Below are 69,534 nucleotides of genomic sequence, written 5' to 3' on the forward strand. Positions count from 1 at the left end.
CCCCCCCATAACCCGGCGCCCTCTCTAACCTCCGGAGTTCATCTCATTTCCAGGCTGGCAGTCCCTCTCCTTCAATAGCCGTAGGGGCCGCAGAGTTTATGAAATTCGAAGAGGCACAGAGGACAGCTACAAGGCTCAAGTCCAGCTGGTTAGTAAGTGACCCTCCAAAAGATGCCCTTGGCACCCAGGTTCTCCGCCCGGCCGGCAGTCCCTCATGGGGAGGGTCACCTGGCACTGCTCTGCCAGGCTCCGAGCTTCGCAGAATGAGACAGCCTGCTCCTCCAAGCAGCCAGACCCAGGCATTCCACACAGCTCCTGCCCCTTCTCCTTGCTCATCTATTTGAGCAGGGGCTCAGAATTCCAGCCAGCCCATCTTGCTGACGAACCCTGGCCACCTAGTCCAAAAGAGGAAGCCCTCACCAAGGAAGCATGTGCCCTTGATGCATGATGGCCAAGGGGTCCACTTCTGTGCCTATCTTTGGATGCCAGTGTGTGGCAATGGGCCCGCAGTGTGTGTCTCTGTGGATGTGTGAACAGGGTGTGTTTCTGTCCCTCTGGGTCGGTGTGTGTGTCATTGAAATGAGGTTGTACGTGTCACTGCTCCTTCCTCTGGATTATTTGAGTTTGTGTCTGTCTTCTGATTACCGTCTCTGCCTTCCTCTCTGTCTACCTTTTCCTTGCCTCCGAGACTGCCCATCCCCCGCGGCAAGCTCACTGGCCAGTGCTGTGTGGGCGCCTCAAGTGGGCTGTTGCTGAAATGCTTGTTTTGCGAAGGGAACTGACAGTTGCCATTTCTGCTCTTCCACGGGGCCGCCAGGGTTCGGAGACACGCTCACCCCACACAAGGGCATCTTTTGGGAAGAGGGAAGGGCTGTGCTGCCTGTGTGGGAGTTTAGGGGGGCATGTTGTAAAGTTACCCCCCCTTCAGCTCTGACCAGCAGGAAGAAGGGCCCAGAGGCAGCAGCCTGCAGAGGGATGTTGCCTAGCAACTTGGGAGACTTTCCTGCAAACTCGCTAAATCCCGAATTCCTCAGCTCTAATTTGGGAAGAGAAAAGCAGAGTCCAGGCCTGATACCCATTCTGTCCCCAATTTCCTCCTTCCCTTTCTCCTCTGGATTCTAGATTGGAAGTCCAACAGGAACTGACACAAGCTAAGGCCCCAGATGTGCCCCTCATTTAGGCAAGGGGCTGAGTTCCCAGGACATCCTGCCATTTGGTGGAGGTGGGGGGATAGAGGATGTGCCAGAGACAGATTGGGGAACAGATTTTCAGTTACAAGGGTGGGTGGGTCCCAAACATGCTGGGAGAGACACCCCTATACCCCAAGCCCTGGAATCCCGGCCAGCATCCAGCTCAGTTTGGGGAAACCAAGCTGACTAACCCTGTCCCCATCATTTTCCCTTTGGCAAGCAAAGCCTGTAGCCCATCCAGGTAGGAAGGGAGCATGCAACAGCCATGCTATGACTGGCCAGTGGCTCTGGATTCCCTGCGGTGCTGTTTCAGGATCCCCTGTCTCAACCGGAGCCACAGGGCATTTTTCCCCTCCTTGCTCTGCTTAGGTCAACCTGCCTGAGCAGCTTTCCTTCCTCTGGGACTTAGCTGGGAAAGACTTTCTATTTTCCTCAGAGGTGGCCTACTCTATCCACTTACCATGCCACACTGCCAGCTCTCGTACCCTGACAGGCGGGGGGAGGGGGGCGTCACTGGTCACCACAGATGTGGCAGGCTGCTGCCTCACGATGCTCCTCCCATATCTCCCTGTTCCAGCCTCTCACAAAGCCCACATCCTTCCTCCACCATGGACCCCGAAAGACAACAATTTCTTATATTTCCCAATATCAGAGTTTAGGATATTTTTCTTCTTCCCAGGGGCAAGGTGAGAGTGGCCAGTTTTTGTTTTATTCTGAAGCAAGGGATCAAGAGGTTAGGGAGGGGTGCCAGGGTGGCTCAGCAGGTTGAGCAAGGGACTCAGTTTGGGCTCAGGCCATGAATTCAAGGTGGTGGGATCAGCCCGCCCTTAGCAAGGAGTGTGCTTGTCCCTCTCCCTCTGCTCCTTCCCACCCTTGCGCGTGCGCTCTCTCTCCATTTATCTCTAAAATAAATTAATTTTTAAAAAGAGGTTAGGGAGATTCTGGTATGGGGAGTGGGAGGGAAGGGTATTTCTCCCAAGCCAGTATCTATGCATAAATATATACATTAGATAGATGATAGATAGATAGATAGATAGATAGATAGATAGATAGATAGATAACGGAGACATCGCGGGTGGGGTGATTACCACCCATGTAGGCGGTGCACCGTCTGCATTTATCTGCACAGCGTGTGTACAAGGTCTGGGTAGTTATTTTTTCAGGTTGTGTCTGTAGAGTGTGCCTGTAGCCGTGCGCATTTTAGTGAGCCGGGGCATTACCACATATGCACACGTGGGGCTTGTGAGCTTTCGAGTTTATGTGAGCTCACGCTCAGGTTTTGTACTGACAGCTTTCTTGCTTCCCTAGCAGAGTGATGATGGGACTTTTTAAACGCACGTCTTAGGGGGCTTTTTTTTGAGGACTGGCGGGGGTGAGGGGAGGAGGAGTTAGAGGGAGCCATATTTGGGACTTTAGCTAAGTTGTGGAACTGTGGGGAGGTGGGTGAGGGGTGCGTGGTTTTCCACATATGGGTGGGAGGGGTGTTGTGCCCAGATGTGAGTGTTTGTGCCCGGGATGTCGGGGGCCCCCTTCTGCCTGCGGCGGCGTACATCTGCCTGGCAGTCTGCCGCCTCAGCAAACAAGGGCGTTGAATTTGGGAGGATGGGGTGTGTAGGAGGAATGGATGGAAGTGTGTAGGCGGAGGGGTTGGGGCAGGAGGGGGAGAGAGGCGGAGGGAGCAGGGAGGGGGCGTGGTCCTCCCTGCAAAATCCCCGCCCGCCCTGCCCGAGGCTTCTCCTGATTGGCTTCTCGACCGAAGGGCTCAGGTTACATTCGCGAGCAGAGCGGAGCGCGGGAGAGAGGACCCGAGAGCAGAGCTGCTGCTTCGGCGCTGGTCAGCGGGCACCCTAAGGCCCCAGAGTTCCCACCCAGCACCACCCAGACCCCACCCCCGCCCTGCGCCAGCCTGTGCCCCAGCCAAGGACCCCCAACACCAGCATGGACTGCTGCACCGTAAGTTAGAGGGCCGGGTGGACCGGCACTCAGCTTGATCTGGGGCAAGGGGCTCCCAAGAATCCCTTGGAGGGAGAGTAAGGGATGGAAGTGCATTTGAGGGTGCAGAAGACCCAGGAGCAATAAGGGGTGCCTGCTGAGACGTGGGTGGTGGGTGGTGGAAGGTACCGCCTGACTTGGAAGCCCTAGGAAAAATGCTCCCCAACTTGCGGGGGCGTCTGGGCGCCCATCCGCCAGGCAGTCTAGGTTGGACCGCGGACTCTGCAGGGCTCTGCAGCAGCGAAGCTGCAGGTTAGACGAGAAGAGGAACTTCCCCGAGAGACACTGTAAACTAGCGAAGCTGCGGCGACTCCTTTCGGTCTCCTTTCCCCTGGCTTTCGCCCTCACCCCTTTCCCCATCCCACTGACACCGCCGTGGGTGGGCAGACAAGGATGATCTCCGTGACCCTCGCGCACTGTACAGCTCGGGGTGGGGGGGGGGACAGTCGGTTCATACTGGTTAGCTCAGAAATGATGATGGGCAGCCCAGAGCCTAGTCAGCGTGGCTCTGAGGAGGGGTTGGCCCGTCCCCCAACGCCTTCTAGCCCCGGAGGGGGCTGGGTGAAGTGACCACGGGAGAGCCCTGCTGGCGAGGCAAGGAAGTGTGCAATTTGTCAGCGCCCACACAGAGACCTGGATGCTGCGAGTGCCTGATGCCAAAGTAGGTTGCTGTTAAGGTGACTTGGGTACGAAAGCGCCTGGCACAGGACCTGGCTCCTAGCACACTAGAGGAGTACGGTGATCATACTATATCAAATGTGTTTGTTTATTTCTTATTTTTAATTATTTTTAGCCCCTACATATGGAGAAAGACTACTCCAAAGTCCTTGCATTCTCTGTCATTCAGTCAACCCAGCTAATGATACAAGAGGTTATGACTTTGCCTGCTCCCCACCCTCCAACCTATGGCTTACAAAAGGAAATAAAAAAAAAAGTGAGGTTTGGAAGGAAAGAATAGCCGGTTAATAAGAGGTGAGACTTCCCTATTCTGGGTACCAAGAGGCAGAAAGAACTTAGGGGGCAAATCGTTGTGGTTGTTATTATGATTTTGATTCATTAACATCAATAATATTGGTCAATTTGTGATTGCTTACCATGTATCTAACTTTATATTTAATCATCACAACAACCCAGATCTGCAGGGCTAAAGGACTAAGCAAGAGACAGCACCATTGTCAGACCGGGGGCGGTGGGGGGGAGAAAAGAGAGAAGAGGTGACAGGGGTTGAGGGCTGGGACAGGGCTGGGACTAAGCATCTTCCTACCCCATCCCCATGCTGTGGAGGTGGACTCAGCTGGAAGGGAGCTGGGACATGTAGAGAACAGAGTGCATCTGGGGTCTGGAGGCAGGGCCCCCTTTTCCTTTTTTTTTAAGTAAGCTGTACGCCCAACCCCCTCAATGTCAACCCCCCTAGCATTTTCTACCCACTGAGCCAGCCAGGCACTCCAAGGCAGGGCCCTGTTTATCTTTTATTCTGGGGCTCTCCTTGCTGGCCATCATGACCTGGTGTTTGGGAAACACTTAGTTCTGCCTATTTCCTTCTTGCCCCTTGGTAAGGAGGCTCAAACAGAAATGAGAAGAAGAAAACAGAGCTTTTTTTTTTTTTTTTAAGAGGCAGAGCTGCTGATTCAAATGTACCAGTTGCTGATTTACATAGTCACATATATATATGACTTCCCTCCATTCACTTAATATGAAAAGGCAAAGAGACATTTTTTTTTGGATCCTTTCTTTTCCTTAGTCTGTTTGACTTGGTTTAGCTGAACTCACAGAAATAATTACCTGCCCTGAGGCTTCTGAATCCCATCATAATTTGTTAGCTCTGTGGCCTTGGGTAAGTTACAAAATGTCTCTGAGGCTGTTTTTTGACCTGAAGTGGGGATTAAGTGAGGTAATGTGTGCAAAGCACAGGGCCTGGTATATAGTAAGTAATAGGCAGGGATAATTTTTTAAGATTTTATTTATTTATTTATTTATTTATTTATTTATTTATTTATTTGAGAGAGAGAGAGAGAGAGAGAGCACAAGAATGGAGTGGGGGCAGAGAGAGAAGCAGATGCCCCATTGAGCAGGGAGCCCTATGCGGGGCTCAATCCTGGGACCCCACGATCATGACCTGAGCCTAAGGAAGATGTGCTTAACCAACTAAGCCAGTCAGGTGCTCCTGCAGGGATAATTCTTAAGGCTTTTAGGATTGGGGACCTAAAGAATTTATCCATCTAGGCCAAGTTCCAGTTGCGGCTGAAGAAACTGAGACCCCTGGAGGTGAAGTGATATGCCCTCTTGGGACCAGAAGCCATAGTTTCCTGTTTTACGTTCTTTTCCACCACTTTTCCACCTCTGGTTCATATGGAGCTCTCAGGCTTTAGAAGGCACCAGCCCAGAACTGTGACCCTTCCTGGGTTCCTTTTATTCTCTCTCTAGTTCTGCCTGTGGACAGGCCACAGAGCAGCTCTGCCCTGAGAATTTAGCTGGAGGGAGAGGGAGCTGATTCGGGGGAGGAGTTCTCCCTGTTGTTCCAGATTTCCATTCTGGACCTGGTGGAGGAGGGTAGAGACAGCAGGTTGGTCAGAGCATGGTTGGGGGAAGATACCCCTTCCCCCATAGCTGCTGGCCACGGATAGGTGGGTCAGGAATGGGCTTGTTTGTTTGTTTGTTTGTTTGTTTTAAATCATTGTGCTTCATTGAGGAGAAGCTTCACTGTTGCCTAAGGATATCCCAAGAGAGGCACTGAGCTCTGAGAATCAAGGAACAAAAAAGAGTTGTTTCTGATTACAGGTGGAGAATAAGAGGTCAGAGAGAGAGAGTGCTAGACCTGCAGAAGACAAAGAGTGCCAATCCCCTCCACAACCACACTGGCTTCTTAATAACATCCTTTAACTGCATTTAAATCAATTGTGGGCATCTTGAGCACAAATTGCAGAACTCTGAAGCCCAGGAAATGAAAACAGCATTGCGAAGTATGATGAGGGGAAGCTATTTTTAAAGCAGAAGTCTTTGTGGGGGGCAGGGGGAGAGAGAAAATTCCTAGAAGCCAGAGGGTCAGATCAAATGAGTGTCTTTTTAACTCCATAGTAACCATCTGCATCCCAACCCACATTAATGCTGTGCGTAATATTAAGCAACAAAGGGGCTCAGGGACTGAGGCCCTCTCCATTCCAGAGCCTTACCTCTAAATCAATACCATCAATTCCCCAACCTTTACCTGTCTCAGCTAGGGCAGGCTGTGGGAGACAGAAACCTGAGGCCTGGGGGTGGATATGATTATTATAGGATTATTATAGGCTGAACCATATGAAATTGGTTTGGTTTTTCTTTTTTTTGGCCTACAAAAACAACTATTTCACATCAACTTGTTAATTAAAAGAATCATCATAATAGCTACCATTCATTGAGCAACTAGATTGTGCCAGAAACTGGATGTATATCATGCTGTTTATGCTTCCTCGCAACCCATAGAAGTAGATATGATGATCCTGATTTCAGACGAAAGCTGAGATAAGAAAGCATTAGGTAACAAGAGGTAAAGCTTGGTTCATTTTCTTGACTGCCTTTGCTTATCCTACACAATTGGGGTTGAAAGTATACTCTGAACTCTGACATACAAGGACCTGGATCTTAGGTCCACTAGTGACTATCTGTACGACCTTATGTAAGATTTATAAACACTTAAATCATCAGTTTTATTAGAGGTAAACTAGGATGACAATAAAAGGTGCGTCATAGCTTTGCTAGGACTAAATACAATAATGTCTGTAAAACACTGTGTTACTGTGCCTGGAAAACGAGAAGTGCTTAATGGGTAGCTATTGTCATAATGCCTTTTTTCTTCTGGAGCACACAACAGCCAAGGGCTTCTTGCCCCTCCCTGTCTTTCCTTTGTCCTTTTTTGGAGTAAAGCCTTCTCTCCGTAGCTTCTTCCAGACCACCTCCTCTCGGCTGTGTTTGAGTACCTCCTGGGGAGCATTGGAAAAGGAAGAATCAATGGCAAAGCAGTCTCTGGGCCGCTAGCCCTAGGTGGAGGGAGACTGACTCAACAGGGGTTAGCCTTCACCCTGATTGCAGCTTTGAGCCCTGCTGTGATTTTACTTAGGGCAGGGACTGGCCTGATTCTTCTACACCCTGTCCCAGGGAATCCTGGACTCAGAAGGGCCCTTCTGAGCTGGAGGCACCCTTTGAGGACAGGGGGAGGAGCAGCCACGTCCAGGAGTCCCTGCTGCTGTTTACTGTCCTCCCAGCCCACCCTCCATCTGCTCAGCAGCTCTCCAGCTCAGCCCATGGTGATGGACCCTTTGCTCACTCAGGGCTATCTAGCTGTCTCGCACCCCATCCCACCGTGCACGACTCTTTCCTGAGTTGGAAATACAGCTGTGTCCACCTGACCCTGACCCTTTTTGCTTGCCGCTCTCCAGGAGGGACACACACACACACACACACACACACACACCAGCGCGCGGCCCTTCCTCAGTCCTTCTCCACGCCCGCAGCTCCCATCTCTGCGCTTCCCACTCGCGCGTCGCCCTCGTCCCGGTCCCCCAAGGCTCTACTCCTACCCCACCCTCGCGAGGTCTCAGCCCAGTCACCCCACGAGTACCCCCTGCCCCGCCCCCAGGAAAGCGCGTGCTCCAAGCCGGACGACGACATTCTAGACATCCCGCTGGACGATCCCGGCGCCAACGCAGCCGCGGCCAAAATCCAGGCGAGTTTCCGGGGCCACATGGCGCGGAAGAAGATAAAGAGTGGAGAGCGCGGCCGGAAGGGCCCGGGCCACGGGGGAACGGGCGGAGCTGGGGGCGCCCGGGGAGGCGCGGGCGGCGGCCCCAGCGGAGACTAGGCCAGGTGAGGCGGGCGGGGCGCGGCGGGCGGGCGGCAGGTTGCCCCTTCCCAAACCCGGGACCTGCCGAGAGCGGCCCCGCTCCCCCTCCGGAGGAGCCTGAAGACTTACGGGCGGGCCGCGGGGTGGAGAGGGAGCTAAGGGTGGGGGACTACCATCCGAGGCCTGGGGTGGGTGGCTGGGAGGAGGCTGGGGGTGCTGCGGGTTCCGAGAGCTCACCTGTTCCTCTCTCTCCTCCCTCCCTCCCTCTCGCCCTGGACCGAAGAACTGAGCATTTTCAAAGGTAATGAATACGAATCGGAAGCGGGTGGGAAGCCTGAGGGGGAGAAAAGGACCAAATCCCCCACCTTTCCCTCTGCCCACCCTTCCCCGCCCCCCCCCCAGCCTGCGGGTTTTCTGGTGCATCAGGACGCCTGAGGCTGCGACAGGGACACACCTGGACCAACACAGAACCGCAGCCACCCCCATTTGGCTGCACAAACCCGGCCTGAGGCGATAAACACACTGCGGCGCACACACGCACCCGCTTATTTCAGCTCAGTGACTCGGGTGGGGGTTCTGGGTGACTGGGGTCCCCTGGCGCTCCCTGCCCTGGGGTCCTGGCAGGAAGGGAGAAGGAAGGGGGAGAGGAAGTACCGGGGAGGGCAGGTGCTCAGACCTTCTCTGTCCTCAGTTGCCGAGGAGAGATGGATGCCGCGTCCCCTTCGCAGTGACGAGACTTCCCTGCCGTGTTTGTGATCCTCTCCTTCCCACCAGCCTGCCAGCTTCAGGAGCCCTCCCTGCGTCCCCAGAGACCCCCTCTCCCAGGCAGGCTCCGTCGAGGAGTCGCTAAGTCCGTGCCCTTTTAGTTAGTCCTCCAGTCTAATATGGTCCCCATTCCCCCTTCCTTCCCACCCTAGCCCCAAACCCCGCGCTCTCACGTCTTCCTTCTTTTGCTTCTCGCCCACCTCTGCCCGCACCCGGCATGCAGCTCTGCCCCCGCAGCCTCCGTGCACTTCCCTGCGCGCACTGCGGAGGGCGCCCTAAGCGTCGCCCAAGTACACTCACTTAAAAAAAAAAACAAACAAAGGTCCTTTCGTTCTGTGCGCAGATAAAGGGGGCGCTCTGCGTCTCTGTGCTGTTCGCGCCCCAGCCTGACCCCAGAACTTTGGCTCTGGGGTGACGAGAGAGGGAAACAGGGTTTTTATGTTGTTGGATACCTCCTGCTCTGATTGTAAGGAAAGTACCTATTGCTCCGATCGTAAGGGAAGTACCTATTTCGCACCCCAACCCCACACCTGCCTGTAATCTGCTTCCCCTCTCCCCAGCGCACCCTGAGAGCCGCCTCTCCAGCTCTCATCTTGTTTATGCAAACGCCGAGCGCCTGGTAGGCTCGGTGGGAGGAGTCTGCCGCGGCCCCGCCCCTGCCCCTACTAGCCCCGCCCCCCGCCGGGCTCCTGGGGCTGTGGCCCGAAGGATTTTTATCTCCGTGTGTGCATGTGACCGTGCTGGGTTGGAATGTGAACAATAAAGAGGAATGTCCAAGTATTCAGAGGGTGCCGGAGGGGAGGGAGTTTGGGTGCACAAGGCCATCGCCTGAAGCTTGAGTAAATTTCACTTGACCAAACCAAAAAGTGGAGGTGAGGAGGGGTAAAGGGGAAGAGGGTCTTGTTAGAACCTACTCTCTTGGAGCCAACCAAACTTCCCACCTACAGCGTCTCCTCTAGGATTCCAAGCCCATACCTTTGAGTACTGGTAAACACTCTTTGTGCCGCCTACAGGAATGCGCTTTGCCGACAGAAGAGGGAGACAATATGGTACCCAAAGGCTTTAATTCTTCATATTCCCCCTCAAGGGTAGGGGGAGAAATCAGACAACCATAGGGAGCTTGGACTTGGTGGTCGTCACACTGTTGGCAGAGGGGGGCCTCTCCAGGAGCCCTTTGCTAGAATCAGCTCTCACAGAAGTGTGCTCAGAAATTCCAGGTGCAATGGCATCCTCCCTGATAGATAGAAGAAAATTTTTGGTGAAGGCTGGGGGCATCCCTCAAAGGACCCCCCCCCAATTCTCTAACCTGAAGACTTTAAATTTTTACTACGCATGAAAATTATCTGTGGAATTTGGGTTGAAATGAAGATTCCACAACCCATCTCTCACACACACACACTGCTTCAGGAGGGACAGGAAGTAGCTGGAATCTGAATGTTTAAGAAGCTCCTAAAATAATCTGAAGACCACACTTTGAGAAATACTGCTCTGAGCCCTCTTCTGGACCTCACGACTGACAGCTAACATGGGTGACAGAGGCAGCTCTTGCCTCTCCTTTCATTGCTCCCCCACATGGAAGAACTAAACTCAGTTGAAGGCTCAGGATCCGACTCCTGGCATCCATAGCCTATATATGTATATGAAAATGCCTTGAAAATTCTTTTCAGTATGAGGAGAGTGAGGGAAGCCATGAACCAAGTCCTCCACCCCGTGCACCGCTCACACACAAGTACACTTGCTCTACCTGCCACCCCCACCACCAAATCCCAGAGCTGAGCAGCACTCCTTACCCCCAAACAACTTGAAAGATGTCAGAGTTTGGGGGCTGAAGTCACCTACTCATAACCCAAGCTCTTTTCTCCTGTTCTGTAACCTCCCCCCACCAGCCTTCCTGCTCACCGAATGTCACTACCCCCATACATCTCCTTGGGCTTCTTCCTCCTCTCTTTCTGGAACCGTATCAGGCAGAACACAGCAACTGACAGGAAGAGCACGCCCAGGAGCACCCCAATCACAGCCCCAGCCACTCGGCCTTTGGATGGGTCTAAGGGGACACAGGGAACTCAGAGGGGCAGACATTCCTCGGCCCCTCCTCAGATGTCTCATGCAGCCCGGGCCTTCCGCAGGGCCTCTGACCAGCATCCCCTACCAGTCACAGATAGCGTCAGCTCACAGGACGCACTGCCCATCTGGTTGGTGGCCACACAGCGGTAGGTGCCAGAGTTGGTCAGGGAGAGATTGGTGAGAATGAGCTGGCCGGACACTTCATCTGGAGGGTGAGAAGGAAATGTTCTGTCATTCAGTCAACTCACAGGGAGCACCTACTATGATGATCCTGTATTTCATTTCAGCCTTACAGCAATCCTGCCAGGAAAGGACTAACCTCTTTTATTGGGGGGGGGGCGCTGGCTCAGAGAAGGAAAGTAATTGTCCGAGGTGACCCAGAAAAGAAGTGCCAAAGCCACTGACACTTCTACGCTCTTTCCACCCTACACAGCTGCCTTTTCAGGGGAGGGGGAGAAGGCGCACTCTGGGAATTGGGGTGGGGTGCTAACTGGCTGATGTCAGGTTCCTGGGTGGGGTGGAGGGAAGGCTCGATTGCTAGAAATGGTATCTTCTGGGGTGGCCCAAAGCTTACCCAAATGTTTTACTCAGCTGCTTACCCTCCCTTTAGAAGGCAGAGCACACACCAGATGATCCAGAGGGCTCTCAGGATTGATAAAGGGGAGTGCTGGGGCTGGGGCAAGGGCGGCACTGGAACAAGCATGTGGAGGCTGAGAAGCCAAGGCTCTTGACCAATTATCTGGTTCCTCCCAAGACGCTGACTAAATGATTCAAGCCAGTCCATGCTACCCTGCCTCAGTTTCCTCTCTGGGCAGCTTGGAAATGATTCACAACCCTTAAGAAATCCCCAGAAGTGGGAATCATAGAAGACCTCCCTGCCTTCCACTGTCTTCCAAGATATCAGGAGTACACATAACTTAAGAAATGCTCCCAGGAGCACAGAGCCATGGACCGCAGGAAGACAGACAGCAGGGGACAATACAGGACACCAGGAAAGAAGCAGGGAAAGGTACAGCAGTCAGACCCACAGGCACAGAACCGATAAGTGAGGGTGTGTGGACCAGATTTGCCCAGGTCCTGGGTCCCCTCTTCCCTGATGCCCTGGGCCCTTACCTTGCACCATGCTGCCAGGAGAAGGTGTAGGGAAAGATCCAAGGCGTACCCAGTTGTACACTGGCCTGGGGGCTCCCTGGGAAGAGCTGCACTTCAGTGCAGCGGAGCCCCCCACGGAGGTCTGACCACTCTTACTGCACAGGGGACTACTGGGGGGGACTGCAAAAGTCACAGAAAGTAACTTAGCCATCTCTTAGCTCCGCCCCCCTCCATAAGTGCTAGATTTCCTGCTCCAGTTTCCCACCAAATAATAGTCCACTTCTGTCCACATTCCACTGCATCCCCAGGAAATGATTGCCACTATTGGAAATTCTGATTGTTAGAAAATTCTTCCTCATATTGAGCCAAAATCTGTGTTAATATAATATCCACCCATTTGGTCCCAATTTCTGCCCACAAAGAGAAATGAAAAATCTCTCCTCCACAGGACAAGCCTTCAGATCTCTGAATGCAGTTGTAATGCATCTCCTAAGTCTTCGCTTTTCCATCTAGACTCCCCAGCCTCTTTAGCAGTTTCTGCTTGCTCATCCCCGAGCAGCTTCTGGGTTGGAGTGAAATGGAAACTCTGAACACAAGGTTGGTGCCTAGTGACAGGGGCCCTTGTTCCTTTAATGGCCACTCCCCTTCTCTGCCACTGACCTCAGGGAAGACAGAATCTGAGCTAAATGGGATGTTCCCCCCAAGATAGAGTTGTTGGGGGACATGACTCAGATCCTTGTATATGGGAAGGGCTTTCTCTCTCTTGAGCCCTTTGTTACTAGGGACTGAGGGAGGAGGCATTCTTTTGGGAAGGAGGTATTTTCCCTTGGGGTCCCCAGTGCAGTGTGTGCTTGGGCTGGAAATCAGGGCTATGGGGGTGGGGGGTACTTAGCAGGGCCAGTGCTAGCTTTCATGGTACATGGGTGGCTGGTGGGTCCCCAGCCTGCCTTACCAAGCACAGTAAGGTTGATTAGCCCCAACCCATTGGTGTAGAAATCTGGCGGGTTATTAACTTGACAGAGGTAAGTTCCAGTGTCTGAGGGGTAGACGTCAGTCAGTTTCAGGGTGGCCACCCCTGCTGTGGGGGGGTTCTGAAGCAGGCTGGCCCTCTTTGCCTTAGAACCAGTTGGATACAGTTGGCCGTTGGTGAAGTACAGGATCTGGGGAGAAGCAGGAGACACACATATGTGCCTTTTTCTGCCTGGCATCAACTCGAGACAGTCCTTTCTCGAAAGCAGGTAGAAGAAGGTTAAAGAGGCCCCTCCTTTTATACCAGACAGGGAAGCTAATGCTCTGGAGCCAGAGCCAGCAAGGTCTCTGTCCCCAAATACCATCCCTTCCCAGGTGCTAAATGAACTAGTTTTATTGCTTTTAGCTAAGCATGGTTCTCAATTTGGGGGGGGGGATTAGTGCAAATATTCCTGGAAGGGGCATCATTTGATCCTACCACCAATCACCAGAGCTTAGCGTCAATGGGCTTATTAACTGAACCTGGGACTGCGCTAGGACAGGGGAGTTGCTTGTTGGAGCTAGGGGAGAGAGGTTGGATATACAGAGCCATTTATGGGATCTGGAGTCTTGCAGACTGTGGTCCTAAGATCTAGAAAGAGTCCACTCACGTTTTCATCCAAGCATGCTGATCCCCCAAACCCACCCTCTCTGACCCGCACCCTCATCCTGGGTGGGCCCTCTGTTCCAGCCTCTCCCAGCCAACCCCACCAAGAGGCCGGAGGGCGGCTCCACTCCAGCGCAAAGGCTCTCAGCTCACGGGATGGGACTCAGAAACGGGCTTCCCAGGCTGCACAAAGCTCCACTCCAGGGCGAAGTTGTCTCCCACCGACGTGCTGTAGCTGCAGGTCAGCTCTGCGGTCTTGCCCACGGGGGTGCTCAGGGGCTCGGCGGGTACCTTCACCTCCACGGCTAGCCCGGGGGCTGGGGGACACAGAGAGAGGGGAGGCCGGCGGGAGAAGCGCTCGGACGGCCCCAGGCCCGGGGCTGGGGTGGAGTGGAGGCCCGGCCGCAAATCCCGGTGGTGGTCTGGGGGCCCTGCCCAACCCACGGCTCCCAAGGCCCAGCGTGGGGCACGGTGGGGGGCTCCCTCTCCCCTCCAGAGCTCAGCTCCCTCCCCTCAATCCTTCCCTTCTCGAAACCGGAGGTTTCCGGGAGGGAGGAGCACACATCTCGGCCGGGTTTGTGGGTAAAATGACCGAGACTGGGCCAGGTATGAGGGTGTGTTTGTCAGGGAAAGGAAAACAATAGCCCGGTGGTGGTTAAACCCTCCCGGGAGGCCCAGCTTCCCGGCGGCTTGCGTGACTGTGTCCTTCGCCCGCCCTGCCTTCGACGCCCTCTCCCCGATCCCGGCCCGCCGGCCCCGGGCCCCTGCGGCCCGCGGCCCCCCAGCTTGCCCCGCGGGACTGAGCCGACCCCTGGAGCCCGGAGGCCGGGCCTCTGCCCCCAGCTGTGACCGCGGTCCCGCCCGCCGCCGCCTCACCGCCCAGGCGGACGAAGCCCAGCAGGGCCCCGCAGAGGAAGGGCCCTGGAAGCCGGGCCATGGCCGTGTCCAGCCGTCTGTGCGTCGGTCTGGGCGTCCGGGTCTGGGGGAGGGAAGGCAGCGCCCACAGGGCAGCCTCCTCGTGCAGGGCCGGAGCGAGACTGGCTATCTCAGAGCAAACAAGGGGAGAGGCCGGTGCCCTCAGGTCAGGAAATGCTCCTCCCTCCTCCAGCCCCACTATTGGAACCATTCTAGCCCTACTCTCTCCTGCCTTCCTCTTACCCCCAATTTCTGAAGCTGTCAGGCCCCGGGAAAAGGGACTGGGCTTGGGCGGGCACCCCAGGGGGAAGGGATCAGATCTGGAGCACTCTGTAGACAAAGAGTGGCCCCGGAAGAAGAGGGAGGCGTTCTAATTACCTGAGTGGGCAAATGGACATCACCACTTTGGGGTCCTGCCCCAAGCATGAGCCTAGGGCAGAAGACCCTTTCTGACCCCTTCAGAGATTCTTATTCCTTCTGAGCCCTTCTTCTTTTCTCTGAGATCCCTTCTTTGGCACCTTTATCACCGCTTGCTCCCCACTCCCAGAGCCACTCCATTTCTCCTCAGAGAAACGGAGTGTTGGAGAAGACCCCACCCTTGATAGGAAAGGGTGTGGCTGACTTGGGATACACGCCTGCACCCCCGTCCTGTGTCCAGCTTTCCCTCACTACAGAGGAAGGCAAGAAGATGTGTTTGTTAAGGACTCAGTGTTCTGGGAAAGGGAAGAACAAGTCAGGTTTCTCCCTCCTGCCCTTAAGAGGAAGCAGGAGATTAAGTGCACCCACAGCCCAAGTCCGTGAGCACTCAGGCCCTAGCAGAAAGGGCACCAGGTTTCATCCCCTTGCTGCTCAGAGTAGGTTAGGGTCCTCCTGGCCTCAGACTTTTGGGGCCTTCCCCATGCCACCTGATAGCAAGTGACCCTTTTATTTTTTAAAAAGAATTTATTTATTTATTTATTTATTTTAGAGAGAGAGAGAACGAGCAGGAGGGGCAGAGGGAGAGGCAGAGAGAATCGATCCCAAGCAGACTCAGAGGAGCTTGATCTCAGGACCCTGAGATCACAACCCTGAGATCACGATCTGAACCAAACCGAGAGTCAGATTTGCATCTGACTGCACCACCCAGGCACCCCCAAAAATGACCCTCTAAAGACTAGAAGAGCTGTTGCACGAAGCTGTGTGGAGAAGCCCTCCAGGGTTTGAAAAGGCAATTTGATTCTACTTGCCATACAAACACAATGCATCTTTATTGAAATTTGCAAAATAAAACCAAAAACACCCATTTCAAGTTAGTTTTAAAAAATACTTTCCCTTAACCCCTGCCCCAACAAAACCCAACCAAGCCAGCAGGACAGGTTATATGAATGCAGGGAGCTGGAGTGGGAGTGAAGGATGCTGTTAGATGGGGTGGAGTACAGATCAAGGGGGCGGGCCTCATCTCAGCAGGGTTGGGGGAGGGGTCGGCGCGCTTCCTACTCTGAGGTCTACTTCCTCTTCTGTTTGGATCTTGACTGAGACTCAGTTTTCCCATAGTAAAGAAAGGCGTGGGCTTAGAGGACTGGAGGTCTGGAAGGTGGTCCCCCAAGACTCACGCCTCTGAACTAGGGGTGACCCCTATAAGAAGGAGAGAAACCAGATGGCTTAGCTAATGAGTGGCTGGACCATCACACCAGAGACCCAGCCTGACTCTGGGCGGGCATCATGACGGGGACAGCACCCATGCGGCTCAGAGCGGAGGAAGAGACCCCACCAGGGCTGGGGGATATTGGCTGAGGTTGGGCCCCGTCTGTCCTGGGCAGCCTAGGTGAGGGCAGGACCTGACTGGACAGGCTGAGTGTGGGGGTCAGGGCACCAGGCCTGGGAGGACCTTGGGGGTGCCGGAGGGCTCGTGCTGAGGTGACAGAGGAAAGGGTTCCATTCTTGGAGATTGTGTCTGAGCCCTTGGGCCAAGGCAGGGTCCGGGGAGCTGTGGCATCCTCCCTAGGGATCAAAGAAGTTGTAAGAAGTCAGAAGCTGGAAGGGGCAAGAGGGGAGAATTTCTACATGCTTTGTATTACTCCCTGCTCAGACACCATTTCAATTTCTCCTCCCTTAAAATCCACCCAATGGAACGATGTTTCAGTCTGCTGCCCACCTTTCCCTTAGATGATGGCTGCCTGAACTCCCAGCCAAGGGAAACTAGGAGAACCCCGCTGGGGAAGAGACCAGACACACTTACTTGATATCATTGGCTGGCTCCTCTAGGGCCTTGCTCCGGCGTTGGTACAAGAGGACCAGCCCAGCCAGCAGCCCCAGTCCAACCAGAGTGCCCACAACAGCTCCAGCAACCACAGTAGGCCCTGGCCCTGGAAAAGCCCTGGTGTCAGAGGGAGACACCTCAGCTGTCCCCACCCCCTCCAATCCCTCTACCTCACTGCCACCATAAACTTTTTTTTCTTTTTCCTGTCAAGCAGAAAATGGTCAGTCGGTGACCCAGATATTTGTACCAACATTTGACCAGGAAAAGATCCTTGTCCTGTTAACAATGAGAGGCCTCAGCAGACAGGCCTCTCCTCTTGCAACCCCAACCCCACCAGCGTCCAATCTTCTCCTTAACCACACTTACCCCTCACTGACCTGTGCTCACTTCCAAGGTCACATTGCACTGGGCACTGCCCACCTCATTGTGGGCCTTGCAGATATAGACTCCAGACATGGGACTGGAAAGGTTTGTGAGGCTTAAGGATCCACGGATGGCATCTGTGGACACAATTGGGCCATCAGTCCAGGGACCCTCTTTCCCACTGAAAAAATTCTGTCTCTTCTGGAACAACCTCCTTGACTCTCTGGGAGACTCATCTGTCTGTTCCTTCACAGTGGGAAAAGTTCTGACAGCCAGCATGCTGGGTTCTGCCCCTGAGTACAGAACTTGTCCACTGCTCAGTGTCCCTGATTGATATCTAAAAAGATTCAGAGAGGAACCGATGCCCAGAAAACCCAAACACCACGTTTACTTTTAATTCAGAGTGGTGGTAGGGTGAGAAAGAACACATTAGGCCAGGAATCAGAAAACCTGACCTCCAGAATAGGCCATGTGACTTTAAACAAGTTACTTGCTATCCCTGGGTTCCAGCTTTTTGATCTGTAGAATGGGGTAATATGACCTCCTAGATGGTGTTAAAAGGATTATATGAAAGAAATTAACAGTTTAGTTAAAGTTTATTGGCCACTTACTCTATGCCAGAGACCAAGCCTCTTACACATGCTAAGTTACAAAAATTTCACAACAAACCTATGAGCTGAGCACTATTTAAAAATACAAATATTTTTTATTATAAAAATGGTCAAATGAAAAGTAAAAAGAGGGACGAAATGAAAATCCATATACGCACTACTTTGGTTTCATGATTGCTAACATTTTGCTATACTTACTTCATTTCTCTTTTTGTGAGACACTTAAAAATAAATGCTCAGCAGGGTTCTCCCAAAAATAAGGACATCGTCCACATAACTACAACACCACTGCCACATCCGATAGGTTAATAGTCCTCTAAAGGAATTATCTGATACCTAAAAATAATTATCTAATTGTCCATATTGAAAATGTCCCAGTTGTCCCAAAACATCTTTTGTAACTTGTGGGTTCAAATCAGGGCTCTGACAGCCACATTTTACAAATGGAAGCACAGAGTCACTCAGCTACCAGACCGAGCTGGAATTTGAATGCAGATTATCTAACTTCAGACCTCTTCGGGACAGCACACGAAAGCCCCCAATACAGTACCAGCCCCTGCCTCTTTTTCCACCCCTTCTCCCCACACCCTCCACCACCCCAGTACTTTGCAGCCTTGCCTCCCCTTTTCACCCCAGTCCCTCTGGTGCCTCTCATCTTTCCCTCCCCCAGCCACAGTCTCAAGTTCCCTCACCTAAAACTGGTGCAAAGAAAACCTGCGAGGATGGGGGTGCCCGCTCCCACTGGTACTGGGCAGCTGGCTTACTCCTTGGGGACTGGCAGCTCAGGGTCACGTTGGTCCCCACACGGGGCACGCCCAGGAGATGGCAGGATTGGAGAAGCTGGAGGAACTGGAGCAGGGAGGCAGGTGAAAAATTCAACCCCAAGGAACCAACAGATCCCTCCCACCCACCCCCAAACACACTCCCCCACGCCCCCTTCTGCCACTCTGTTTGCCCTCCTCCAAGGTCTACACTCAGCATTGGGGAGAGAGAACCTGCCTGGCCTCCCACGGGGCTGGGGAAGGTATTGCCAAGTGTGCACTTCTCACTTACCCAGCACACTGAGTTCTAAAGTTTTGCTGCTGTGGCTCCTTTTGATGCCTTGGTGGTCTTGCACATTTACAGAGCAGCGGTAGGACCCAGAGTCTTTCTCCTGGAGGTCCTGCAGCCTCAGTGACACATTCTGGGAGGGCATGGAGTAGACCAGGGATACCCCACTTTTGCTTGATGTGGTCCCACTGATGTATGCCAACACCTGGTGTGGGACACAATGCCTCCCCGTTATTACCCATTATTACATGTGTTCCCTGTGCCCACAGGCTCAGCTAATCCTCCTTCCCCCAAAGTGGCAGTCTTCAAGTGCTCCTCCCCTGTACTCACCCCTCTAACCTGTCCCAGCTCCCCATTCACCCTGTCTCCCTAGCCCCCCTCTCACTGCCTCTGGGTCCTCTTCCCCACAACAGTTCTTGATCCCCTATGCTTTGTCTCTTCATCTCCCACTTGGGGTGTTTAGAAAGGTGGTATAATGGGTGAGGGATAATGTAAACGGGGTATTTATAAAAGTAACTTAGATTTTAAAAAATATTTTTATAATCCTCTTTTTCTTGAAGATGTCTCCCCTTCTCCATGTATAAATTCAGGTCCTGTGAAACCTGGATCTAGCCCTGCAATGTAAATTTCTCTCATACATACCGCTGTTTATCAAATGACCTCTAGAAAATACTTTCCAGAGCCTTGGGAGGAACCCAAGCAAATAAGGGGCTCTGAAAATGAAGTTCCATTGGCTTCTGGGTAAATGTGCCTCTGAGAAGAAGTCTGATATCAGGAAGGACGGCAGGTGTAAGGTTGGGAAAGGAAACTATCCCTTGTCTCTCAAAGGAGTGTGTAAAGAGGCAACAGGACAGATTGGGGAAGCAAAGTGCCCTGTGACAGTGTCCAAAGCACAGAGAAAGTGAAAATAGGAAGATGCTCAGCTTTTTCAAGTTGTGTGAAACTTGCCGTAACCCTTCCCTGGTCCTCAAACCCCAATCCTCACTGCCCGTCCCCCAAAGCAAAGCAAAATGCCTTTCCATTTTCCTGTGTTTTGTGTACTGGATTTCTAGGGAAAGTTGGGGGAAAGAAAATTCTTTGGGGGCAGCCTCCTAGGTCAGAACAAAAATTGAGCCAGCCGGTGAGGATGACATTACTTTTTCCTGAAACTCCTTCCCGGTCCCCCACTCCCTGGCCAGCCCCCCCACTCCCGCCAGCTCTTCCCCAGGCTCGGCCACAGGGCGTAGCTAGCCTCTGGCTGAGATGCTTCCCTCCCTCACCTGGTTCAGATCCTTCCCTTCTTGCTCCAAGAACCACATCACCGTGAGCAACTCCCAGGGCCGGGACGAAGACACCTGCCCTTGCAGGGTGTACCACGCGGGGAGCACTACTTCTGCTCCTTCGACTGCCTTCAATTTGGTGAGGCCGGCGGGCACGTGAAGCTCCAGCTGGGCCCGCGAAGGGGACGCTGAGGACAAGAGCGAGGAGGAGTGAGCGCGGAGGACTGGCTCCCCGCATCGACTGTGGACCTCGCCCAGCGCGGCGGGAGGAGAGGACGACCCTCGCAGGGTCCCACCTCTGCAGGCCTCGAACACTGCCCAGGGACTGCCGACCTAGGGTCCTGCTTCCATCAGAGCTTATTCTCGATGACCTCAGCCCGTGGGTTCCTAACAGGGGTAGGGACACATTTCTGTGCATTTATTTGTATCCAGGGGAGCAGATTTCAGAGCACCAAGAAGAGGGGGCAGATTTCGGGGTGGGGGTTGGGGGGGAAGACCTCTAAGAGGAAGGGCAGGTGGAATACTTGTAATCTGCACTCTACGTAGCCCACTTGCTCCCGCAGTTTCCCCGGGGGCGAGAGCCAAGACCCGGGAGCGACGCTGGTCAGAATCGCCGGCGTTCCTCGCTCCTGCGTCTCAACCCGACGGGCGGAGGGGGTTGGGAGGCCGCGGGATTAGCGATTAACCCGCGGGTGCTTCAGAACTAACAGCTCCGAGCGAGAGGCCGGAGCCGCCTGGCGCTCCAGCTGACCGACTGACGGCAGCGCTCCCCCGCCTCCCGCTCAGTCCCGACCCAGGGTCTTCCCCGCGAAAGCGGAGAGTTGAGGCCCAGAAAGGGGCCCTTTTGGGGTCCAGGCGATCTGGGCGGGTCCTGTGAGGTCGCAGGAAATCACGGCAGAGCTGGAACACGAATGAAGACTCCCCCTGACAATCAAGTACAAATCTTCTGACTGCGTGTGTTTGGCGTTCAGGAGGTGGACTGGGGTGTCGGTTTCCAGGAGAGGACAATGGAACCCATGCTTGCACGACGGCGTCCAGAAAAATCCACTTTTTGCCCTTCAGAGAGGCAATGGAGCAGCCGAATCCTAAGCCCTTGAAAGGAATAACCTTGGGCTTGGAACAGCCCAGGCCCCAGGAGGCTGGCCACCGTAGTCCTTGGCCTCCGCACCCTGGAGTCTGAGACCCCATCTCCGCGCGGACAGAGGCCGCGCGCAGGCCGGGCTTTCCGCCCTCCTGGAGCCGGGCTGCAGGCCCCTAAGGGCCCCGGCACGGATCCGGCCAGGATGAGCGCCACCCCCACGGCTTTCCGGCTGCGCGTCTTTGCAGAACCCCCACCGCTATTCCTTGGCCTTCGCGGCACCCCCATATCCATTTCCTGGCGGGTCCCTGCGGGCCGGGCAGGAAACTTGTGCCCGGTGATAAGCCAGAAGACAATGACGGGGGCGCCGCTGGACCGGAGGCTCTACCGGCGAAAACAGCCTCTGTCTCAAGGAGCCCGACGCCCTCCTGGGGACCGGGGCGGACCCGGCCCGCGCGCGGGTCTCGGGAGGCCGGGAGGACGGGAGGCCTGCGGGCGGTGCCGGATCTCCCCCGGCCTTTCTGCGGGGCACTCCCGAGAGGCCACAACCAGTTCCCGGCGGGAAACCTGCCTGGGGCCCGGGACACGCGCGAGCTTCCCTCGCCGCAGGCGCGCCCAGTTACCTCCCCCAGGTCCTGCGTTGACTTTTTCACTGCGAAAGATGGGGGTAGCGGTGGTAAAAGGGATAGTGATGGACACACTGGAGTCTGGGCAAATGCTCCCTGTCCTACTCCCCAGCTGGAAAGTAGGAGCTGAAGGGGGCCCGAGGCTTCCCCGCCCTCGGGCCAGGGTGTCCTCGGCAGCAGAAGCCCCTTTTCGCTCGCGGGGTCCGTGATGCCATGGGGAGAGGACAGCGGAGTGGTTGGGTCCGAGGGCAGGACACAGGAGCAGCCCAAGAAAGGGACCCTTCTGGCCCACTCCGAGACCAGAGCCAGGGAGTCGGCAAGGGCCGAAGGAGCACAAAAAATGGGCCCGCTCCCCGGGGCTACTATTTTTAGTCTCCCTTTCTCTGAGAAACTCCCCCCGCGGGCTTCTCACGCCCCAGGGGCAGCAGCGCAGGGCCACCGAGCAGCGCGGAGCTGACGGGCCTCCCCAAGAGCCCAGTCCAGCCGCATCCAGCAGAGCCGGTGCCTGCCCCCAGAGCCCTGGGCCCGAGGGCCAGTTAACTCTAGAGTGGCCGGCGGGAGGTCAGCAACCTCCCCCCTCCCCCCCGCGGCCTGGTAGGGACGTTGAGCCTGGGCTGTCGTAAAAACTGAGGCCCAGAGTTAAGATAGAAAAAGGAGAAATGGCAGGAGGGGTGCAAAAGATGTCCAAGCAATGAACTTGGACTTTTCTCCCTTGCTTTGCAAATGTCCCAGCAGGAAGATGGGGGAGTTGGGGGAAGAATGCAGAAGGGAAAGGATCGGAGGTCGTTGGGAGAAGGCGGCTGAGAAGTTAAGGGATCCTGGAGCAGGCCCACCAAGCCCAGAGGGACAGAAGTCTGTCCAGGCTTTGGTGTGGCAAGTGGGCTGCTCTGGAGCCCTCTGTCTGGGGACCTGATTACTTCATGCCCCAAACACCCTTGCAGCACAAATCAGGATAAAGGAGGCATGGGTGAGAGTCAGGTGGTCCCCATCTCAGTCTCCATCACTGTGGCTGAATTTCAATCTATGTCTCTCTGTATCTAGTGACTTCCAACGTGAGTGAAATGAGGAGCTAAAGTTGACCTTGACAAACTCACCCTTCACCCTATTCGGGGTCCTTGAAAAGAGATGGCAAGACAGCCCCAGAGGAAGTGAAACAACCTTATGATGGGCTTAGTTCTTGCTGGGCCTTTACTCTCCAGTCGCAACCGGCCATCCCCAGCTCCTGGGAGCTCCCTGAAGCCTTCAGCACTCTGTAGGCACTTGCTCCAAGGAGGCGCCCTTCCTCTCTTACGCTTTGAGGAAGCTTCTATTTCCTTTGTCCCTTTGGCTCTGGGAACCAATGGGGGGGGTGAACCTCGTGGGGGGGGGTCACAATTCAGCTCCTCTAGGCATTCAAGCCCCTCCCCCATTTCCTGTGTCCCAAGTGACCTCACGGTCAAGCTTTTGGGGCACCTCCCTTTATTCCCAGGGCAGGAAGCAGGAGGGAGCTAGAGGGAGAATCTGAGCTGGGAATTGACATGAAGTGCATTTGTCAATCCTGGGATCCAGGGAATTCCTGGGGGTTCTTGCATATCAGCTTGTGTGTGGGGTGGGGGATATGAGGGGGGCGGGAGTTAAGTCCTTAAGCTCTTTAGCCAGTGTCTCATCTAGCCGCTCAGCTCATCTATCTCTGCTGGGTGGAGGTGGGGAGTGCTGGTGAGGAATGGTTCCCACAACTCACATAGAGGTCTACCCACACAGATGCCTTGACCCTCTCCCCTACCAAACACACCACACCCAAAGTGGTAGCTGTTGGGACAGAGCCGAGACAGAAGTCAACACCAGCTAGTGATGCCCTGGGTGGGGAGGGGGTGTTGGGAGTGTCCAGGGAGGAAGGCAAGAGTCAGAGGTAGGAGGCCCCTTCCATCCAGTTCCTTCATCAGTGCCCAAGACCACCTCCCTCAGGGTCGGATTCATCCCATTACCCATCTCAAATCCCCTCCGGGTCCAGGTTTCACTCACCGAGGGTACTCAGCCCCAGGAACAAAAGCCGCAGCAAGCTGGTGGCAGGGGGCCTGGGCAGGGAAACCATGGCACTCCCTGGCCCCGACGGAGTCAGGGGCGCCGGCTCCGGGACACACCGACCGACAGGTGCTGAGGCGGCTCGGCAGCTGGGGCGGACGCGGGAGCCGAGCCACTGACACGCAGGGCGGCTCTAGCCAGAATCTGTGCGCGTGTGTCCCGCCGGCGGGGTGGGGACCGACGGCGACAGAGGGGCGGGGCGTTCGAGGGGGCGGAGAGGTCGTGGTCTTCCCGGGCGGGGCGTGCGGACCCGCCACCGGGCGTGGTGGGGGGCGGCTCCCGCCCTCCGACGGCCGGATCTCGCGGCCTCCACCCGGGCAGGACGCAGGGTGGGGTCGGGTAAGTCGCGGTGCCCCCACAGCCGTCCGGGGGCCCGGGGAAAAGGGAAGGGTCCTGAACGGCCACACTGGGGCTATACACTTCCCGCACCGCCGCAGGCGGGTGGGAAGGAGGACGGGGAACGGAGGGAGGTTTGGGGGACTCTCCGACGTCCAGGAGCCGGCCGGGGTTCTGGCCCGACCACTGCTCCGAGCTTGGGGGTACCGTGTCCTCCGCCTAAGCGCGCGGCCTTCCTGAAGGAGGAAGAGGGGAGCCGCGTTGTCGGAGTCACTGGGCTTCCGCAGGGTGTGGGGCGGAGCGGCGGGAGAGGGCCGGGTTCCCCGCAGCCGGGCGGGAGGTGCGGACCGGGAAGAGATGCGGGGGCCCCCGCTGCTGCTCCGGGGAAGGCCCAGGGCCGCGCCGGCCGGGGCGCAAGGGGACTGTCTGCACCTGCGGGCGGCGGAGAGACGGACTCTCAGCACGTCCTCGGAGTCTCCCTAAAACTCAGGCCCCAGGTCACCCGGTCTTGTGCCTTACACCCCGAGAAGGGAGAGGACTGGCGCAAGGAAGCCCCAGGAGCTGAGCAGAAAACTGAGGAAACAGGAGCCCGGCTCCCAGCTCCGCGCCTCTGAAAAGAATGGTTTATGGGCCTTATGCTGACCGGGGATGGGGGGGGCGGCTGTGGGAAGGGAGACCGGACAAAGTCCCCCGTTTCTTTATCCCCGTATCTTTGCTTCCCCCCATCAGCCATCAGGCCCGCTCTGATCCTTTAATTCCCGGGACCAGATCTCGTCCGCTGTGAATTTAATTTAACCGTCCCCTGCCCCCCACCCCGGGGCACCACCGCCAGTCGGTCCAAAGGCACCTATGCGCCCTCTGGCGGCCGCAGAGCCCTCACAGAAGGGCAAGCACCTGTTCTTGCTTCTCGTCCAACAGCCCCAATACAGATGCTTCAAACATTCGGGCACAGCTTAACCACCGAGCAAAGGTCACCGGGGGGCAGAAAGCATAACAACGAATTCTTGGCGCTGCTTGCTCTGGGTGGCAGTTGACTGGGAAGGAAAGCAGCCAGGCCTCCAGTTCCATTTATTCCACACAGTTCTGCTCTGTTTTAACCCCAAGTGTGGTCCTGGTGCCTGCATGGGACAAGGTCTTTTTCTATGCCGTGCCCCACAGACCCTCTCGGATGCTTCTGCCTAGGGTGATTTGCCTGGCTGCTCTTCAAATCTTCAAATACCTGCCGTGCAGTGGCTTTGAGAAATGCCTGTGCAAACACAGGGCCGCTCCTGCAACTCTTGGAATCAAATGCTTGGCAGCTCAGCGGCCCCAAAGGCAACAGAAACAGATAACTGACAGTCTCATACCCTTATGCAAGGACCTACAAACTTGGATTGTCAAGGAGTGTGTGTGTGTGTGTGTGTGTGTGTGTGTGTGTGTGTGCGCGCGTGCACACATGGGGGTTTTTGGTTTGGTTTTTCTATTCACTCAAATTTTTCTTTAGTTTACACTGCAAACCACCTCCTGTAAACACCCCTCCTTCATTTGCAGACTAGGGTTCAGTTACCCCAAATAAGCAACTCCTTCCAAGAAAAGTAGCACAAAGTCTCTTGGTTGTATCCCAGGAACGCCAAAGCATCTAATTACACGGGCTGTGCTCATCCCTATCAAGTGTTTTATAAGGCGGAACTTCAGCATTCACTCTCTGTAGCTCACTTCTCCTTTAGAAAGTGGATCCCAAATAACTTGCAATGTCGGAAGTAAAGCTACAAGCAAAGATGGACAGGCAGTGCATCTCTCCGTGTAACCCAGGGGCCGTCCCGTTAGGACTCTTTCACTGCCCTCACCCCAACCAAAAGATCCCCCACTCTAACTGCTATTCCAACCACTTCTTTCTGCTGACCCCGAGTCAGTCAAAGTGACAGAGGTTAGCAGAGCAGCTCAGTTCCTGAGTTTTTGCCAGGATGCCGCTTAGGATGAACACTGCTCTCTACCCTCATGTAACATGAGAGTGTTGGCAGATAACCCAGGAGTGGACTGGAGACTGCTTCCATAAACATGTTGCATGCAAGAGCTAAGTTCAAAGTTTCATATGTTAAGAGACATGCAGGTCACTAGCGTTTCTTCCAATCATACTTCACCGCATCTCTCAAAGCATCTTCTCGTGCTAATTCTTACCTTTTAACATAGTGTCTCCATCCCCCCTTGACTCAGTTCTAAGGCTTCATTAAGCTCCACGTTTTGTCTTCAACAATGCTTGTATAGTTACAATACCCTGCTATCCTCTCTCTCAGATTGTTCTGGCCAAACAAACCGGAAATTCAGTTATCACCAAGCTCCTTTCTTTCCAAGCTTCCATTTCCCAATGCTGTTTCGTCCTCTTGCCCCTACCACTCACTCATCCCAAGCCAAGTGGTGAAAACTTACTGGTTCCTGGATCTAGCCTTGGCCCTCTCTTTGTGCTGCTCACGGTGTTCTAGTGATGCCCCATTCTCAGTAATGTTAGGTAGATCTGAAACACCCTCACTAAACGTTCCCCAAATGATCTGCCCCAGCTAAGTAAATAAACAACAATGGGAAGTGGGATAGAAAAAAAAATGCATGAAGCATGTTGGTTTTGGGGTTGGTTGGTGGCAAAGTCTGGGGGAGGCCATGCGGCACTCCTGGTAATGCTTCTTCCTGCAGCACTCAGCACTGAATATTAAGAAATGACTGCTAAAAGATGGTCAATGGAGCCTCAGCCTTTAGGTCTGTAATTCCAAGTTCCAAAGAAAAGCAAAGTCTGAGAATTTCCTATGGCCCGTCCCTATCGACTGTACCCAGGGAGAAGAGGTGCTACACTGAAATTCCAAGAATATTTATACTCTCTCTGAACTAGCATCCACTTATTTTTTTGTTTGTTTGTTTTATTGAGTAAGCTCTACACCCAACGTGGGGCATGAACTCACAACCCCAAGAGTCACATGCTCTACCAACGGAGCCAGCCAGGCGCCCCAACTAGCATCCATTTTTAGCAGCCCATATCAGAAAATAGCCAACTCCTTAAACCTAGACTAAAATGACATTAATAAAAGTCATCCCATTGATTATAAGCTCTCTAGCCTTCAAAAAATAAGCATCAACCAATCAAGAAGTATAGGATGAGAAAATCACTGCTTTGAGGGCATTCAGGTTGTAGGAAGGAGAAGAATATTTTTTATCAAGATGCAATTTTAACAGTATAAATAAAAGTGGGGAAAATTATAGCTCTTACCTGGCTTTGCAGTCCATCTAAAGGAGAGCACCTGAGAGATGTTGGGGGAATCACTGAAGATAAATCATCAATCTAACAAGCCCCGGCCAGGAGACCAAAGTGATCCTTGACTGTCCTTCTAGTAAGCTAGCTGTTAGCCAAGAGCACTGACCTCTTCGTGGAGTGTTGGCTGACTGATGCAAAGAAACCCCTGCAAGGTCTAAATGTGAGAGCTACTTTCCTAATGGACTGATCCCTTACAACTTCCTTTACTGCGGATCACTTAAAAACAAAGTTTTTGGATGTTTCTATTACATCTTCTCTTTTTTTTTTATGAACATCATGATGACAACAATTCCCCACTTACATTCTTTGAGCGGCTCCTGCCGACCGAGTGTAAAGATAAAGAATGAAATTCTCTTACACATTCACATATGTAGGGTCAGAAGGAATATCCCAGTCTTTTTTCAAAAAGAAATACAAAATGAAATGTCCAGTGACTTTAGTACTCTGACAAGAAATAATGACATTGGTCAGTGGGGTACAGAGAGTGCAAGAGTGTGAAGATATCCTGCTCCCTTTGTTCTGTACATTCTGAGCAGTAAAGTCAGAGCAGAGGGCCACACTACCAGTGAGCCTACACCCTGCTCCAAAAAGCTCAACTAGTACTCCAAGAGGCCAAGAATTACTTTAATAATTTTTTTTTAAAAAGTTTAAATGGCAACACATCCGTAAAGTTGGTACATCACAGAAACAAAGGTCTTTGCAGGCAACACTGATTGGGAATAGCAAAACACTTGGTTGGTGAAAAAAATGAAACACTAAATTATATACAATAGTAGCTAAGGGTGATATTGAAAAACAGTCTTATTTACTGTGACTCAAGATTTAACTTGCCATTATCTATTGCTTATTTATTCAGGGTTGTAAATAATACTTATATAGAGACATAGAGATGTGTAAAAATGAAACATTGTGAAAAAAATACAATTTCTCAATTTCATATGAAACTCAAAGTATAAGTTTTGTCCAATATGGAATGTACCTACATTTGTTTATATTAGGGCTCTAAAATCCATTTAAAAATTGTCTTTTTGTTTTTTAAAAAAGAAACAGCTGACCCACCATGCAAGTTCGCTGTATTTCTTGCTTGCTCAAAATAAGCATTTTCAAGTGAGGTCTGTTTTTTCTGCCCAAGGTCTAGTATGATTCCGCCGAAGTTGTACTGGCCCGATTGTGGAAAGAGTGTCCATGAAGAGTCTGATGGCAGCATCTGGGTGAGGGGCAGTCTGAGTAATGCAAAGTGAATAGAGAAGAGGGAGGTAAGAGCCCAAATCCTTATGAAGGATGACATTCAGTTGTTAAATTTTAAGGGGTATCCAATGGCTTTTTCCAGGCACTCAACTAAAGAGCCAGCGGAAAGAAAATCCCTCTCTACTTCGACGAATTTGATATAGATGGATTTGGGGGAAACTCCAGGATCCACAATACAGTTCTGAGACAAAAACCCATTAATACCAACCCAATCTTTGCTGAAGGTTTTGGTATTTGCCTGGAAATGTAAAAATAAGCATTGCTGGAGAGTCCTGACCTCAGCAATCCCGAGGTAGCAATAGATTATTCGGGTGGGTTCAATTTCCACCTGTAATGAGGCTTGTGCAGAGAGGGTCTCCAAGTCAACCCGGCCCTCCTTTCCCGGGTCCAGAGAACGTCGCTCCAGGTGTGGCGAAGGGGGCCTCTCCATACATTCTTCGTAGCCAATGGCATAAAGGCCTGGACTTTTGGGAATGCCTCCTGGTAATAAATATTGAACCACGTTTCCACCAGTTGGTTTGGAATGGGCAATGGGTATCCAGTCAATTTCCATGTGCAGCTCCAGGCACCTAGCTTCACTAATGGTGATCTCTAAAAACTTGTAGTAAACATTTTTCCAGTTCATTTTCTGCACGCGGGTCATAATGATCCGTCCCTCGGGCTTCTCAGAGTTGAAGTACTCCCGCAGTCGCTTGCCAAGGGGCACCTGGGAGCTGATCTCCGCATAATGGTAACGGATATCCTCTTTCCAACGGGTATTATAACCAATTCCAAAAATGGCCAGTTTGTTAGAAAGATGAAGCCTTGAAAAGTCCGTCCAGCTCTGAAACAGTTCCCATTTCAATTGGACTGATTCCAAAATCTGTACGATATTTTGCATGATGTCTCTCTTCCTAGAAAGAGAAATACAAAGTCAAATCCCTCAGGTGTCTAGCTCAGCACAGTGCCACAAAACTTTCTGCAATGATGCAAATGTTCGCTATCTGTGCTGTCCAATATGGCAGCCATTTGCACTTAAAATGTGACCAGTATGAGATAGGAAATTTTTAGTCCCCCACATGGGACTAGTGGCTACCATATTGGACAGTGCGGGTCCAGATAAACATAGTATTAAAATCTGAGAAACACTCTTTCCTAGGAAATTTCTAGGAATGAATGATAAACTGCTTTCCATTACTTCTATAGTCTGGCTGTATTAAACTTAGTAACTATTGATATATAAGACCCTAGGATTTCAGAAACCCAAGGATCAAGAATTTAAAAATTTTTTAACTTATAATTATTAATCCCAGTATAGTTAACATACAGTGTTATACTAGTTTCAGGTGTACAATCTGGTGATTCAACAATTCCATACAACACCCAGTGCTCTTCATAACAGGTGCACCCCTTAATCCCCATCCCTCCTCTGAGAATCATCAATTTGTTCTCTATAGTTAAAAAGTCTGTGTCTTGCTTTATCCCTCTCTTTTCCCTTTGCTTGTTTTGTTTCTTAAATTCCACATACGAGTGAAATCATATGGTATCTTTCTCTGACTGACTTATGAAGTGGGTATTAAGATGCATAGGACGGCCTTCAGACCTAAGTATCAAAAGCAGATGAAGGATGTTGTATTCAAAATGGCATCCAGTATCACTTAAAATAATGAATAGCTTAATTTCTAACCTGGAAATTCTTAAGAGTTCAGTAATTTTGACCCACACATGCTTGCTGCAGGAAATGTGCAACTGATTATGTCTAATGACCTGATGCAGAAACAAAATGATCTCTTCTTCTGTTTGTCTGAAATTCATTACTACTCCCAAATGTAGAAGAATTGTCTGCTAAGCACAGAATTAAGATCTGAGAATTCAGATGGAAAAGGTCTACACCAAGCTTAGAGGGAAAAATGAACTTGAATGGGGACTATTCTAGAAAATATTTTCTAAAGGGGAGCAAAAGTATAGAAGTAATTTCGATTTGGATTTGGATAGTTAACAGAGTAAGGCCAAACGTGCTGGGAAGTTTGTTTCTAATGCTGCTTTAACTCATATAATTGTAGCTGATACTTCATGATAACTCATGGACTATATATATGAGCCTATGTAATTACAAGTTTGTTTCTCAGGTATGAGAAGACTTTGATACTGAAAGACTGAAGTCTGTTCAATATTAACTTAGCAACAATCTATTACAGTCTACACACGTCATAGGTTCAAGCTACAAAAATACTCAACAACCACCCATATGTATGATCAAACGTAGACAAAGAGAAGAGGGCGGACATGGTTGCTAACAGCTTCTTGGAAGGAGACAGATGCTTGAAAGTTTCCTATTAAATCCTCGTATCTTCTAGGGGAAGAGTTTTGGGAACAAATTGTGGAACCGTCCACATGGTCATTCTCAGTCTGTCCTCTACTCTTTGGCTTTCTCTGCAAGATGACACAATGCTAAGATTTGGTCACCCGCTGCTTCTTGGAGCCAAAGACTGCCCTAGACGTAGCTTCCACTCTTTAGTTTGTCGTGGAAGTTCTCAAGTATCGGAGTAGCCATCTAGATGAAATCCCTGCATTGTTGGAGAACTGTTTCTTCTCAGGGTACAGAAGGCACTCAATCATTCACATTTAGCTTGGTGATCGTGAGGTGAAGATCTAGGGCCCTGTTTCTGCATGAATGCTTTGAAGAGAAGCTCTCTTTCATAGCCATCATCATTCCTTGTCCTCTTTTGAAATGCTGCACTGATCTCTAGGACTCAGCAGTTGGGATGGAGGGCAGGGATTTTCATCTGTTCTGCTATCGCAATGCCTGACACAAAGTAGGCACTTGGCAAATCACTGTTGACTAAATGAGCAGGTTGGGTGACTCTTCTTTATGGATGAAGGATGGTGTATTTTAACCACAGGTTATGTCCGCTAGCTCAGGCTCACCCCATCTACACTTAGAGGGGGAAAAAATCCAATGCCCAGATGAAGTTATTTTAGTCAGCACTGTCCTAGCCCCAAATCATCAGTAAGGAATAGTTCTGAGGAAACTTGCCCTGGAAAATGAATGGCCTATTAGGAACCACTTTAAAATTGCTCACCATGTGAGCTCAAACCTGGAGAAGAGGTGGCAAAGCTGGCCATTTCTACGGACCCTAGCGGTGTCTTGCCCTGCGGATCTGGTGTCAGCCTGAAGATCCCTGGGCCTAAGGCTCATCACATTTTCAAAACTATGGAGCACAGTAAAAATGAGACCCAGTTATTTAAATGGCTCCGGAGAATGGTCTATTTTAGTTCCTGATTTCTGAAGTTCCAACCACGGGAGAAGGCAGATGGTCTGAGGGTAGGGAGACCAATTCTGTGAAGTTTGAATTCACCTCCAGTTACATCAACTGGACCTCCGCTCAAGGTCTAAGTGGTGAAAGGGAGAGATGGGACATTTTAGTGATAGAGACAATGGCCTTTTTGGAGACTGGGGGTCTGAAGAGATGGACTAGTAATAATGCATTTTTTTAAATATTCATCATCAAAGTTTCCCTTCCTTTGAGACATTCTGATATCACAGTTGGAAAACAGACCTACTTCCCAACAAGGGACAACCTCGAGCTTACTGACTTGAGTCATAAAGTTCTTTTTTGAGGAGTGGGGAATGGTTACAATTTTAAGGAATAATTCTTGATCCCTAAACTTTCACCCCCCCCCCCCCATGGGAGTAGCGGATACTGGGAATTCTTTGGTTCTACAGATACTCTGAAAAAGACAGGAGCATTTGCAAAGTGGGTGGTGGTGGTGGTTGGCTCAGTGAAAACAACAGTTTCTTTTTTATATTGCTTGTTGCTTATCACAGCTCTTTCCATCTTGCCTGTTCCCCCTTTGTCCACCATCCCCTCAAACACCAAGATCGCATGCGTGGAATGAAGTACAGAAGGAAAAAAAATGGCTGCTATCAATGCTTTGAGATGACCAGGTTGAAAAAAAAATGTTGTTCCTCTACTTTCCCCCTAAATTTATCTTTTAATATACTTGTTTCATAGATTTAATCAGGGACTTGTTTAAAGTTATTTAAAAGAACCACAAACATAGTATCACTGAAACTCAGAGACCTGTGGTCTCCTTACAGAATAGATAATGCTGAACTCTTAGGGGGAGAATCAGGTGATGTAGCAAGCAGAAGGACCCCGGCCCAGGACTCCATCTTTCATCCGTCAATGGCTTTCTTTTTCAAATGTATAAAAAGGCCACCTAAGAGCTTGCTTCTTGATACCCAAAGTGTAATATTACAAGGAATGTAAGTGCCCTCTGGCACTCCAGTCATCTCACCCAACCCCAGATAAACTCAGGGCCCCGTGAATCATCTTTGCACCGTAATTAAACACCCACAGAGCCGCACTCGAGTACAGGCAAACAGCATCAACACACTTATTTTTGCGTTAATACATTTATTTCTTCATGTTGTATACAAAATTGTCAATGTAGATACCTACTGGCAAACTGAGGGAGTCCACTGGCTCCCTCAATGGTATGGCAGTATTTTCCATACATGTCTAATGACAGCAGTGACTTTCTGGGTCTTCCCAACGGTCATTCAATTTAGGTAAATACATTTTGTAGAAAGAAGCATCTACTTACTGTGCTTCTTCAGAAGACTCTTGTTTTATTTTTAATGTTCTCTTTGTGACAGGTATTTCATCTGAAAAGCAAGGTTTTTGAAACAAATTATATTTTTCTAAATAGCATACATTTAGGTAGAGAAGTAACTGTGTTTACTGTTCCATACTTTCCCATGCAAGGCTGTAATTCTAGTGTCAAACACTGTCCGATGCCAGATTTATAAATACAGCTCTTATATAATGAGATGCATACATTTATATGCAAGATCAGAAACCAGCTCTACAAGTATAAAATTCTTCAAGGTCACCAGTGGATTTCTAGCTAGGAGCTTAAAGCTTAATTTCACTGCAAACATGATTTTTAAAGGAACAAGAATGAAAAATGAGTCTCTTCTGTTTCAATTTTCTATGTAGGTTTTACAGAGCAATTATTCCCCCAAACATCACAATGAGCACACTCTGCATGCTATTTTGTCCCAAAGGTTTGGGTGGAACTTAATTCTCCCGGGGCAAAACCCGAGTAATGGGATGCCAAAGCAATTTAGATCTCATTACTGTTTAGAAATTAAAAGGTAGCCATTGCTTGGCATCGGCCCTTTTTATTCTCCCAATCTTTAAGTCTCTTACATTGCGTTAGCCTTACAGTTTTATAGCCTCTTTCTTCTCTCCTTTTCCCTTCCAATATTTGAGAGATTAAGAAAATTGCATTTGTAAGAGATATTAGCATTTAATCCTTTTTCTTTTGAATTAGCATTTCTCTATCATCAGGAATTCCGTGAAACCGTGCCTGTGGACTTTTATCTGAAGCTAGGGAAGCACATTTATAGTGCCAATAATACTTATACTTCCTTGGAGGGTTGGCTGAGTAGCTCACTGGGGAGTCAGAACATTTACTTAGAAGTGAACACTCATCACACAACTTGTGTGTGCCTGCACAGTGCCTGCACCAGAAACTGGATTCGGAGTTCCAAATTATGAAAATCCAAACTGGAGCATTTGTTGCAAAAAGAAACAAAAAACAGCTACATAGACCCCTTTTTAATTAGGCCACCCCAGTTTGGATTTGATGGCCAGGAGTTTTGTTTTCCACTTTTAAAGCTAAGTCCAAATCATTCCAGCTACTGCTCGGATGGGATCCTTAGTGAATTTTGAAGGAGTGTGATCACTGTTAAAATTCCAATATCAGTTCTTTTCAACATGAACTGAGGCTTCTCTCCTTCTTCTTCTTCTTTTCCCCCCCAGACTAAAGTCTGGCTGGGGACGTTTTCCGTATCATACAGAGAAGAGTATTTGGGATAAAGGAAGGATAAGACAGTCATGTCTAGAGCAGTCGCACCAAGAATTAACATTCTTGGCAGCTATCTTAGAACTGGAAGGTGCAGGATTTTTAAATTGCATAAGATTCTACCTGTCACTGATTAGGAATTCTGTGTCTTTAGGAATTTGCTCGTGGCCGAATCCAAATGACTCACATCAAGCACTGGTTGGCAATTTAGGGCTAAACCAACGATGCCCATGTTGCCCCAAGTAAGCTGGCCGTGTGCCTGGTGCTGACAGTGGGAACAGTACCAGAAGATATGACAGTTACTAAGTACAGGCGCACATATAAAGACACACACGCGCGCGCGCACACACACAGTGAGTAGCACGTATATTGGCTTCCTTACCCAATTCCTGATCTGTTGGATAGCCATGGAGATCCTGACTGTGGTTTCCCCAGTCCTCCTGTGAATACTCCTCCATAGTGCTGCCATCTGACTCCAGCTCCTGGTACAAGCCACTACTGTTAATAAGTACAGGCTGGCAGGGCTGAGCATCCCATCCTCCCTGACCAAACACCTGTTCCAACTGTTCAAATGTGTAACTGCTCTTTCTTTTCCCAACACCATGTTCTTTCACCCGACTGTAACACCTGCGAAGGGTCTAAGACACAAAGTCTTTTGTTATTCCTTTAAAGCTGTACTTCCTCTTCCAGGTACGGACCACAGATATTAATTACTATTAGACAGACACAGACAGACAAACATAGACACATTGTTACAGAAATGCTAGATTTCAAATTCATTATTATATTAGAAAAAAAACTAATTTAGCATTTACTCAAACATGTTATAATTCAAACAATTATTTTGCAATTAATCATCCATTAAACAACAAGAAACATTACAACATTATTGCATGTACCCCATACACATATTTTTATACCCCCGCCCCCCCTTTAAAAAAGATAAGAAAAAAAAAAAAAAGAAAACAAGAAATACCAGCCAGCCAATAGGATGCACACCTGCCACAGAAGAGAAAGAGCTGCTATTGTGCCCAGAATTTGGAAAAAGTGAGGGAAGGGAGGACAGGAAGAAGAATTTCCCAAAGCAAAGAATATAACCTTCCTTACTCCTAAGAAGGAAAACAGGGTAAAAACAATTGCCTACACGAATCAACTAGTAAAACATATTACTTACAGAGTCCATAATCCTTACTAACTTACTCTGTCTTTAGGGAAGTTGCTAAAATTTGAAGGAGGTCAAATCAATCACACTGCAGATCCCCAGCCTCCGACACCAGCTGTCAAGAAACAATACACTCATTCCTACGTCGAAAGACCAACCAGTACTGCTCTACGCGACCAACTCAAACTGCTAGCTAAACAAACCAACAAAGGAGGCCAATAATTTCCTCTTGGGGGGGGGGGTAAGTGAGGTGGACGGGGTATCACTTCACTTCTTTCTCTGCCTTGTGCCACACAGCGAATAAAAATCACTATGTGAGTCCGCAGAGAAAACCCGGACGGTTTTATTATCTCTCACAACCCTTCCATTTCTTCGTGGTCTCTAATGCATACTTCTGATCATGAGCCCAGTTTCCTTAGTTAATGGTGTATCTTAACTCCATCTCACATGATAGTTTAAAGGATAAATCAAGGACTTAGTCCCAGCACCCAAATTTAGTTTAGCGCTATCCAGTGTCCACCCCATCTCTGCTCCTTTTGTTTCTTCTAACCTCCCTTCTCCTTGACTCGAGTTCACTCAGAATTTTCTGGAGAGGCAAGACCCTTTTCCCCTGATGTCTCCCAAATACTTTCTAACTCAACTCTGCAAAACCGGTTCACCCCAGACACCATTTACACGCATTAGCCAGACTGTAGGTTTCTCCTAAATGTGAGATTACTTTCCATAAGCCAATATATCACGTATTCTACCAAACTACAACAACTCTTAATAATCTTCACAGAGCTTCTGTGAAAGTTCCGTATCTTCAAATCACAGTTGACAAACGACTAGAAGACACTGTCAAATACTTTGCAGATCTGTCCCTTGAGACCAGAAATCCCAGATGGGCAAGAGGAATAATAAAAGCATGACACACAGGATAATCTTTCTCAGATGTAAACAGAGCAGTGATTAGTCACCCCATCCGAAAACCAGCCAGCCTACCCCCTGCAGAAGCACCTGCTTTCCTCCCTTTCTAGAGATTTCTTCTGGTGCCTCCAATGATGCCTTAAAGAACTGAGGTTTCTGATTAATACACTCTTTTAAAAAAGGGTTCCCTCTCTTTCTCTTTGTAAAAGATAGTCACAACTACATAACACAAAACTTTCTAGACAAAAAATCAGGCACGAACTTGGGAAATGTGTCACAGGGTAACCCTTCTAATGGAAGGAGACAAATGCCTGCAGCAGATCTCATTTGACTTTCTATATACTCCCCTTTCCCAGTGCCCTCTGCCTTCCTTGCAGGGATTGGAATTTGAATTGCAAACATCTCCTGCCAACTTATTTTTATCTTACGATGTCTAGTTTCTGCCTCCAAGAACACCCCAACCACTCTTTTCAACTCCTCCAAGGACCGACCGTACATGGAGAGTCCCGGCCGTGTCCCTTTCACCCTTCCAAGGCCATAAATGGAGACGCCACCGCTCACTACTTACTGGCTGCCTAGAGAAAAGCATGCAGCACACAAAAGAGCCCGGTCAGATCTGTCACTGAGGGTTATTTCAGAAGTCAAGGAACAAAACGGACATTCCTTTGAAGAAAGGTGCCACCCTATCAGGATGTGATACGGGCATAAAACAAAACCACTCATCTTTGACAGTGTACATGGTGGGAAACCACAGAAGAGATTTACTTTCTTTGAAACCACCAAATTCAGCTTAAAATTTGACTTGGCTTATGTAATTGTGAATAAGGAAACTAGCACTATCTACTGATTTTAAATACAGAAGAACAGTCAGAGGATACATTCTGTATTTCAGGCTAAGAGATCTTGCCACCTCCTTCTTCAAAGTGTACTTTCGTAATACACATTAACAGTGTAATGTGCTGATATGTAAAATATCTATCAGGGGCCTGGAGGAAAAATGTTTGGTCATTCCTAAATCCATACGATAGGAATTTGATATGTTGAAATAATGTTAAAGATTTCCAAATTGATGTTAACTCTCTCAAGACATAAGTACACATAAGAGGTACCTTCTGGGTTCAGTAAAAGATCCGCAGATCCAAGGAGAGGCTGTTTGAATAGGGACACATCAACTAAGATAGGAAAAAAAAAAAAAAGTGAGAACTCAGACATGAACTTGACCACCACTACAGGAGACACTGGAATTCGGTGGAACTGCAGGGACTTTAGAAATGGATAAAAGGAGCATATGGAGACCTTCCAATCAGAAAAAGTTACACTTCCCACACTCTAAATGATGAACCAAAGCAGGCAATTAAATGACTGTGTGTCTGTGTCAACAGTCCTAAATAAGCCAACTTAAAAACCTACTCTAAATCTGAGATTAAGAGAATGCTCCAGAATCTAGGAAAAACAAAGTGTCACCTCCCATCTCAAACAGCCATGCCAAACCCAACAAGAATCTCAGTTTAGCTTTCTTGGAAGGCCATTTCCTACTCAACACAAATACCTCACTGCCCTTCTTTCTCTCGTTACCTCACTTGTCTTAGAAATGTATGGTAATTTAACCTAGTTTTTGTTTTTTTAAATTAAGATCTCGGGGCGGGGGCAGGGAAAGAATTCGCTTAAAATTATTAAAGACCAGTCTATTCACAATTGAGAAGAATAACACTTTCCTTATTGCTAGAAATTTCCATGGTAAATCAGTATTACAATGTCCTCCCTGGGGAAGAGGTCAGGAGGAGTCAAGAAAATCTGGAAAGAAGAACTAAAGGATAGGTAACAACTTGATCAGGTGTTCAAATCAGAGGAATTCGGAGGTATTCGATTTGGAAGAAATGCCAAGTGTTCAACGACTCCAACAGGAAAAGAACCAGAGAAGACTTGAAAGAGTGTCCCATTACCAAAGCAAGATGGCTGACAACTGAAAATTTATAGACAGAGGGAAAGTTCTGCCAAAGTTTAAGACTGGAGTGAAAGGAAATGAGAGCATAAAGATGACATTCATTGTGGATGAAGGCAAGGGGGGGTCTACGGGGGAGGGGGGCAGGTAAACAAAGGGAGGAGTTTTAGATTGGCAGGATTGGGGGTGTAACGGCAGCAATGCAGAGAAAGACCCAGGGTTACAGTACACGTAACATTAAATACAGTGCAGAGTGCAGCTGTCTTGCCAAAGTAAGTAAATCCAGTATTGGATTGTATAAGCAGAGGAATCACATGTAAGCTATGGAGGTGGCTCTTCCTCTCTATTCAGCACCGGTGAGGCCACAGCTGGAGCACAGCATTCAGTTCTGGGCATCGAACCAGCTACAAGAGAGGGAAATTGTAGAGTTCAGAAAAGGGCAAATAAAATAATGAAAGGCTTGGAAAATAAGATCTATAAGCAGGGCCAGTGGTTTCATCAAAGCCCTTCCTGACATTATATAAGCTACTTTGGGGGTAAAAATAAGGTGTCTTTCGCTTCAGTGTCCTCCAATCCCTCCTCTGACTTTCAGGAAGTGGGAGGAATTGGATTCTTCCCTGGTATGGCAAAGCAGGAAGCAAACTAAATAAATCATATGGGCACAAGCCAACCAATTCTGCTACTGCTTCATGTTCTCGAAATTTGCCCCATTTTATACAATCATAAAATAATCACCATGACAAAACCACTGTTCGAACCGAACTGACTACTGGTGGGACAGGGTCTATCCTAAGGAGGAACGGAAATAAGGCATAATAGCTACATAAATGTGTGGTTTAGAAACCACTGGCGTGTCCGTCTAAGATGTCAGATGAAAAAGTCAAACTGCAAGGCAGGACAGCTTAGTTACAATAGCAGGAAACAATGTTATAAGAAAAAACAAGCAGTGAAACAGATTTTCAAACGTAGTTGTCAAACTGGCCACACTAGAAATGGATCGCATAGGGGCGCCTGGGTGGCAGAGCGGTTGGGCGTCTGCCTTCGGCTCAGGGCGTGATCCCGGCGTTATGGGATCGAGCCCCACGTCAGGCTCCTCTGCTATGAGCCTGCTTCTTCCTCTCCCACTCCCCCTGCTTGTGTTCCTTCTCTCGCTGGCTGTCTCTATCTCTGTCTTATAAATAAAATTAAAAAAAAATCTTTAAAAAAAAAAAAAAAAAAGAAATGGATCGCATAGTTGATCTTAACCCTCTGGCAACTAAATATGATAAATCTGAAATTTTTTTAAACCCAAATGATTACATAAGGAATAGCCTTATTTGCAGGCAGTCTTAAAAATCACAAGTTCTATTCCACAAGAGATAGGGGCCACATCTCCAATGACTAATTGCTTATAAAAGTGTTAAAAACAATACCTCGGCCTAAGCAGATGTGTATTTTGAAGCAAAAAAAAAATTTTTTTTGTGGAATACATCTATCTTCTTCCTTTAAAGTTACTGCTTTAGAGACACCTGGGCGGGTGGCTCAGTTGGTTAAGTGTCTGCCTTCGGCTCAGGTCATGATCCCAGGGTCCTGGGATCGAGTCCTGTGTGGGGCTCCCTGCTCAGTGGGGAGTCTGCTTGTCCCTCTCCCCACAAGTGAGCTTGTGCTTACTCTCCCTCTTTCAAATAAATAAATAAAATCTTTAAAAAAAGTTATAGCTTTATTTTAACTGTTAGAACAAGTTGCTCTTAGTTAATGAGGCAACAACAACAACAAACTGAGTTTCAGTATCTTTTAGAGAGACTCAAAATTTCTTTAATTCGTTTTAGTTTCTTACTGTGAGCATAAAACGTGGAAAATAAAAACACCTGAAACAGTAGACATAAGCAAATAAACACATTTCTGCACATAGTGAGAGGGATATTCTGAGCACAGCATACATTACTACAAATGTATGTATATTACACAGAGCTGTAACTAATGATTAGGAAGCAAAATCCATCGGGGGCCCACAGAAGTCTTACTACCTATTTTCTCAGGCTGTCCATACATCAAAATCTGGCCAACGGATTTGCCAATCACCTAAATCCTTTAAAACCAACCAACCCTAAACCCCAACAAATCAAACCCAAGACCAAAAATACAGCACTTGTTTCACACTCCCCCACTTCTTAGCGCTACATAGGAGGTTTTGGCAAGTGAAAGATCTTTTTATTCCTAAAATTTCCTTTTCCTTTTCCTCTCCAGAACAGACGTTCTTAACTTTTTTGGGTCATGGATCCCCTCCCCAGAAAAACGCACATGTGAAACCGTCCCAAGGCATTTCAAGGGGAACGCGGACTCTCTGAAGAGCGTGTACAAGAACCTCAGGTTAAAAAGCTGCTCTGGGGGCGCCTGGGTAGAGCAGTCGTTAAGCGTCTTCCTTCGGCTCAGGGCGTGATCCCGGCGTTCTGGGATCGAGCCCCACATCGGGCTCCTCCGCTGGGAGCCTGCTTCTTCCTCTCCCACTCCCCTGCTGTGTTCCCTCTCTCGCTGGCTGTCTCTCTGTCACATAAATAAATAAAATCTTAAAAAAAAAAAAAAAGCTCCTCTTGACCATGGTGTGGTTTCTTCCATAAAAGAATAGAATAGAAGCCCTAAAATAAGGTAGACTTAATTTGTATATTAGGTTTTGCAAGAGATTCTAAAGATTGGGACAACCAGTTTAAGTACAATTTAACCAGTTTGCTCCGTATCCTGCTCATTTAGATAAAGCAGCATTAATATTTCCCTTAAGAGGTAAACTAGCCAAATTCCCCTGCTTTTTGAAAGAAACAATTCCTAGCAGTAAAAACATACAAGGATATCAATTTACTCGTCACAATAATATAGCACTTTTCCCCCACCTGCTTGGGAAGAAATCTTTTTCTGAAGTGGCAATTAAGCAATATCAAATGATTCATACATTATGCCCAGTATCTGTTCCAACTGAACCACATAATACGTGATTATTCATTATCTGATTCACTTATCAATACAGATGCCAGATAAATTACCTAAGGTAACAACTTACAACAGGGAAATTCACACATCTAGAAACAAGTATAGAAAAGGAAGTCTTGACTACTTCCCTTAGTAGTCACAATGGCTAAGCGTTAGCATCCTCCCGTTTTAATGCTGCCTAAAGACCAAAGGGTCTCAAAGAAATAGGCAGTGTCTACACTAGTTAGTCCTTAACCCAATGGGACTAAGTCTGATCTATTATTCTGCTGAAATTGTTCATATCATGGTCAGCAATGTCTTAATTACTAAGAAGAACGACCCTCAAACTTTGTCCTTAACTCGTTTGAGCACTTGATCACCTGTCTATCACTATCCTTGCCAAATAATTTCTTTTGTAAAACTTTCCATAATACACTGATTGACACAGGGTGGGTGGAGCTGTCCAAGGCTCTAAGAGCAAACCAGGTTCTAGCTTCCTAAATATTATGGACCTTTTGAATGGAAAAGAACCTCAGAGATCATGTAGTCCACCTTCCTCACTTAACAAATGAGGAGATAAGGACCCAAGACAAATAAGTATTCCTTTGAAAGGGAATTGCCCCCCCCCCCAAAAAGTACCAAATGCCACTCACATGTGAATGTTCCCCAAGAGAACTATTCCCTTAGATCATAAAGTCTGGGAGGTAGGAATTATGTCTGCCTAGTTCACAGTTTCCCTGAGCCCAGGACAGTGCCTATCACATAAGGGTTCAATATGTATTTATCAAGTAAATGAATTAAGGTAATTTTGCCATTGTAAATCACTTGCAAGAAGATCAATTTTTTTCTTAGTGGAGAAAATGGGGAAACTCATTGTATAACCACAATGGTGTATTATATTTATACAATCAATAAATCCAAGGTAGGTAAGCCTCCTACTTGAAAAAAGCAGGAGCAGAAAAAGGTATGAAACAGATACAGCTATAATTAGCAAAGCAAATTCCCTTTGTAACAAAGGGAATAACCTCAGAGGGCAAGGGCTATTTTAAAAATATCTACCATTCTTGTTGTTATATTTTTCTTTGGGTGGGGGAGGGGTCACCCGCCAAACAGAGCTCTGTCACTCTGTCCAAATTTATTTCTTATGTCTTACAATTTAAATAAATAAAATATTCAAGGATATAAAGTAGAGTTCTGTCAAAGATAGAAAAGGAAAAAAGACTCAATTGTTTCCTGGATTCTGATAGGGCCAAACAGAAGAATGACCACCAGAAACCATGAGATCTTACCTCTCTGGAGCCCCAGTCTCTGTGGGGAACTGTCCAGGATTGAATTCTTTCAGCTTGCAGCGCCTTCCAAATGTGGCTATGAACGACTCACTTTTGTGTCTATAACTGGTCAGTACTGTCTTCATGAGGGAGAGATTCTTGCATGGAACAAATAATTCAGGAAATTCTGATCCTCAGTGAGCATCGGCTCCTCTAAATTTTCTAGGTTCCTCCATGCTAGCAGGTGAGAGTCTTGTCCATTGAGATTATGAAGAAGAGAAACCCTCGAGGAGGACAATACTAATTGTCAAAAACAAACATCTTCCATTGCCCAAGGCACTAGATTCATAGGACCCCAAATTTTTACCCCTATACTGTAGGTAAACCATATGGGCTTTACCCCTATTATGTAGGTAAACCATATGGGCGCTCATAGAGCAACGCCTGTCAGCATCAACACCGTACAAACCATACCTAGTAAGTGTGGTCATGTTTAAGGGCTTCTCTGGGATATGAGAATCCTTCTAGGCATGACATCCTCAAGTGCTTCTCTACTGAGAATAAGACAGGTCAAAAAATTAGGGCTTACTGAACTACTCAACTATTTCAGACACAAGCAGCAACAGACAGTCACAGGCATCAAAGACAGTCACAGACCACTATTTGTCTAGAACTTCCTCCCCATCTAAATGGGAGGAAAAAAAATCAGTTGTTTGGTTAAGAATTAACCTGGATTAGATTATTTTCCCACGACCTCCTCCATCACTTCTGAAGTTGCTGTATTAGCATCTCTGTTCGATCGTTTCCTCAGTACTGCACACCCTGGGAAACTACTTTGAAGTGCTATTCAGATGATATTTTAAATGTTAACTTTTATTAATATGTGAGAACTAAAAAAAAATCATATTCAAGAGTGCTATCGAAAATATTTCTAGATGGCAGGGGAGAATCATTCATCCATAAAGGCCTCCCATACAAACATCCTGCAATGCATGCTAATTGGTCCATAATTTAGAACTACACTTGCAGACACATACATGTACACACACGTTACAAAAAGACCTCACACAGCTTTACCACTACGACATTGTACTGCTTCCCAAACACAGGGTACTTTCTACTAGCAATGAGACCAGTGTTTAAAAGGAAAAGGGTGCAGAGCAGTTCCTTCCCCCCAAAACAGTGGGCCACCTTATTCCTTTCAATGTGAACCGCGAAAGTTTTGTAGTTATTTTTTTTTACTAAAAACTACCATCTACTATGCAAAGATAATCTATAATACAAATTCTTTCCCTAAGTCAATTTTGCATATTTGGTTGTGACATCTAGGCAAAAATCATCTAAAGAGTAAGGTTATTAGAAATCCTCCATCAAGGTATCTGGGTACAAGCATTAGTCTTGACTGAATCTGGGACAAGATTCAGACAATTGTTTTATGAAGGGTAAATACTGAATTAAAGTAGACACTTGAGCAACACGGGTTTGAACTACAAGGGTCCACTTACACGTGAATTTGTTTTTAATAAATACATTACTGTAAATGTATTTTCTCTTTCTTATGATTGTCTTAATATTTTTTCTCTGGCTTATTTTATTGTAAGAATACAGTACATAAAACATATAACACACAAAGTATGTCAATCAACTGCTCATAGTATCAGCAAGTCTTCTGGTCAACAGCAGGTTATTAACAGTTAAGTTTTTGGGGAGTCAAAAGTTATACCCAGACTTTTGACCGCAAGGGGGCTGGTGTCCCCAACCCCCATGTTGTTCAAGGGTCAACTGTACTTCAAAAAGTGGGATTTTTTTTTGCATTTCCATGGTGTAAACCACAGATCATAAATGCATGAAAAGAACACATCTTCATATGCTGACAAATACCTTTTCTATGAAAAACCTGAAAATAAGCATGTTTTAAGTTTATGCATTTGTCCTTGGGCAACCTGAACTTACTTAGGAAATTGTTAGAAAGAAATTCAGGCAATCATAACACTTTTTATAGCTCATTTGGTAGCATTTTTATATTTTACTCTTACCTTTATGATGGTTGCTAAAAGCAAGAGCCATATGAAAAACATAGTCTACAAAAAATCAAACATTTTCCATATGTGGCTCAATGTCCCGTGCAATGAAGGTAAAAACCATAACTACCATTCTTCTCAGCGCCTACTGTATGCTGAGATTTGGGCTAAGCAGATTATATTTATTATTCCTAATGTTTACTTGAATGCTAAAAGAGAGGGTACCAGGAAAGAGCCTGAGGACTCAGTGCGGCGGGCTTACTGAGAAGGGCTCTTGAGAACACCTGGGAGAGACTGACCGGAACAGGGTTGGGCAGACAAGGAAGTCGCAACAGAGGCCTCAGCTAACCTACAGGGAGGTGAGGGAACTGGGATGAACCTTCAGAGTTGTCCTGAACTGGGGCAAGGAGGCTGTACCTTGGTATTTCAGTATTAGCCAGCCGCTGGATGCAGGCTGACCCTGGAGAGGGAGTCTAACCTCGGGAGAGACAGCTCCCTTGGGCAAAGGGAATGTCCTTCCAGGAATTCACCTGGAAGCCGTGACCAATCAGTGCTCCAAGCAGCTGGGGGGGGGTGGGGGCAAGGACACTGACTAGTGTCTTAGTCCTGGAGGAAGCGTCTGGGGAGTGTATCACACGTATATGGAAGATATGTGATACATTCCTATTTAACTGAATAGAGAACTAAGGGAAAGGTAAGAGCTTATCCAAGGTCACTCTCAGAGCCTCTTTCCCGTAAATTTAGGTTTCAAAACTAGGACCTGGTATTCCTCTCTTTAGTGGACACTGAAAAGTATAGAAAATCACTGAATTTACCTTTTTGCCATAGCTGCCAGGAAGTTTATAAAGAGCTCATTTTAATATTTAGCGGAAGTAACCGTATTTACCTGGGTTACTCTCTGCACTCTCCGATTTATTTTCTAATTCTATTTTTAGCTTTCTTCATATGCATATCTACTTCCTTTGGCACATTTACATTATAAATTACCAACAGCCCATCTCATCCTCATCACCTCTAAGAAGACTACCTAAACCATATACACATTAGGTGAATGATGGCAGGCTTAGGTAATGGACACTTCATGTCCTCCTTCTGGTAAACCATATCCTTACCTGCTTTTACCACCAAAAAGTAATTCTACTTTGTAAAATCCTTCTGCAGTTCAAACTTACTTCCTTTAAGAGGATTTGGTAGTTCAATAAATACCATCATTTATATGAAGATTCGAGTGAACTGAGTCTTTGACAATTAAAGCCTTATGTTTCAACACCTTTCCTTGGGACTTCCAAATCAAATGTTTTCCACTGTGCTTACAATCTTAGAACACCATGAATTACTTGCAAGAATTTTTAAAACTTGTGTTCTCTTTCTATGTAAAGTAACATGTATGAGCATGATGACATCCATCTGTGTTGCTATGCGTCTTTGCTACTGCATTAGATTGTTCATGATCACGCTGTTGCCAAAAACTTACTTCAATTGTCAACATTTTTAAAAGGTGGGCTGATGATTCATAAAGGGGTCAATATAAACAAGTGGTTAAGAGCATGGAGACAGACTGCTCAGTCTAACTTCACCACCTGCTAGCTTTGTGACATTAGATGAATTAATCTCACTGTGCCTCAATTTCTCCATCTGTTAGGTGGGGCCAATAACAGTACCTCCATCATAGATTTGTTGGGAGTGTTCAGTGAAAAAATACAAACAGAGCACTTAAAACAGTGTCTGCCTAATAGCTTGTACGCAATAAGTGTTAGCCATTATAACAACAAAAATGATAGTCACACCACGTGGAGACTACTTATAAATAAATGTTAGTTCAAGTAGAAAAAGCCCTGAAGTTTTATCACAAAGCACATGGTAAGAATAACAAACTGTAGCAGTCAGTATCAGAATCTGGAAAGCAAGTAAGTTTCAGCTAAGCCACATCATCCAATGTTAAAGGAACACCAGCTTGATTTTCTGCTTTTTAGTTTTATTGGTATGTAGAAGTATTTTAAAATTATTTTTGTTTGATAACGTGAGATCTGTGTTATACCTAGACTTAGGTTTGTTACATGCTAAGTAACATTGTTGCATAAACATGCTCTAGATTCTTCAAGTTGCAGAAACACCTGGCTGTACTAGCATAGCTTCTTTAACTTTTTGCTCCTCTTTCCCCTTTATCTATAAAAGCCGATCACTTTACTATTTTCAAAGGTCTGTAGTCTTGGCAAGAATATGGTGACTAATACTGACATACAAAGAAAAGGGGAGAAAAGGAATCCTAACTAACTACAGGAATAGACCTTACTCATCGGGCAATCTGCTTACGAGAAGCAGTAGGCAGACAGAACAGCATGAATCAAATAATAAGTATGAATGACCCAAATATTTCCTTGGAGTTCAATGGAACAAAAAGCATGTGGATCTCTCATTCTTTTTTTGGTGCGTGAAAATTTACTGGAATTAAAATCATGGAGCACCTGGGTGGCTCAGTCAGCTAAGCATTGGACTCTTGGATTTGGCTCAGGTCCTGATCTCATGGCTCATGAGATAGAGCCTTGCTTCGGGCTTCAGGCTCTGGGCTCAAGTGGGGGTCTGCTTGGATATTCTCTCCTTCTGCCCCTTCCCTCTCTCTCAAAGAAATAAATCTTTTTTAAAAAATCAGATTCACCACCTTTTGAAAAATAACATTTCATAGATATGTGATTATGCTACCATGAAGTTAAAGTATCTCCACGGATTTTTCTTCTTAATTTTGTAATGTGGTTATATTACTTATATAAAGGAAAAATATTCTTTTATACTGTTCAAAAACAGGCGCAACTCTGATCCCTCAAAACTCAACAATTAACCATGTCTCCTAATTTGCAAAAGAGAGAAGGGACATTACCTGGTTATGGAGAAGACTGAATAGAGGTGCTCATTATCTAATAACTGATTGAATATGAACAATGTTGCACTTTGCTGCTTCATGGGGCAAATGTCAGTGACAACTGGACATATCACAATAAAAAGGTCTAATATAAAATCATGTAACTCATTCTTAATAAAGAAAAGGCAAACTGAACCTCTATGACTAACATACAATGAAAGATAAGAGCTTAAACATTCCAAGACACCTGGCTGGCTCAGTGGGCAGAGCATGCGACTTTAGATCTCATGAGTTCAAGCCCCATGCTGGGCATGGAGCCTACTTAAAAAAAAAAAAAGAAAAGAAAAAGAAAAAAAGAGCTCAAACATTATAAGGTCAATAAAGCTGATATCTAGTAACATCATATTTGAGTAGCCTTCTTTCTATTGTGCTAATTGTTTTAAATTGCTTATTTTTAAATATCCTATTGGCTTCTACCAGAATGTAAGACTCTTTGAAGGCAGGGGGTTTTCTTCGATTTTGTTCGCGGATATATTTCCAGCACCTAAATCAATGGCTGGCATGCAAAAGCAGCTCAGTAATTTTTTGCTAAACGAACAAATGAATGAATGAATGGATGGATGAATGAATGAATGAATAAATAAAAATTCCTTAAGATTTTATATGGCAATGGAGAAATCAAATATAAGGTTGAGGTTCTTTTTGACCTATCACACTCTTCTTTCTAAATCATAAAGCAGCTCCTTCCATTTAGAGAAAGTATCTGTAAATTTAAAATAATAATAATAAAAGCAGTTTTTGATAGATATGAACTTTATTCTGGTTTTATTAATATCAATTACAAACATAATTGACTTATTCGAATAAATGAAGAAATCTGAAGGTAGATATTAGAGAAACATTATTGTGAGTTTCAAAAATTCAGGCTATTACAACAAAATAGTCGTACACAGGCTGAGAAAATGCAACTAGAAAACATATCTAAGTAAATAACTTCCATTCTATTGTATCAATTTATATTGAATGAAGTATTACTTGATAGTTCAAAATATGTAATTTATGATACAGCCAAGAACACATATATAAAAATAAAATAATGGCTGTTATTCCTAAAATGTTGAGAACACACACAAGTTTGTATTTTACTAAGGAATAACAATACATCCCACTAAGTGACAAGATAACACTCGATTGATTAGTGCCAAGAAAAAAAAAAGTATTTCCATTGGCTCTCAAGGACTCTCTCAAGCTACAATAGGTACGAATTAAAACAGATTTAAATACATGCCTTTTTCCAATATGCATTTTCCAGTGATTTAGAACAGTAGGGGGAAGACTCCGCATAGATTACAAACTCCAGATAATTTGTAACATATGCATACGAGGCACAGATTCCTTAAGCATTCATGCGGAACACTGAATGAAGCTTTTGCAATGGTCAACAGCAGGCCGACCACCACACTGCATGAACCCCACACCAGAAATAAGATTAAAGAGTAGCTAATCTTCACAGCAATCCTAACAATCAATTGTTTAAAATCTAAAGCTTTGTGGTACTGGTCTTTGTTTTTGAAACTCAAGACATTTTTCCTCCCATTTTTAAACCTTTTTTAAACATTTCATAGACAGAACCTCTGAAAAGGGGGGAAAAAACTGCTATGCTACCTGATAGCAGCATACTTCAGAGGGCCCGTATGACAATTAACATCTGAAACTGGAGATGTGACTTTTAGTTCTTGCCCTCTGGTAATGTTAGAAAAAAGAGAAGGGTGGGGGAGAAGGCAGAATCATCACTTCTGAAGCTCTGGGAGATCAGAATCCCAAACAGGCTAGATATATCCTAGAGGTAACATACGGCTGTGCTAAAATGGTGTTTTAGTTGGATCTCATCGGGTTCTAGAACGAACTCTAAAAACTTAGGTTATGAAGCACTGTGGTGATCTCCAAGGACTACAATAAAGAATCCTGTGTAAACTGGTAGAAGCTGGGTGACGGATTAAGAGCTATCAAATCCTAGAGATTAGAATTTTCAGATTCCCCAAACAGCCCCGCTGAGTTGGGTGTGTCTGAAATCTACTGTCCTCTGTTTCCATAACCACTGATTTAGTGCACTTCTGTCTAGCTTACTGCAAAAAGCCTCGGAATGATCTCTACACTTCCAGTCTCACCCTTTCCAACTCATTCTCCACATCACAGCCAGTCCTAGAACTCAAGACTAACCATGTCCACTCCCCCAGCTTACAGCTCTTTGATGATTAGGGTAAAGCTGAAACTCCTTAGTATATCATCTCACCTCGTTTATGTCTCCAGTCTCATTTTTTACCACTTCCCACCTCCTTCCACCCTCTTCCCACCAACCCTAGGTTCCAGTTACCTAGAACTAAATAGTATAAAACATTTCACCAGAATATCTGGGACGTGACCCGTTCCAAATTATGATGTTCCTGAAGTTCTGATACCTTAAATCTAAAAGAGTGCAATGACTGCAAATACCTTGATCTCACCTCAATATCTTCTAATCTTCTTTTATCTAACTGCGGGTTATGGCCCATTAGTGGGATGGGTTGGGAAATAATTTTAGGGAGGTTGTGACCATCTTTCTAAACACCCCAAATGGGAGATGAAGAGACAAAACACAGAGGATCAAGAACGGTTGTGGGAAAGAGGACTCAGGGGCAGTGAGAGGGAGGCTAGGGAGACAGGGTGAATGGGGAGCTGGGACAGGTTAGAGGGGTGAGTACAGGGGAGGAGCACTTGAAGACTGCCACTTTGGGGAAGGGGATTAGCTGAGCCTGTGGGCACAGGGAACACATGTAATAACGGGGAGGTATTGTGTCCCACACCGGGTGTTGGCATACATCAGTGGGACCACGTCAAGCAAAAGTGGGGTATCCCTGGTCTACTCCATGCCCTCCCAGAATGTGTCACTGAGGCTGCAGGACCTCCAGGAGAAAGACTCTGGGTCCTACCGCTGCTCTGTAAATGTGCAAGACCACCAAGGCATCAAAAGGAGCCACAGCAGCAAAACTTTAGAACTCAGTGTGCTGGGTAAGTGAGAAGTGCACACTTGGCAATACCTTCCCCAGCCCCGTGGGAGGCCAGGCAGGTTCTCTCTCCCCAATGCTGAGTGTAGACCTTGGAGGAGGGCAAACAGAGTGGCAGAAGGGGGCGTGGGGGAGTGTGTTTGGGGGTGGGTGGGAGGGATCTGTTGGTTCCTTGGGGTTGAATTTTTCACCTGCCTCCCTGCTCCAGTTCCTCCAGCTTCTCCATCCTGCCATCTCGGGCGTGCCCCGTGTGGGGACCAACGTGACCCTGAGCTGCCAGTCCCCAAGGAGTAAGCCAGCTGCCCAGTACCAGTGGGAGTGGGCACCCCCCTCTGCTCAGGTTTTCTCTGCACCAGTTTTAGGTGAGGGAACTTGAGACTGTGGCTGGGGGAGAAAAAGATGAGAGGCACCGGAGGGACTGGGGTGAACAGGGGAGGCAAGGCTGCAAAGTACTGGGGTGGGGTTGGTGGTGGTGGAGGAGGAGGGCGGAGTAGGGAGGGAACTGGAGAAAGAGGGCCTACCAGATAGGCAATGTGTTGGATGCTTTCAGATACTGGATACGTATGATACTCAAGAGGACATATGGCCTAGTGGTTTTGGAGCTAGGTTACGTGCACTCACATACAACAGAACATACCAGAGTGTACTGCACATAGTTAAGGACAGTGTCATGTTGTGGATTAAATAAATGAACATCTGTGGAACACTTACAACAGTGCCTGGCACGTGGCAAATGTTACGTAAGTCTTAACTGTAATCATTATAACTCTGTGAAAGTGTTTCAGTTACACATATATATCATGGCAGTATTAGGTCACAGGGTAAAATATATGTCTTCTTATTGCATGTTCAAAGGATGCACTGCTTTGGTTTTTCTTTCCAGGACATAAGAATGAGATATATAATAGATATTTGCACAGCTACAATCCAACACTATAAAAAGATTATTTATCAAAACAAAACTGTCTAGACTTGGTATGCCCACTCTCCTATTATTCCAAAACTACCTGCTCCACCCTTTTCTTGGTTCTTCAGGATGCCCCCAACTAGTCATTTCTAGACTGTAAGTCCTACCTTCACCAAACGCCATGCACTACAGCAAACTGTTCTTTACTTGAAAGGCACGACTTTTTATGAGACTGGCACGCTACCTACTGCGCTGACGAGGCACCTGAAAGGCATGACTTTTTCAACAACTTATCACTTATAATGTTTTTGGAACAACTACGCATTTAGATGTTTCCAGTTTAGGATTCTTTAAACGAAATATATTTTACTGTATTCGCAGTTTGGACTGTTCTAGGTTCTGCTGTTTCTGGCCTTTTACCCCAACTGCTCATCACACTACTTTCTTCTGCTCAGTCTGGTCTCACTTTACCTTCAAGATCTCGAAAGTCTGTGATGACATGCCTTTCCCGTGTGCGCCCGAAGCACCGTGAACGTAACGCCAACACGCTACGCAGACCTTACTCACAATACTGCCACTGGTGCTTTAGCAGCCTGACTCCTTCACTGGAAGGGGGACACTTGATGGTAGAGGGCACCCTGCTGCATTTCTAGGGCCTACCATGCAAGGTACTCAAATATTTGTGGGTGAATAATAAAAAACAATCAAGTGTCTATTTCAGACTTTAGTATTTGGAGAAACCCAATGATCAGTCTGTCGTTGAGCCTGATGAAAGGCAATGGGCAAGATCTCCAAATCTTCCCACAGATTCCTGCACTTTAGCCAAGAATTAAGCTCCACATGTTTCTCCCATTTCCTAATGGCAGTGGAATCCAAGGGTGCAGTCCCACTAGATCGGACAAGAAAGATATCAGAAAGATGCTCAGAGTTCTAAAGCAGGGGCCTCCCACTGGGGTATCCCTATTTTTTCTTTAATGATTAATCAAGGTACCTTAAAACCTTAGGGATTCCTGGCATTCCCAGTCTGGTCCATATTTCTTAGGTGTAAAGCTTGGCCCCTTAATTTAAAATAACCAAAGCAAAATAGGCTAGTGGTATTGTTTCTTTTAAATGTATGTGGAATATTGTCTGATCATCAACATTTTCAAGATGCATTTGATAAAATCTACAGATAGGAATTTTGTGTGGATTTTTCTGATTAAGAGTACATTACTGAGTAAATTTATAGCCAGTCCACATCTTAGTTATCTCATACTAGATTTACTATTTCCTATATCCTATTAACTTCCTATAAAATTTCATATAGAATGAAAAAATTTTAACGTCAGCTTTAAAATATTCAAGAGAGTACAAAAGCTCTTTTGGGAGTCCATAAACAAAAAAGTTTAAATACCATTATTCCAAAACAGTTCTGGCCAATACAATAGCCAGTGGCTACATACATATGACTATTTAAATTAATTAAAATTAAATAAAATTAAAACTTCAGTTTCACACAGTCACACTAGCCACATTTCAAGTGTTCAATAACCAGCTGTGGCTAGTGGCTACTGCACAGGGACTGATGGACAGTGAAGAACAATAAGACACTCACATCACAGAAAGTTCTATCAGATGGCATCGTCCTAGAGAACCAAGAATAGGACACTCTTTGCCCCACCCAACTGAGGTTAAATAACACTTTATTCCTTGCACTAAAAGTTCTTCCTCCCTAGTACGGTGGACCATTTTTCTTGACTTCCATTAAGGTTCCTCCTATTCAGAAGTAAAGCGACAAGGAGGGCAAGAAAAAAGAACTTTGAGCTTCTCCTAAAAGTTTGAGTATGTAGCTAAGAGAACGGTTTCATAAAACAGACTTCTTTAGTACTCCAAATAACAACTTTTTACCTACACTGTTCAATATGGTAGCCCGTATTGACTTGACTAACCACAAGTGGCATTTAGAATTTCAAATTTAAATAATGTAAGGGGTGCCTGAGTGGTTGAGTCAGTTAAGCATCCGACTCTTGATTTCGGCTCAGGTCATGATCTCAGGGTCATGGGATCGAGCCCCATGTCAAGCTCTGCGCTCAGCGTGGAGCCTGCTTATCCCTCTCCCTCTGTTCCTCCCCCGCTCACTCTATCTCTAAAGTAAACAAAATCTTTTTAAAAAATTAATTAAAACAAAACATAATTTAAAATTCATTTCTCAGGCACACTAACCACATTCCAATGTCTCAAGAGCCACAGTGACTGGTGGCTATCACGCTGAACTGTGTTAGATACAGAACATTTCCATCATCACAGAAAGTTTTATTAAACAGTACTGTTTGTACTATGTGCTTTCTAAATTCTTTTTTCCTTTTACATATCCTCTTAATGAAGGATCCATAATAATTTCACTCCACTCTTCACTAGATTTCCCAAAATGCCAAGAAATAAACTTGGAAGCCTATTCATCCAAAGTTTTAACATGTGCTTCTTAGACCCTTACCTCCTAAACGAAAAACTATAGGTAGTCTAAGAAGGTCTATTCTCTTAAGATACATACACATCAAGCCTGTATTAGATTCATAAGCAGACAAGCATTCTGGAACACACAAGCTTCTGTGCAACAGTGGCATGGGAACAACAGAAAAGGAATATGTCAAAAATGGAAGCAAACAAATCTGACTAAATCCTTCTTACAAACTATTTGAGTGGTATACCGTATTTCTTGGAAATCTTTCAATGATAGTATGGAGGGACTGTCTTGCCTCAAACACCAGAGGAAAGTCCTCAGACATGGGTGGAGTCTATGAATATGCTTAAACAGAGACAAAGATACCTTCTGGCTCCGTGCATCTTAACCCGATTGGTTCTCGCAAACAAATCATGACAAGGCTTGAGAGCTAAAATGAAAGACCAAATGTACTGTATGTCATTTTGTCTGTTAAAGTACGAAACTTGTTCTAAAGATTATGACAATTACTGATGAATAACTCTAATAAATATCCCTAAAAAACTGATCATTTTGTTTGCTAGGCAGAAGACTCCCGACCACTTTTAAATTTGTCTGATGAGAAACCCGTACTGATCCAGCAAAGACAAGCTTTTTAGGTCATACAATCACCTTGCATTTCATCTCGAGGCAGAGCTAGAAGTACACATCTGTTTCAAAGACATAAAGCCAACTCTCAAGAGGCAAATTTTTTGGAGAACACCCAAAAATATGGGACTTGAGAATGAGTTTTGCAGTGCATCAGATTAACTGACTGAAGTGTGAATACAGCATCTGGCTCAGAAGTGAGTGCTTTCGGGAATGCCAAGTCTAGATAGATCTTTCAACTACTACAGTATGGACTGTGATGAGATCTCTCCCTCCTTTGAAGTCATCACATTTATTGTCTGCTTTAGTCATATGACACTTAATCAAATACTGCATCACATACCATCCCTTGTGGTTGTAGAGCTTTTTAACTCTTTGATGTGTGTATACGGACTTCAGCTGCGCTCTAAGCGCTTGGACAATTCTTCTATTTATCCTAACATCTAGCATACAGCCCTGCACACAGTAAGCATTTAAGTATTTGGTGGATGAAGATAGGGAGAAAAGGACTATAGAAGAAGAGAAAAAGCATCCAATGACCTGACGGAAAACCACCTTATTATGTGTCTATCTGACTCCAAAATCAGGCTGGAATTGTTAGTGGACAAATTTTGTTCTGGCAAACAAACAAAAGCAACAAAACTTCAGAACCAAACAATCTGTGGAGTGAGGCAGTCTCAAACACATCCATTTCATCCAAATGACTGAACAAATACCAATAACAGAACATGTCAGACTTCAAAATGAAACCCTTTACAGCAATAAACAAATGTTTCTATGTGACTTTAGGCTAAAATCCTGTGCACTTAGAAATATACATATTCACTTGGATAGTATTCAAAAATAGTACTCGGGGGGCGCCTGGGTGGCACAGCGGTTAAGCGTCTGCCTTCGGCTCAGGGCGTGATCCCGGCGTGCTGGGATCGAGCCCCACATCGGGCTCCTCTGCTATGAGCCTGCTTCTTCCTCTCCCACTCCCCCTGCTTGTGTTCCCTCTCTCGCTGGCTGTCTCTATCTCTGTCAAATAAATAAATAAAATCTTAAAAAAAAAAATAGTACTCGGGTAGCAAAATCTAAGAGTTATTAATTTCAAAATTTACAATTTTAATAGATAAGAAATCTCAAACAGTCCAGAAAAGGGAAGCGATGTGCTTTCAGTTTATTCAGGAAGATGGCCAGGGAAGAGGCTGGGGTAGCACTCAGCTTTCTGATGCCTTCTTGGGATGAGATGGAAGGCTGCCACATCAACATGCTGAAACTAGGATTAAAGGAAAGTTTCATGGAAAAACTGGAGTTACTGTATATCTCTTCCTTCCTTTCAAACTTAGAAGAAATTATTTATGGAGTTTTCATAATTGAGTTTTAATAAACATTCCAAATATATTCAGCCAGAAATTTAATTGACACACGAGGTCCCCTCTCTGTAAGCCTCTGACATGAGTTCACATTTAAGTGAGCCCATTAGTCTATTTCAGAAGTTCCTCATGGTCCATATCTTCCTGCACTACTTCTTTTCTATTTTATAAAATCTAAAGCAAAAAAGATGGTTGAATTTCTTTTTGCAGTTCTCATGAAGACAAAGTGAAAGAAGAGATTTCTGAATTACGCATTCTAAATAGGCATTTCTGAAACTGGGATCTGAAGATTTGTTTTCGGGGATTTGAGATTCTCTGACAATATTTTTAAGGTTCTGTTTTTCTTTTCATAAACATATTCTGGATTACTTGGACATCTACCTCATAACTGTGTGAGGCTATGATTTCAGTGACGACATTTGCTTCTATGCTGAAGAATACACTCATACTGAGTCTTCTGGAGGGACAGACCTTAGTTTTCAATGCAAAATTTTTCAAACGGGGTTTCCAAATCTACGTTTTTGGATTAAAGTTTGAGTAACACTGATCTAGATTTCTATACATTCCAAAATTCTCCTCCTAGACTTTATTAGGTAAATTTAATAAATACGTGTCCAGTGTCTACTATGTGCTAGGCACTGGAGATACAGTCGTGAAAAAGAGAAACCAGAACTTGTCTTATGGAGCTTATAATTCTGGCAGGAAAGACCAACATTCTTAATGAAGAAATATGATTCCTTGGTTGAAATCACTTAACAAGTAGAGAAAAAAAAAACACACACACACAGTTATCTGTCCTCCTTGTCAACTGCAACTGTTGATCAGAGAATCCGTATCAAAATATTCTCAAAATATTCTAAGAGCTTGAGGTCAATTTGGTCTTATCTATTTGAAAACAGGTAAACTGATCCTCTTTTAAAAATTCTTCAGAGAAGCTCAATCTCCTTTCCTTGCTTTAGGTTATGCATCTCATAACTGGACAAAGATGCAACCCAACTAGGTATTTCCTGGTTATTTGAGAAACAGTTTTATGGAGAGATTTATATTCAGTGAGATTTTGATAGCAAAACACAAAACACTTTTTCCGTTTGGGAAATTTCTATGGACAAAAATCGATCAAGCTAAAACAGTTACAAATGCCTAAGTACACTTCTATAGTCAAGAAAAGTTGATGGGTGGATGCTAACCAGCACAGTGCAAAAACTCTCCCAGAAATTTAACCTTGATGACCTTGAAATTGAATTTACAACTCTATTCTTTAATAGAAAAATGAATGAGATTCAGGAAACAGTGGCTACTATTAGGTGTTACTTTAGTCCTGTCCATAAACTATTATTTTAATGACACCTTGTTAAGGGGGGGGGGATGGGAAGAGGGGGCATACAAAGACCTAAAGGTACATGTTATCAAGTAAACCAATTCAATTTTGTAATTGAGAAACGGGTGCCAAATTCCTTGAACAATAGTTAATAAGTTTGAAATATCTCAGTTTCTGACCCAAATTTTCTAAGCAATATTGCCCGAGCCAAGATCTTCCCAACTTTGGCGCAATCTCCGACTTTAGTGTGACTGCGATTGTTCTCACTGGATTTTTACCCCCAAAGAGCTCTGGAAAAAGTGTCAACCCTATCAGAAAAGAAATACACACATAACTATGACTTTTAACAAGAAGTAGTTCGTTGAAAACTGGGAGAAAGAATCCTAACACTAAGATGAGAGAGCTTGCTTACCTAAAAAAACAACTCCTTAGCTGCCAGTAATACAAATCGGAAAGCCTAGATTAAAAGTCAGTAGAAACAGCGAAAAGATAACCTGGCCGGTGATAAAAATTTCTAGCCCAAATTAAGCCTCTGTAGTTAAACATTCAGATACACAAAGATAGCCAGATGCACACTGAGAGCTTTACTTGTCACCACATCCGGCACAATAACTAAAGCAGGGAAAAACTGGCTTTCATGAAGGAGCTTAGTCAGAAACATAGCAGGGCCTCAAGCCAATCTAATTCTGGAGGCAACGACACTCCACAAATTCCAGACCAACTCTTAGCCAGGCTAACTTTAATTGTGCCCCTAACTCCACAATAACAATACACTATCTGACTGCAATCAAGCCTTTCCAATTCTCCAAACATCTCAAGTCTTACTCGTCCTTCGAAGCTCAAGTTAGAAGCAAGGCGACTGACACAAAGGCCAGTCGTCCAAAAGCGCTTTTTGAATGGCTCTGCACTGCCACTCATTTGAAAATTCCTAAACTGGGGGCTCACCGGCCCCCCTCTTCTACCCTTCCTCAATTCCGCCCCGGCTGGTAAGCCTCTGCCTGGGAGCCCCTCAGCCTGGAACAAAGCGAGGGGCCCGGCGGTGGGGGCGAGAGGCGCCAGCGACACGGGGACTGCCGCACAGCGCACAATGAGAAACTACCAACTTCAGAGCGCAGGAACATCCTCAATTGGCAAGAAAGAGGGGCGGCGGCAGGCACGCCCAACTTCAAACTCAGGAAACCTACGGGCTGGCGGCCATCTGGAAAAAAGCCCCCTTCCCAGGGAGAGAAGAAAAAGGCGGAGGAGATGCGAATCGCCCACCGGGCCCCGGAGGGGAGCCCTGCACTCAGACCGGCCCCCGCCCCCGAGGCCCGCTTCCCCGCCTTCTCTCTGCCTCTGGTTCGCTGCCCCAGGCCGGGCGGCCGGTTACCTTGATGCGCTCCCGGCACTGGGACGGGGTCCGCTCGTAGCCCAGCTCGGCCAGGGCCCGGGACACGCGCTCGTACATGGCTGGCCCAGGGGCCTTGCTGCCGAACACCGTGCCGGCTCCCTCCAGCTGCTGGTACCGCGCCTCCACCAGCCGCTCGTTGCCCCACACTGCGATGAGCGCGTTCGTCTCGGCCGGCGTCCACGACATGCCCCGGCAGGCGGCGGCGGCGGCTGCCGCAGCCCCGCCACCGCCGCCACCAGGGGAGAAGGAGACCGAGGACGAGGCGGCGCTGCGGCCCCCCAGCCCCAGCCCGAGACCCCCGGACGCCGCTGCCCCCGAGCCCGTCGCACTGCCCGGCCCGAGCGGGGAGGCACCCCGAGGCGTGGAAGGGTCGGACAGCGATGGATTTCCGTCGCTCAGGCCACCAGGAGAAGCCGGCGAGAGCACCTCCATCTTCGGGATTTTTAGCGGCGAGTTGGCGGGCAGCTCCGAGCCACAGGGCGCAGCCATCTTCCAAGCGGCCGCCGCTGCACCGCCCGGAAGTGACGCGTCCGCGCATCCGGCCGCCGCGGTCTCCGGGGCTGCCCTCGGGCCTGGCTCGCCTGTGGGCGGGCGGCTTCGGGCCCCTGCTGCCGAGCGGTGGCCGTCCGCTCCTGCCGGCCTCTCTCCGCGAGCCCTACCGCGCCGCCCGCTCCTCTCCCGGGGCGAGGGGCGGGGGTGAGGCGCGCCGAAGCCCCGAGCTGAGGAGAAGGGTGGGGGCATGAGGGCGCTGGTGTGAGGAACAGATTGGAGCCTTCCCACTTCCTCTCCAATCTCAGCCCCCGGGAGGAGGGGTGAGGCCCGCGAGGGGGCCCGGAGTTAAGGAGGACTTGACCGTTTCGCTCGCTCGCTCTCCTCTCTCCCTCCGCTCTGCCTCTCCTCCCTCCCGGCTGGCCTCGGGCTGCAGAGGCTGATGTCCAGGGCGGAGACTGGGGAAACCTGCGGAGGGTATATCCAGCAAGCGCCAAGGCTGAGGGAGTGCATTTCTGGGGGAGGCTTTAAAAAAGCAGTTGTGGACCAAGGTTAGAGTGGGTACGCTGTGGCTTTTCAAGAAACCCATGCGCGTTATTTGAAGAAGAGCAACTCTGACTGCAGTTAAGATTTATTTTCCAGTTAGCCTGGGTAGCTGTGACCGTTTGTAGAAAAATTAGATGTCTTTATCGCGTTTGTAATTCGTAGCTTAAATATGTTACGAACCCTGGAGCCCGGCAGGAGAGTTACTTTCCAGTACCATTCCCCATCCTCCTAATTTGGAAGTTGCATCGTTTTCCTACTGTATTTCACACTCTGGAGTGTAAGGAGGTTGAAAAGAAGACTGTCAATTATGGCAACTCTTGTGACCTCTAGTAATTAGCATATTAACCCTTCCTGAATACTCCTCAAAGTGCTGCAATTTAATCAACACTAGCACGCCAAATCCAATACATAGCTGGAAGGTATTCCAATACTCTTCAAAGCCAAAAATCTTATTGTTTATCTTGGATCCTTAACTTAAAAGCCTCAGCGGATTTATTTTCAAATATGAATAAGCCACGCGATATTTTTTTTTAAAGCAAATATACATTAGGTTTTGGGGTTTTTGTTGTTGTTGTTGTTTTAAATAGAGCTGAGATCGGCTACATTTAAACTCAGAGTCACCTGAGAGAGAGAGAGTGATATGGTTAGAAAGCCAAAAGGAATAAGCAATAGGAATGAAGTGGAGGAGATAACTCTGTGTATTTCACATTACAATGTCACCAGAATTGTAGGTTACCAGTGTGAGGAATCATAAAGAGGTTCCAGAATTTATTCTATCTTTTCCTCTTTTTCTATCAAAAAGGTACAGTCAAGCACCACGGTTAAGAGCATGGATTCTAGGGATGCCCGAGTACCTCAGTGGGTTAAGCGGCTGCCTTTGGCTCAGGTCATGGTCCTGGAGTCCTGGATGGAGTCCTGGGGTAGAGCCCCACATCAGGCTCCCTGCTCAGCAGGGAGTCTGCTTCTCCTTGGTCTGCCCCTCCCTGCCTCTTGTGCTCTCTCTCTCTCTCTCAAATAAATAAAATCTTAAAAAAAAAAAAAAAGAGTATGGATTCTAGAGTCAGAATGCCTGGCTTCAAATTCCAGTTCTGCAACCTCAGCCAATTTACTTAAGCAATCTCTCAGTACCTTGGTTTCTTTGTTTATAAAATGGGGATGACCCCACAGCACTGTTGTGAGAAAGTGGGTTAATACAGGTAAAGCCCTGGTTCATAGTAAACACTGTATGAGCTATTACCTCACTTTGGCTATGCAGTAGTCCCACCTCCTGTGTGATTTCACATTCAGGGTTTCCATTACCAGTGCCAAACGCAGTCAGGAAAGCAAATCATCCTCCTGATCTAGGGTCAGAAGGTCAATAGTAGCCTAAGGCTACCTCACCATGCTTCTGTCATTCACCTCTCAGCATCTCATCCTGTAGGCAATGTATCATCTCACATCATCACAAGAAGGGTGAGTACAGTACAATAAAATATTTTGAGAGAGTGGAACCACATTCACATAACTTTTATTACAATACATTGTTATAGTTGGTCTATTATTATTGTTGTTAATCTCTAACCATGCCTAATTTATAAATTAAACTTTATCATAGCTATGTATGCATAGCAAAGAGCATAGCACATGTAGAGTTGGGGACTGTGTGCACTTTCAGGTGTCCATGGAGGGTCTTGGAACAATCCCGTGTGGATAAGGAGGACTACTGTACTTTAGTTAATAGAGAATCTTCCGTTTGCTGCTTTCTCTCCATCACGGAAAAGACAGTTTTCAGTGTCTTCATTGTCAAATCTTTTAAGGGCTCTGGTGGCATCTGAAACACCTGTCAAAGCACAATTCACTCTCATTCAGCCCAACAGTAAGTTTTTTAATGTCATAAGGTATTTAATGTGTGCGAAAAGGAGAATCATGCCTAGATCAGAGACTCGGAAGAGTTTTAAAATCACTGCTTATCCTGTTCTCGTTTTCCCACAAGCCTGAAAAAGATCCTCCCTCTTTCTATTGTTAATTCTGGATGATTCTCAAATCAACTCTGACTCATACAGGAAACCTTCCTAGATAAAGTGGGTTGACTGGGAAGTCTCCCTTCCCACAAACTTCTGTTTCTAGACATTATTTCTCTATACCCCTCTCCTTTAGTCCCACACTCATCAGTCTGTCCAGTGAGAAAAAGTATCAAAAATAAAATTTCCAGTAACATCCTGAGGTTGAAATGAATTCAATAACATAAAAGCTATTAATATGTACTACACAGTATGGAGGCATTGCTATATAAGACAACCTGGATCCTGGGCTTGTCATGTTGGCTTACCATGGCTGATGCTGGATTCCAGGGGCTGTGTGATGGGCTTGTTCAAGGCTTCGTAGTTCAATCAGAATGTATGGAATGTGTTTGAAGTAATCTGTACTTCAATACTGTGCTGTATTACTGTACTGTACTGTAATACTATACCTTTTATTGTGGGTTCAAATGATAGCATGAGTAGAAAAGACCTATTTGAGAGAGAATGTACACAATATCTCAAAATAATGTGCAAATACAGAACAATACACAGTAATCAACCTATAAACTGTCAACTCCTCCTTTTAATTGTATCCGTCCTCTTTTCTACTTCTTCCACAATCTGTGCCCAGGATTTGTTTCTCAGCTTTTCTTTCTTTTTTTTTCATTGATTATCTTCCCCATGCTATAGCTTTTATTCCCATGAATTATTCATCCCATAACTGGAAGCCTGTATCTTCCACTCCCCTTCATCTGTTTTGTCCATTTCCTTACCTCCCTCTCCTCTAGCAACCATTACTTTGTTTTCTGTATTTACAAGTCTCTTTCTGTGTTTTGTTTGTTTGCTTTTTTTTTTGGATTCCACGTATACATGAAATCATGCCATTTGTCTTTCTTTGTCTGACTTATTTCACTTAGCACAATACTGTCTAAGTCCATCCATGTTGTCACAAAGCGCAAGATACCATCGGTTGTTGTTTTGTTTTGTTTTGTTTTTGGCTGAGTAACATTCTGTTGTGTATATATACTACCTCTTCTTCATCCAGTCATCTGTCGATGGAAACTTCAATAAACATAGGAGTGTACATATCTTTTCAAACTAGTGTTTTCATTTTCCTTTTGTTAAATATCCTATTGTAGAATGACAGGATTATATGGTATTTCTATTTTTAATTTTTTAAGGAAACTCCATACTGTTTCACAGTGGCAATTGTACCAATTTATGTCCCACCAATAGAGTATGAGGGTTCCTTTTTCTCCACATCCTCACCAACACTTATTTCTTGTCTTTTTTATTCTAGCCATTCAGACAGGTGTAAGGTGATATCTCATTGTGGTTTTGATTTCCATTTCCCTGGTGATGAGTGATGTTAAGCATCCTTTCATGTGTCTGTTAGCCATCTATATGTCTTCTTTGGAAACATGTCTGTTCAGGTTCTCTGCCCATTTTTAAAAAATTTATTTGCGAGAGAAAGAGAGTATGTGCAAGAGCTGGGGGAGGGACAGAAGAAGAGGGAGAGAGAGAATCCCAAGCAGACACCCCACTGAATACGGAGCCCTAAGAGCAGGGCTTGATCTCACGACCCTGAGATCATGACCTGAGCTGAAATCAAGAGTTGGAGGCTCAACTCTGCCCCTTTTGAAATGGTGTTATTTTATTTTATTTTTTTTGGTGTTGAGTTGTATAAATTCTTTATATAGTCTGGATATTAACTCTTTATCGAATATATCATTTGCAAATATCTTCTCCCACTGGGTAGGTTGCCTTTTTATATTGTGGTTTTTTTTGCCTTTTTATATTGTTGATGGTTTCCTTCACTGTGCAAAAGCTTCTTATTTTGATGTAGTCCCAGTAGTTTATTTTTGCTTTTGTTTCCCTTGCCTTAGACGACATCTCTAGAAAAATGTTTTCATGGCTGATGTCAAAGAGATTACTGCCTGTGTTCTGTACTAGGAGCTTGATGGTTTCAGGTCTCTCATCCATTTTGAGTTTATTTTTGTGTACAGTGAAAGTGGTCCAGTTTCCTTCTTTTGCACGTGGCTGTCCAGTTTTCCCAGCACCATTTGTTGAAGAGAATGTGCATATTCTTCTATGTCCAGTGTTTGTCTTCCCAACTTTTCTGTGAAGCCTCTCTTAACCGGATGGACGGAAGTCCTCTGTCCAATACCCACTCCTACAATTCAGAGCTTCACTTTAATGCGTTGTTTCCAAAGCTTTGTGAATTCTGTTGTACGTTCTCTTGCTGTGTTTTATGACTGCTGGTGTGTTTGCTGCTTCAGCTGTTTCTCCCCTTCACATTCTGCATTAAGTCCTGTTACCTCTACGTCTGAAATATTTCCTAAATCTGATTACTTCTCGGCTGCGGTCCAAGCCTCCATCGTGTCTTTACTGGACAACTGGGCTTCCTGCTTGCATACTTGCCTACCAACACAGTAGCCAAGGTGAATTTGGGTTTTTTTTTTTTTATAACTTTTTTCCTGTGAAATATAACATGAATATGGAGGAGTACATGAAACATATGTATATAACTATTATATGGTTTATTAGAAAGCAAATACAATACAGCCACCAGCCAGGTCAGAGAAATAGAAGCAGTCAAGAAGCTCTGCCCCATAATCTCTGCCCAGCATTAACCCCTATCTCCCTTATAAAGATAACCACTATACTGACTTGTCTTTTTTTATAGTTTTATCACTGTATCATGCATCGCTAAAAGTTTTCCCTGGTTTTGATTTTTTTTTTTTTTGGTGAGTGAAATCACATGTATTCTGTATCTCCCTTCTTTCATTCAATATTATGTTTTTAATTAAGATTCATCTATTCCATATGAAGCTACAGTTTATTCATTTTTGTTGCTGTAAAATACTCCTATTTTATGACTATGTCACATTTTATTTATCCATCCTACTGTTGAATTTTGGGGCTGTCTCTAATTTAGGACATTATGAATAATGCTGCTACAAGCATTCCTGTACATGTCTCCCAGCGCATATGTGCAAGAGTATATGCTTTCCTCCCTCCCTCTCCCTCCCTTCTTCCCTTCTTGTCTTCCTTCTTTCCATGTGGATACCCAATCATTCCAACTCCATTTTCTGAAAAGACCACCCTTTCCCTCCTTCTCTTGCAATGCTATCTTTGACATAAAGCAAGTGTCCATATGTGCATGGGTCTGTTTCTGGGCTCTTTAAGTTACATGGGTCTATTTGTCTATTTTTCTGTGTCCCTTGCAGCAACATCACACTGCCACAATGAGTCACACTGGCTTTATAATAAGTCTTATGTCAAGTAGAGAAAGTCCTTCCTCCTCCTCCTCCTTTTCCTCCTCCTTCTTTTTCAAGAGTGACTTGCTATTCTTGATCCTTAATATTTCCATATACATTTTAGAATTAGCTTGTCAAGTTCTACAGAAAAAGCTGTGGGTATTTTGACTGGTATTGCACTGAATCTATGGGCCACTATGAGAAAAAGTGACATCTTTATAATAATCGGTCTTACAGTCTTTGAAAATGATATCTCTTGGAATATATCCTTGGAATGATATCCCTTCGTTGGTCTTTAGTTTCTCTCAATACAGTTTTATAGTTTTCTACACAAGGTCTGACACATTTTATTGGACTTATCCGTAGATAGTTGGTATATTTTTTATCACTCTTGTAAGTGGTATCATCTCATAAATTTTATTTTCTAAGGTTGTTGCTAGTATAAAAAATACAACTGATTCTTGCATGTTTAGAACAGTCATTAAAACTGTAAGTGATTGCACATCATTCCTTTGCTAAAAACCCACCGGTGGCTTCTTATTGTAAAAATATAATCCAAATTCGTTGCAATGACCATGGTGATTTTAAAACATATTCACACATTATGTGACACTCTTCCAACAAGAAATGGAGTCTGTGTTCCCTCCCCTTGGACCTGGGTGAATCTTTGTGACTACCTCAGTGAACCAAATGTGGCGGAAGTGACCCTGTGTGATTTTTTCAAGGCTAGGTTTCCAAATATTCTGAAGCTTCTTCCGCCAGTTTCTCTGAATATACTTGCTCTGAAAACCTTTAGCCACCACGTAAGAAATTGACTACCCTCCATCCAGGTAAAGAGACCATGTATATATAGAGACAAAGCCAAGGAGCCAGAAATGTTCCAGCCTCCAGTTGATCATCCATCTAGCCAGACATGTGAATGAAGAAGCTTTGAAATAACCCTAGCCTCACCCACCACCTGACTGCACCCCCATGAGAGAGCCTGAGCGAGGGCTGCCTGGTTGGCCCCAACACCCCCAGGTTCATGGGCAAAATTCATGATTGTTTTTGTTCTGTGCCACTGAACTCTTGGGGGTTTTGTTAGGTAGTAATAGGTAATTAGGACAATGGTCTTCAAGGCCCTTTTTACTCTAAGCTCAACTTACCTATGGAACCAACCTCACCTCCCACCTCAGATATACGGCCTTGTATATATCCTGTCAAATGAGTCAACCTTATTTCTATTTTGGGGCCTTTGGAGTTATCATAGATCCTCGTCTTAGAACAATTTTAACTCTTCAAGTGACAGCCTCCTTCTTATAATCCATGTCCTCTGATGTCACCTTCCGGGAGAAGCCATTACTGCCTCTCTATCATGTTACCATCTTGTTTTATCAGCACTCATTTTCCAAAAATCATTATTTATGCAGATTTTTCTTTCATGTATTTATTGTCTGCCCTCTCCCCCCACCCCTGAATGAAAGCTGTTTGAATCCAAGGATTGTCCGTTTGGCTCGTTTCTAACAGACTCAGCACTTAGAACGGTGCCATGCAGGCTTTCATTATCAACGACGATGGAGTAACAGGGACTAATACTCTCCTATCTTAAATAACTAGAAAACCAGACAAAATATATGAAACAATGGATTTCAAGACAATGGTCTAACCACTTACAAATCTAAACGTAGTCTTACAGTGCAATCCAGCCGTGGTGCCTATGTGCCCACAAAAACCTGCATATGAATGTTTATAACAGCTTTATTCATCATTGCCCAAAGCAAGAAGCAACCCAGAAGTCCTTCAACAGGTGAATGGAAAAACAAACTGTGGTACATCCACACAACGCAGAAAGGAAATGAGCTATCAAGCCACGAAAAGACACAGAGGACAGTGTATTGCTAAGTGAAGAGAAGCCAGTCTGAAAAGCTGCATGATTCCAATTAGATGATGTTTGGGAAAAGGCAAAGCTATGGAGACAGTACAAAAAGAACGATGGTTGCCTGAAGTTGGCAAGCAGGGGGGGAGGAAAGAGGGGGGATAGGTGGAGCACAGGATTTTTAGAGCCATGAAAATGCTCTGTATGATACTGACATACACATGGATACTGACCTTACGCATTTGTCAAAACCCATACAACTCGACGACATAAAGAGCAGATGCTAAAGTGAACTCTGGCTTTTAATTAATAATGTATCAAGGGCACCTGGGTGGGTCAGTCGGTTCAGCGTCTGCCTTCAGCTCAGGTCCTGGGATGGAGCCCCAAGTCAGGCTTCCTGCTTCTCCCTCTCCCTCTCCCTCTGGGTTCTCCCCCACTCCCAAATAAATAAAATCTTTAAAAAAAAAAGTATCAATAGCAGTTCATCAGTTGTAACAAATATACCACCAGGAAGCAAGATGTTAGTAATAGGGGATGCTGCAGGGTGGGAAGGACTCTCCATACTTCCTGTTCAACTTTTCTGTGGACCTAAAGCTGCTCTAAGAAAAAATGTTTCTTAATAATTTATTGAAAAATAGGCTTCCATTGCAATTTATTAACTTTTAAAAGGGTTGAAATAACATGTGACGGGTTTTAATACTGGTTGTATCCAATTCTAGTTTTCATTTTGTTGTTGATCTTTGTTTTCTCACAAAGAAATGATGGTTTTGTGATATTCAAGAAAACAAAAAAAACAGTTATTTTATTATTTTTGAAAATTTTTTTTATTTGAGTGTGGTTGACGTGCAATGTTACATTAGCTTCAGATGTACAAGGTAGTGATGCAAGAAGCTTAGACATTATGCTCTGTTCACAAGTATAGCTCCCATCTGTTGCCATACAACACCGTTACAATATGATTGACTATATTCCTATATTCCTGGAGAAATACACCCATCAGCCTGGCTGGTTTGCCTTTCAATCAAATGCTGATTGCTGACCTCAAGTGGCTCCTTGATATGGGTGTGCAATCATTTCATTTCTCTCATTTATTCTCTCACTCTCCTATATGACTAGATTATTCAATGCCTTTGTTTGTCTCATATTAAATATTTGTGAAGAAGGGATCCAACTCCCTCCCCCCTTTTCTTTTGCATCTGGATATCCAGTTGTCTCAGCGCTGTTTGTGGGAAAGGCTATTGCTTCCCAAATGATTTGTCTTGCCCACCTCCTGTCGAATATCAATTCACTGTAAATGTGAGATTTATTTCTAGACTCTCAATTCTATTCCATTAATCTATATGTCTATGACTTTGACATAATCACTGTATCTTCATTACTGTAGCTTTATAGTAAGTTTTGAAGTCGTGAAGAGTGAGTCCTCCAATTTTATTCTCATTCAAGGCTGTTTTGGCTATTCTGGGTCCCTTGAATGTCCATACGAATTTTAGCATCAACTTGTTAATTTGTGCTCCCTCCCCACCCCATCCCCAAGAAAACCAGCAAAGATTTGATAGGGATTGCATTCTGTACATCAATTTGCCATCTTAACAATATTAAATCTTTCAATAAATGAACAGAGAATATCTTTCCATTGATTGAAGTCTTCTTTAATTCCTTTCAACAATTTTTATGGTTTTCAGAGTGTAAGTTTTACACATTTTTTGGTTAAACATATCCCTGGTAGTTTATTCTTTTTGATGCTACTCCGAATGGTATTGTTTTCTTAATTTCATTTTCAGGTTGTTCATTGCTAGTGTCTAGAAATTCTATCGATGTCTGTAATTGATCTTGTAGCCTGCAACCTTGTTGAATTTATTTATTCTGATAACTTTTTAGTAAATTCTTTATGGTTGTCCATATACAAGACCATGTTATCTAAACATAGAGATATTTTGGGGCACCTGGCTGGCTTGGTTAGTGGAGCATGTGACTTTTGATCTCGAGGTTGTGAGTTCGAGCCCCATGTTGGATGTGGAGATTACTTAAAAATTCTTTAAAAATCTTAAAAAAAAAATAGAGGTTTTTTTTACTTGTTCCTTTCCAATCTGAATGTCTTTTACTTCATTTTCTCGCCAAATTACCTTGGCTAGAATCTCCAGTACAGTGCTTAAGTGGCAAGAGTGGATATCCTTGTCTGATTTGTGATCATATGGGGAAAAGCATTCAGTCTTTCACCATTAATAATGATGTTAGCTGTGAGTTTTTGGTAGATGTCCTTTATCAAGTTAAGGACATTCTGTACTAGTCCTAGTTTGTCGGGTATTTTTATCATGAAAGGATATTGGAGTGTTGAATATTGTCAAAGTACTTTTTCAGCCTCTATTGAGATGATCGTGTGTGTGATTTTTGTCTTTTCTCTATTGATATAGTGAATTATATTAATCAACTTTCAGATGTTTGAACAGCTTTGCATTTGGGGGATAAATCCTACTTGGTTATGAATTGTAATTCCTTCTGTATGTTGCTGGATTTAGTTTATAAATTTTTTTTTTTAGGATTTTTACATTTATAGTCACACTTGACAGGCTTCACTAATCGTCAGGGGATTGCTCTCCACTGTTTTCTATCATGACGTTGGGCACAAATTGCCCCACAGTGGGAACCAGTTAAGTCTGGTCCTCTTTGCAGGAGTAGCTGGGTTTTTGTTTTTTTTTTTAAGATTTTATTGAGTAATCTCTACATCCACGTGCTTCTATAGCCAGGCACCCC

General features: G+C 46.2%; 4 protein-coding genes and 2 long non-coding RNA genes across 20 annotated transcripts; 3 read left to right on the forward strand and 3 right to left on the reverse strand.

The window, feature by feature from the left end:
• The first annotated feature begins 1,796 nt into the window (after positions 1–1,796).
• On the forward strand, positions 1,797–9,543 carry NRGN (neurogranin). 2 transcript variants are annotated; one of them, XR_004627062.1, is made up of 6 exons: positions 1,797–1,876; positions 2,950–3,143; positions 7,795–8,021; positions 8,282–8,299; positions 8,401–8,565; positions 8,690–9,543. XR_004627062.1 is itself a non-coding variant. In XM_034666027.1 (4 exons), exons 1-2 carry the CDS (start codon positions 3,129–3,131, stop codon positions 8,014–8,016), a joined length of 237 nt encoding a protein of 78 aa, XP_034521918.1. In that variant the 5' UTR covers positions 2,950–3,128; the 3' UTR covers positions 8,017–8,021; positions 8,282–8,299; positions 8,690–9,543. The 2 variants fall into 2 exon arrangements, 1 of the variants encoding a protein (XP_034521918.1); XM_034666027.1 differs by lacking the exons at positions 1,797–1,876; positions 8,401–8,565.
• Positions 3,163–7,788, forward strand: LOC117803337. Its single transcript, XR_004627064.1, has 3 exons — positions 3,163–3,843; positions 3,976–4,154; positions 5,406–7,788. It is a non-coding gene; the product is annotated as an uncharacterized LOC117803337 (long non-coding RNA).
• Positions 9,544–9,810: 267 nt separating the features above from the next.
• VSIG2 (V-set and immunoglobulin domain containing 2) lies at positions 9,811–15,418 on the reverse strand. 3 transcript variants are annotated; one of them, XM_034666024.1, is made up of 7 exons: positions 14,411–15,415; positions 13,688–13,851; positions 12,872–13,079; positions 11,941–12,099; positions 10,913–11,032; positions 10,663–10,807; positions 9,811–9,997 (listed from the first exon to the last, which is right to left on the reverse strand). In XM_034666024.1, the coding sequence occupies exons 1-7, from the start codon at positions 14,658–14,660 to the stop codon at positions 9,865–9,867; spliced, it is 1,179 nt and encodes a 392-aa protein (XP_034521915.1). In that variant the 5' UTR covers positions 14,661–15,415; the 3' UTR covers positions 9,811–9,864. The 3 variants fall into 3 exon arrangements, with proteins under 3 accessions (XP_034521915.1, XP_034521916.1, XP_034521917.1); XM_034666025.1 differs by lacking the exon at positions 11,941–12,099 and having other exon boundaries at positions 14,411–15,418; XM_034666026.1 differs by lacking the exon at positions 10,663–10,807 and having other exon boundaries at positions 9,828–9,997; positions 14,411–15,418.
• LOC117803335 lies at positions 12,380–15,475 on the forward strand. Its single transcript, XR_004627063.1, has 3 exons — positions 12,380–12,516; positions 13,619–13,775; positions 15,417–15,475. It is a non-coding gene; the product is annotated as an uncharacterized LOC117803335 (long non-coding RNA).
• Positions 15,476–15,671: 196 nt separating this feature from the next.
• Positions 15,672–23,907, reverse strand: ESAM (endothelial cell adhesion molecule). Its single transcript, XM_002923988.4, is given in 8 exon segments — positions 15,672–16,429; positions 16,668–16,794; positions 17,066–17,188; positions 18,355–18,493; positions 18,495–18,511; positions 18,716–18,917; positions 19,972–20,159; positions 23,677–23,907. Coding segments are annotated over 8 exon segments (1,182 nt in total). The 5' UTR covers positions 23,747–23,907; the 3' UTR covers positions 15,672–16,113.
• Positions 23,908–27,952: 4,045 nt separating this feature from the next.
• Positions 27,953–59,550, reverse strand: MSANTD2 (Myb/SANT DNA binding domain containing 2). Of its 12 annotated transcripts, none has more exons than XM_034666017.1 (5): positions 42,696–50,416; positions 37,634–38,870; positions 34,836–34,935; positions 33,188–33,248; positions 27,953–29,490 (listed from the first exon to the last, which is right to left on the reverse strand). In XM_034666017.1, the coding sequence occupies exons 3-5, from the start codon at positions 34,909–34,911 to the stop codon at positions 28,638–28,640; spliced, it is 990 nt and encodes a 329-aa protein (XP_034521908.1). In that variant the 5' UTR covers positions 34,912–34,935; positions 37,634–38,870; positions 42,696–50,416; the 3' UTR covers positions 27,953–28,637. The 12 variants fall into 12 exon arrangements, 9 of the variants coding, with proteins under 9 accessions (XP_034521908.1, XP_019660162.2, XP_034521907.1 ...); XR_004627059.1 differs by lacking the exons at positions 27,953–29,490; positions 42,696–50,416 and adding exons at positions 54,310–54,373; positions 58,613–59,550 and having other exon boundaries at positions 33,224–33,248; positions 38,781–38,870; XM_019804603.2 differs by lacking the exons at positions 37,634–38,870; positions 42,696–50,416 and adding an exon at positions 58,613–59,540 and having other exon boundaries at positions 34,836–35,091.
• Positions 59,551–69,534: the final 9,984 nt, after the last annotated feature.

Source organism: Ailuropoda melanoleuca, chromosome 8, assembly GCF_002007445.2.
Source record: "Ailuropoda melanoleuca isolate Jingjing chromosome 8, ASM200744v2, whole genome shotgun sequence".
Classification (NCBI taxonomy): Eukaryota; Metazoa; Chordata; class Mammalia; order Carnivora; family Ursidae; genus Ailuropoda; species Ailuropoda melanoleuca.

Coding starts and splice junctions, on each gene's coding strand:
- VSIG2 (XM_034666024.1), bottom strand. CDS start 14,660: ATGGTTCCAATAGTGGGGCTGGAGGAGGGAGGAGCATTTCCTGACCTG. Junction 11,033..11,940: donor TCCTGGCAGCATGGTGCAAG/GTAAGGGCCCAG, acceptor CTCACCCTCCAG/ATGAAGTGTCCGGCCAGCTC. Junction 9,998..10,662: donor TATGGGGGTAGTGACATTCG/GTGAGCAGGAAG, acceptor TCTATCTATCAG/GGAGGATGCCATTGCACCTG.
- MSANTD2 (XM_019804603.2), bottom strand. CDS start 59,374: ATGCCCCCACCCTTCTCCTCAGCTCGGGGCTTCGGCGCGCCTCACCCC. Junction 35,092..58,612: donor AGTGCCGGGAGCGCATCAAG/GTAACCGGCCGC, acceptor TTTGTGTCTTAG/ACCCTTCGCAGGTGTTACAG. Junction 29,491..33,187: donor GAGTCTTCTGAAGAAGCACA/GTAAGTAGATGC, acceptor TTCTCTTTCTAG/GAAGAGAGACATCATGCAAA.